General features: G+C 48.3%; 1 protein-coding gene across 1 annotated transcript; it reads left to right on the forward strand.

The window, feature by feature from the left end:
- Positions 1 to 22,088: 22,088 nt before the first annotated feature.
- LOC144103271 (monocarboxylate transporter 12-like) lies at positions 22,089 to 60,510 on the forward strand. The gene is made up of 6 exons (XM_077636035.1): positions 22,089 to 22,284; positions 22,691 to 22,834; positions 33,912 to 34,363; positions 37,398 to 37,655; positions 50,683 to 50,890; positions 60,330 to 60,510. Exons 1-6 carry the CDS (start codon positions 22,089 to 22,091, stop codon positions 60,494 to 60,496), a joined length of 1,425 nt encoding a protein of 474 aa, XP_077492161.1. The 3' UTR covers positions 60,497 to 60,510.
- Positions 60,511 to 67,312: the final 6,802 nt, after the last annotated feature.

Raw genomic sequence — 67,312 nt, forward strand, 5'->3', positions numbered from 1 at the left:
GAGCGTTCCCAGCGCCGAACACCCATGTTCCGCTTCTCAGCTCCAACAAGGCTTGAGTGTTTGGCTTGATTTAACGGTGGTCGTCATCTTGTGGCACTTTTGTGCGCCATACTTTTGATCCCTGTCTTGACAGCAGTAGATTTGTCTCAAAGGGCTTGAATACCAGCAGGCAACAAGTCAGCAGAAAATGCCATCAAAGAATTTCAGGTACGGGAAGCGTAAGCGTGCAGGAGCACTGATTGCGAACACCAGAAAGCGGCCAGCTCTCGAAAACGAAGCTCCTACGAGCAAAAGACACTCTTCTCGCTATCGTGGTGACCTTGGCCACCCTGCTGAAGGTTATTCGACGCCTGAAGTCAACGAGCACAACCCAAGGCCGGCAGACGTTGAAGCCCTCATCAGAGAACCGGAGGTGCCAGGAAGTGCCCTGCCATCTTCATCATCTTCAGTGATGAGCGCAACAAGGTCGTGCGACGAAGATATTGCTATTGGAGGTTCCGCGACCACCTCAGTAAAGAACGGCAGTGCAAGTGCTGGAATTCAAGGGTGGCGCATTGTTAGCCTTCAGTACCTGTTGAGCAGCTTGCAAAAGACCGCCCTTCACGCTCCCTTCAACTGCACTTTAGCGGATATGGACTGTGAGTCTGAAAGAAAGCAAGGTCTTCGAAGCACGTTGACTCTCGTATGCAGGATGTGCCGAAGGAAGGATGTCATCCACACGGACCCGCCACCTGACGCACAAGCTTCTATCGGCTGCGGTGACGTAAACACATCAGCGGTATGTGGAATAATGTCAATTGGTTGTGGCTTCTCAAACCTTAACGAACTGCTTGCGTCTATGAACATCCCAAGAATGTCTTCGGACACTTACACAAAAATAGAGGACAACGTTGGCCACACTATCAATCAAGCTGCCTGGGAGGAAATGAAAAAGCGGGCGCAGAAGAGGCAAGGCTGGCAAGAGAATGTGGCAACATTGACAGTGACGGTACACCCACGATAGCAGTCATCGCAGATGGTGCGTGGTCAAAGAGATCCTACAAGAACAAATATGACGCTTCGTCAGGCGTGGTGAGTGTAAAAAATTATTTAATTGCCAAAGTGGTAAAAATGCTGCATTTTGTACTTGAAATATTTTACACTTGCTCCTTCGGCTAATTGAAGAGATGGAAAAGACCCGCGCTTTCATAACAAAGCACTGAAACTAGTTTCAGTGCTAGCGTCAACGAAGAGAGAGAGCGTGCAGTGATTAGAACTGTGAATACAAAAATGCTGTCAGCGATGTTATGTGCGTTTGAGTTGGTCCTTGTATACGTGCAAACGCACAGTTTTAATAATTATAATTTTTTCCTGTTGTTCAGTGATTAATATCTTGGGAAAAACAGAGTATTTACATCACACTACGAGCAGGAAGAAAGACTATAGAATAAGCATGAAAGTGGGGCTATGTACCGCTGTGATCGAAAGGCATCAATTTGCTTGGAGGTAGTTACAAAGCAGCACTTGAGTCACAAGCATGACAATACCTATATGTTCTAGCGATTAGCAGTGCAGCCAGTATGGCAGCTTCGTGACTAATATTGGTCTTACTCTTTCAGGCTGCCATCGTTGGTCACAGAACTGGAAAAGTCCTGTACCTTGGCGTGAAAAACAAGGTATGCGCAATGTGTCGTCGGACTCCACAAGGTGCCACCCCGAAAGAGCATCAGTGCCACAAGAACTGGCAGGGAAGCTCAACAAGCATGGAGCAAGCTATTGTGGTTGAAGGCTTCAAGAAAAGCGTTGAGCTACATGGCATCAAATATACAAAGCTTATAGCTGATGGTGATTCCAGCACTTACCGATCTATCGTCGCAGCAGCACCGTATGACAACCAGCGGGTTGGAAAAATTGAGTGCAGGAACCACCTACTTCGAAACTATGCAGCAAAAATAAGAGAAATCGCTCAGAAGAAGCGGCTGGAAAAAATTCCTCCTAAATTAAAAAAACTCTATTCTCCAAGCAGCTGTGCGCCTACGGCATGGAGTTGCAACAGCAATAAAAGTTAGAAGCAGTGAAGATGCATAGTTTTCTGAAAAAAATAGACCGTCTTGCTCATGACATAAAGAACGGCCCAAATCATGTGTGTGGAGACCACGCCAACTGCGCTGATTACTTCTGTTCCGGAAGCAAAGCGGGAGAAGAAAATATATTTCCTGAAATAGTTCAGAAAGGCATCTTTGAAGAAATTTGTGTTGCCATGAGCAGAGTGGTTGCAAACGCGGCGAGCCTAATAATGGACGTCGATAACAATGCTGCCGAGCATTACAATTCCGTTGTGGCAAAATTTGTAGGTGGAAAGAGGATAAACTATTCCTTGAAAGCATCTTACGAGACAAGGTGTTTTGCAGCCTCCTTATCGCTCAACTGCCGAGGAACATACCAGGAAAAAATCGCGCGCAGGATATCGGGAGGGAAGCTTGGAGGATGCACAGCATCATTTGTGAAGGCATTAATTTCTAGGAGAGATTCGAGGCGAAAGCTACCGAAAAAGAAGATATCAATCACTCCACGCTGCCAGCATCAAGAAAAAGAGCGACATATTGGTGCCGATGCTGATTACGGCGTGCCAGACATGGAGCCTGATGCTTTTCAATCTGCTTCCGACAACTTCCTGAAATCGCTCTCGCTATCAGCAACCAACATCGAAGACCTGCAGCGAGCAACGTCAAAGCAGAGTGGATCCACTGTGTGGAAACAAGAAAGGCGAAAAAGATTGACGGCATCATTGTTTGGTGGTATTTGTAAAATGAAGCCAACGACGGTATGTGGGCGGACAGTTAGTGACATCCTGTACAAAGAAATAACTTCCGAAGCGATTCGGTATGGAAAGGACCACGAGTGCTTAGCACTCAAGCAAATCGAGAATGAGTGCAACGTCGGGGTGAAGGAGTGCGGCCTGTTTGTTGACCAGGAGAGCCCCTTTCCTGGCGCTTCCCCGGACGGACTCATTGGGGAGGACGTTCTTGTTGAAGTCAAGTGTCCGTACTCAGCGAGGGACCTTACTCCACTGGAAGGAGTTCGCGCCAAAAAAATAACGTGCTGTGAGGAAAACAAGAACGGGAGATTGCAGCTGAAGACAAACAGTAATTACTGGTATCAAGTGCAAGGACAGTTGAATATTGCTCGCCGTAGGAAGTGCTTGTTTGTGTTGTGGACCAAAAAAGGCATCAGCACTGATGTGATATCCAGGAATCAATCGTTTTGGGGGGACGAGATGTTGCCGCGGCTCAAAAAATTTTATATGCACTGGTTGCTGCCTGAGCTCGCGGACCCAAGGAGGAGCCGTGGCCTTCCAATTCGTGAGCCTGATTACATTCTCGAAGCACAAAACACTCGGTCGCTCAAGCGACCATTGAAGGAAACGTCGAAAAACGACGATAACCAAGAAACCACCTAGGACACCCATTGTGACTACAGCGCGTATTTTCCTTCTTTCACTGTGTCCTGTGTGACACACGAACTGCGTTCACTGTGGGGCTAACGCAAGCCATCGTGCGCTACAGTATAGATGCCGTCGGACGACGACTGTGTTTCATCCACAGATGAGCGGCCTCACGCAGCGCTTGAACAAAACCACTGCAGACAAGCTCGCCATGGTCGCCGACGCTGAACTTGGGATGTCTTCCTTCCGTACGTCATGTTCGTCTACTACACCGCAGTTGAGATGAGCAGTCATATATGACACATTTTAGGCTCATTAACGACGAAGAAGCAACGACAACGCTTGACGCCATGCTGCCAAACGTCACCAGTGAGGACAACCTTGACGCCTTGACGTCACCGCCTGCTTGCAGCGTGCGCGAGCTCTACGAGTCGCTCGGCTACGCATTACACACCAAGAGCGAACCTACGCCCGACGCTACAATCTCCGCCGTCGCCACGCACAATACAAGCCAAGTGACCACGTATGGGTGTAGACGCCTATTCTGCAGCAGCCCAATAAAGAGCTTGTTTCAGTACCACGTTAATCTGCTCGTCTGTTTTTTCATGGCATTTTCACCGCCTCGTGACAATATTTATTATAAATTGTAGTAGATTTACTTCCTTTCACACCTCCTTCACAGCTTATAATTTCACAACGAAATAAGTCAAAGTTGGATAAAACTTAAAAGGGCGGGAGGCGAGTTCTTGGTTAGCCCTGTTTACATGAACCAATAACGTCTGGTTGAGTAGGGGGTCGGGCTGAGCGAGGTCCACCCAACTCGACCAGTGCGTGTTTAGATGAACTTGATTTTAGGGAGTCGAGACCGGTTCAACTGCAGCGACACCAAGCGTCGAGCGAGCAAGCAGTGGCAGCCTCCGAAATTGGGGCCGCCATCGCTGTATAGGAGGCGCGACGGCGCACGTGATAAGCAAGTGATAACCAAAAGAGCAAACGACGCACTGGGTGTACAACTGTTGCCAGATTATCTTAAAGCGTTTGGCAACGCTGGTCAAACAGGTGTTTCCTCCCGACCCATGACTGTGTGATAGAATGGTGAAGGTGCGGCCCTTCAATGGCGTGGGCCGTCTAGCTAACCCCCGTCGATCGCTTTGTCATGGTAGGGAACGCTGTGCAGCTTGTCAAAACAGCGCGACAGGTCAACGTCACGCACCATAAGCTCGAGCAAAAAAGGAAAGCAGAAATCCTTTCAGAAAACAGCCCAAGCAAGAAAAAAGGGAAGAAAGAGCTCAAGTCCGTCCAAGTTCTGAGTAAAAACCTGCGCGCACGAACACAGACAACCAAGAGGTTGGTGGTAGAGTGTAGTAGCGACAAAAATATGCTGATGCCAGGTGGAGCTACGTCGCAGTTGGTACACATGGCGCGAATTTCAAATCCCCGCAGAAAATACATACACAACTTTCAGAGCCTGTAAAACGCAAACACTAGGCTCGATATGGATGAAAATTGCGGCTTAACAACCAAGAGAGAAATGGGAAGGAAACGTTGCGGACGAAATTTTGATATCTGGCTTAGTTTTTTCACAAGTAGACATGAAAGACCGACATATCTAAAAGTGCAATTTTTCTGGATATTTCCCTCTGAATTGTAAAAAAATTAAACTTAAAAAATAAAATCTGTCCTCAACATTTCCTCTGTTCACTAAAAAGTAAACGCTGCCACAAACCTCATGAAAATCTGTCCATTTTTTAGACACGATACAGGTTCTGAAAATTCCCATGTATTTCCTATGGACACAGTCACTGGTGAACCCTCTTAAAAGCAAACATTCTATGCTTTGGTTGGCGCATGATAGTCGTAGTCACTTATGCGCCGAAAAACTAGACGCAAGACAACACAAACGCTATCTTAATTGTGAGCGATGTTTGGTCTTGATTACAGGCCATTAGATTGCATCCAGGAATTTTTTTTTTAATCTGGAAGATAAATACGGAAATATCTATATGTTGCCGAAAAAGGAAGATGAAAATTCCAAATGAGAGTCTGCTGGTTTGAGCTGTGCACGGTTCTCCGCAGATTCCCAACAGCTGCTGGAACCGATAGCTTTCGGAACCAGTAGCTGTTGGAACCAGAGCAGCTAGAACCTACGCTAAAATAACATTCACCTTGCATGATAATGCCTGTATCGCAAGAGCACACATAAAGCTGAAAACCCCACTCAGAAAGCAGCAAAAATAGCGACAACAAACTGCATTACATATATACTTGCATATAAAACCTACCACTCATGCTTATGTGTCCTCCGTTGAGAATGTACTGGCAGTATCAGTGAGGAATGGTTAATGGGCATAGTTTTCTCATCAAATATTGGCGCTATTTATGCAATTTATAGTGGGCACTGTCGAAGAGGTTTAGCTTAAAACTTCTTTTAGCTAAAGGCTATTCATTAATCCAAACAATGGAAAAAGTTCATGAATTTGAACGGCAAAACTTATCTGCTGGAACCAACAAATCCTAGCTCAAATTTAAACCAGCAATCTAGCTATACTGTTGAACCAGGTGGTTTCTGCTGGAACCAGTTTGTCCTGCTAAAAAGCAGCAAGCTACGCTGGGAGCATTTGGAGGAGTTGGAAACCAGCGAGCTCTGTTGCTGGAACCAGCTGGCGCAGCCAAAACCTAGTAAGGTTCTTGTCGGGATCGTCTGAAGGTAGCTAATACCAGCACTGCAGACTAGCAGATTCCGAGTTGCAAATGTTCTCCTGGGGAGGGAGCTCGTTATCTAAGGTACGAACTTCCTCATTCCACAACGCATGCGCCGAAATCCACAACGAAGCGTACGTCCGAAGGATCTCGTTGCACCTAACCGCGTTTTCTGAAAACACGCTCGACAGGAGCTGTATTTCAAAACTACACGCATGACCAAGGCCTTAATTGTACCAAAGCCTCTGAACATGCGAAGACATCAGGGCATGTGTGGAATGCGTTGCGCGTGGCGGCATCGAACTGGACGCGCTCTAGGGCCAGCAAATAAAAAATCGGCCACAAAGAGTCGATGCGGTGTACGAGTGCGCAGTTTGAACTGTTTGAAAAGAGTGGAGGATTATCGCCACAAATCGTTCCTCTTCGCACAGTACGCAGTGGCGACGAGTAAACCATCGTGCTTAAGCCGCGGATATAAACATCGGATATAAAATTCAAGCATTGTGCTCGATCGTATACGACATCGAAACCAAGTGTCGAAATTCGATTTTGCTTTTAATCGGAAGGTCACAACTGGTCACAATCAACTATACCTTGTGCACAGATCAAACCTTTCCGCATCATTAATATTTATTGATGGTGTCTACATGGTCCTAGTGATGTTTTTTATATATTTAAAAGTGCCCACGCCAACCATGCAGGGCAGATGTATGGTAGCGTAAGCTGCATCGCGGGCGGCATCAATGAGCCCCGAAATCCAATCCAATCCAATGATCGCAGGGATTTCGCCCTTGGTATAGTGTTCTCGAAGGGGGTAGTGGGTTCAGCAGCCGGCGCGCCCCATGCGCCGCGAGTGCGGACGGGACCCGGATGTTAGAGGCGGCGCTGTAGTCGTGTGGGCTGGCTATAGTAGTAGTCGTGTGGTCGCGCTGTAGTCGTGTGGCTCGGCGCCCGGACCGGACGGGGTGACTGTCACGGATCTCCCCGGAGAACACTCGGACCGAAAGAATGGACTAGGCGACGGGTGTACCCACACAAACGCACATTTAATACACCCTACGTAGCACACACACTAGAACACAAAACTAACAAAACTAACACAAAACACAAATACTATAAATACACACGACACGGGCACACTGCTACTAGCATCTACTACTAGTGTTCTACTATTAACGGTCGGCGTTCGTGTTCACGGTTGGTTCGGTGTGGCTGCGGCGTTGTATGGATCCAGTAGGCGGCGTCAAGGCGGCGTGAGCCGTGCTTGGGGTGGCGTCGCTGGCGGCGTTCGACGCGCTTGGGCTGGCGTCGCTGGCTCCATGCTCCGTAATCTGGACGACCAATCGATCACCCAAATTACGCAATACTTCAACCAGTGCTGGAGGGAGGGTATCCTCCCGCAGTCCTGGCGCCACGAGAAGCTAATATTCATATCCAAACCAAACAAAACACTTACACTTCAAAACCTTCGCCCGATTTCGCTAACCTCATGCCTCGGAAAGCTCTTAGAGCATGTTGTGTTAGTAAGACTCACAACGCACATGGCGGACAATAATCTATACCCGCATAGCATGGAAGGATTCCGCCCCCATCTATCCGCACAGGACGCCATGCTGCAACTCACACATGACATTTTCGACCCGCTTCTGCCTGGTCACACAAAGGCAGTCTTAGCTTTGGATCTCTCCAATGCTTTTGATCGCATCGAACATCAGGCGATCATGACTGCCCTATCTCCATTGAATGTGGGTGCGCGCACGTACGCCTACATTCAAGCATTCCTCACTGACCGCACGGCTGAGATTCATTTTGGACCTCTCTCTTCCCCCTCCTACACGCTTCAGAGTATCGGAACCCCTCAAAGGTCCGTCCTCTCCCCCTTCCTCTTTAACATCACCCTCATCCCCCTCGACCGAAAATTGGCAACTATCCCCCACCTTAAGCACACTCTTTATGCCGACGACATCACACTGTGGACCACCCACGGTAGTGACGGCGACATAGAGAACACCTTACAGGAAGCAGCCACCCTCACCCAAACTTATGCACAGAACATCGGACTGTCTTGTTCCCCAGAGAAGTCCGAACTGCTCCTCATACGGCCAAAGAACCAACGCTCCCCCCGCTCCCCCATTGCCATCGAACTGAATGGGGACCCGGTACCGGAGGTTGACACCCTCGGCGTATTGGGCCTGCATATCCAGAACGATGGCAAAAACACCACCACCCTCAAGAAACTCAAGCAGGTTGCAGGCGCGATATCGCATCTCATCCGCAGAGTTTCGGGCCATCATAGAGGCATGAAGGAGCGCGACCTCTGTCGCCTCATTCATGTCTTTGTCCTCAGCCGTGTGCTCTACACTACCCCATACCTAGAACTATCCAAACACGACATAAATACTTTGGATGCCTTGATCCGCAAGGCATTCAAAGTCGCGCTTCATCTTCCCCTCAAAACCCCCACAGACAGATTACTAGGCCTGGGCCTCCACAACACGATCGGGGAACTCGTGGAGACCCATCGACAGGCCCAATAAAAAAGGCTTACACAAACCTCCACAGGCCGGTATATCCTGGACTCCCTCGGAATCAGAATACCGGCCAACGACCCAACCCTCCTCCCCATTCCTCGATCCCTTCACCTAGAGCTGGTCATCAAGCCACTGCCAAAAAATATGCACCCCTCCCACCATGAGCAGCGCCGCAGAGCCCATGAGAAGGCACTCCACCGAGTGTACGGCTCCGAGCCGGACGCCGTATGGGTGGACGCCGCCTGCACGGGTGACGAAGCAACCGCTGCCGTGGTGGACTGCTCTTCATCCGCCCTCCTCACACTACCTCTCCCCCCTGACACCACCCCAGAGGCTGCAGAGGATGCCGCCATCGCAATTGCCATCACCCGCACGGAAGCCCAGTACAAATTTTAACAGACTCTAAAACTGCAATTCTAAATTTTGCGCGAGGCCGAGTCCACGTCCCTGCTTTTGGCATACTGGGCTCGCCCGATGCACCCCCACCCCGCCAGGTAGAGCTTATATGGGTGCCTGCGCACTCCGGTAATCCCGGAAACGAGGCCGCCAACCTTTTAGCCTGAGGTTCTTTAAACCGGGTTCAGGTGGCCTCGGATCGGGGATTCGCGAGGGAGCGAATGCACTCGTTCAGCGAGATGACGCAGGCCTACAGAGCCTCGCGCCAGCTCTACCCCCCGCCCCACCCCTCCATAGATAACAAACACGCAACACTCTGGCGCAAACTACAGACACACACACTCCCCTCACCCCTGACCCTAGCCCACTATCACCCCTCCTTCCCTACTCCTGCCTGCACCTTGTGCCCAGAACCATTTGCCTCTTCCCTCCACATCCTCTCCCTCTGCCCGGCGGACCCTCCCCCGCGCATACTAGAGAACCGCAAGACCTGGGAGGACTGGGAGACCCTGCTGCGCTCGGAGGACCCGGCCGTGCAGACAATCGCCACCGGCCGGGCTGCCAGTGTTATGGACCTTAGGGACATAAACACTTGAGTGCAGTGGGGTCGTGCGGAGACCCAGGGGCGTGCCCCGACTTCCTCTCCAACAATAAAGTTTTTCTCTCTCTCTTTCTCGCTCAAGGTAGGGTTAAGCAAGGAAGAGGCGATGCATCTCTATGAGGAGGAGGGAAAGAGGCAGAGAGAGTAAAGGGCGCAAGCACGCGCAGACGCTCGTGAAGCAGAAGAGCGCGAGGCGAAAAGAGCTCGCGAGGCAGAAGAGCAGGAAGAGAAAAGAGCTCGCGAGGCGGAAGAGCGAGAAGCGAAAAGAGCTCTCGAGGCAGAAGAACAGGAGAAAAGAAGGATAGAACGGGAGAATGAGTTTATTTTGTGGAAACGAGCGCATGTTGCGGGAGGATATGAGGAGATCACGGACAATGATCAGCGTTCCTTAGCGGGTACAGAATCTCCTAGACCGGCCAGAGTTTATCCAAGAAAGCTGATGGCTCCTTTTGATGACAAGAGAGATGATTTGGATGCATATCTGCAACGGTTCGAGCGGATAGCTTTGGGGCAAGGCTGGGAGCGCAGTGAATGGGCCACGGCATTGAGCATGTGTTTAGTCGGAGAGGCGGTGAATGTGTTTAGAAGAATGCCTGCTGCTGATTCCATGGACTACGAGAAAGTCAAAAAGGCGCTCCTCCAAAGATTCAGGCTTACGGCAAAGGGTTTTCGTGAGAGATTTCGCACCGTGAAACCTGAGGATTCGGAAACCGCTAAGCAGTTTTCCTGCAGGCTATCCAACTATTTTGATAGGTGGCTTGATATGTCAAACACAGAAAAGAGTTTTGAAGGTGTGATTGACAAGCTGGTCACAGAGAAATTTTTAGCGTGTTGCAGCTCAAAGCTTGCGCTATTCCTGAAAGAAAGTTGTGTTCCCTGGAAGAGTTCGCCGACACTGCACACCATTTCCTCGAGGCTCAAGGGCTAAGAAATTTGAGTAAGGCAAAGGAGAAAACCCAAAAGATCCTAGAGACAGATGCGGCAAAACCAAGAGCATATGGCGGTGCATCTAAGGCGCCAGTAAGTTGTTTTGTCTGCGGTAAGGTGGGACACCGTGCAGCTGACTGTCGGACTAGTAGCGCTGCTCAAAAAACACAAGTTGTGTGTCAAGGTTGTAAGAGGCAGTGAGTGGAACACCCAAGTCGAAAGGAGCAATGCCGGTGGTGGTTGGGCAAATAGGGGACCGTCCTATATTGGAGCTTGGAGACAGCGGAGCCAAAACTGTCTTGGTTCGGAGAAGCCTGGTGAAGGACGAGGATCTTACAGGGGAAGCGTCGGCCGTCATTCTTGTAGATAGCACAGTAAGGTACCTTCATGAATCCAGGATTCTAGTGTCCACGCCATATTATACTGGGAAGGTAGTGGCAAATGCGTAGACCAACCCATCTAAGAACTTATCTTGGGAAACATTACGGGTGCAAGAAGTGTCGAAGACCCCGATCCCGAGTGGTGGATGCTCGACCTTGAAGAACATCTAAAGGAGGAAAGGCCCGCGACAGCTCAGACGGGTGCAGTCAGTTTCTCATCGGCAGTGGAGACAAGAGCTCAAGCGACAGCTCGAGCAACGCAGCGTCCGCTCTTTACTCCTGTTACGATGTGCCAGAGCGTAACACCGGACGAAATTGCAATTAGGCAAAAAGAAGACCCGAGCTTGAAGCCCTGCTTCGAAAGAGTCGGGGAAAAAGTGAAAAAAAAGAAGAGTCGTACGTAATTCGAATATCAATTGGTAAATGGTCTTCTGCACAGGGAATGCATATTTAGTTCAGGAAGGCGGGTCCAACAGCTGGTGTTACCGATATGCGAGAGACTGTGCTACACGTAGGACATGACGCCATTATAGCCGGACACCAGGGTATTCAAGAAACGGTGTCTAGGACCACCGAGGAGTTCTTTTGGCCGGGTGTTCAGAGTGACGTTCAGCGTTTTGTTCGCTCATGTGACGTGTGGCAGCGCACAGTTCCGAAGGGAAGAGTTGGTCCCGTACCTCTGGGCAAGATGCCAGCCATCGACCTACCGTTTCGACCTACATCGGCTGGAAGAGAGAGACGCCGGCTACTGCCCCGGTGAGCTCGCGGTCTACGACATCGCATCGTGGACTTCCTGCCGTGCCTGAGCCCGTTCCGGGGAGTCAACAGAGGACGCTACCACCTGCTACGGTCAGGGGTGTCTCCAGCGCTGTTGCCGCCCATCCGGGTGGTGCCCCAACGCCAACAACACCGGCATCACCTCCAAGGGCGCTTGGACCGGGAGCTGGTACGACGCCGCCAGCGACGCCAGCCCAAGCGCGTCGAACGCCGCCAGCGACGCCAGCCCAAGCACGGCGAACGCCGCCTCGACGCCGCCTACTGGATCTATACAACGCCGCAGCCACACCGAACCAACCGTGAGCACGAACGCCGACCGCTAATAGTAGAACACTAGAAGTAGACGCAAGTAGCAGTGTGCCCGGGTCGTGTGTATTTATAGTCTTTGTGTTTTTTGTTAGTTTTGTGTTCTAGTGTGTGTGCTACCGTAGGGTGTATTAAATGTGCGTTTGTGCGGGTACACCCGTCGCCTAGTCCATTCTTTCGGTCCGAGTGTTCTCCGGGGAGATCCGTGACAGTCACCCCGTCCGGTCCGGGCGCCGGGCGGCGGCGGCAGCGCTGCAGCGCACTGTTCAGTTCCGCCGCGGTGAACGGCGCATGACATGGACCTTCCGAGGCGACGGGCGAGGGACTGGCATCGCTTCAGGTGCTCTCAGGAGCAGCTATGTTAGCTGCGTTTGCGGGGCTGGGCGGCGCGAACCGATCGGCAAACTGCTCTGCCAACTCTTCAAAGCTGAGCCCGCTGGCGATTGCGAGGGCGGCCAGTGGCTGACGATTTGCCTGTGGTTCGGTGATGCGCCGCAAACAGCCTCCGCGAGCTGACATCTTCCTCCATCCTTTGGCATAGTGAAACCCACTGCCGGCGGTATAGCTTGTTGGCGTGGCGGACCGCTGCCGTGTCCAAGCGGTTGTAGACAGTCCAGTCGGCGGCTCTGTCAGTCCGTCGAGCCCGTCGCTCTGCGCGATCCCCCTTCTCGCGCAGATTGAGCAGCTTCATATCAGGTATGGGCTGCCCTGCCCTTACCTCTGCTCGTTGGGTGGCTGCGAGAGCGCTTCGGACTAGACTGTAAAAGAAATCTGCGCCAGTGGCCGCCGCCTCGTCGACCGCCCTCCTGAACGCACTCCAGTTGGTAATGGAGTAGGCACGTTTGGGACGCACCTCCAACGCAGTGGGTTCGATTAGGATGGAGTAATGATCCGAGCCCCAGAGAGATGGTGATCGGCGCCATGTCGCCTCAATGCCTCTGGATGCGAAGGCAACGTCGATGCAGGAGCCGGTTGTTCCGCGTCGTCGAAAGGTGGGCTCGCCGGTGTTTAAGGGGGTGAGTCCCAGCTGCGTTGCTAAGTCGTGCAGGTTGTCTCCACGCGCGGAGTGGCGCGCACTGCCCCACGCACTATGGTGGGCATTAAAATCACCACAGATAATTTGGCGCGGGCCAGAGCACGAAGACAGCACGAAAATACAGCGCATTCCACGCGACAGCTGGACGCACATAAACACTGGCCACCGACGTGTCAACACCACCGACGCGCACTGTCACCACAACGCACTCCTGGGCGTCAGATGTCGCCGCCGCTGAGCCGACGAGAGTGTGCTGGACTTCCTGCCGCACTTATATCGCGCACCTTGATTTCCCGGGGCGATGAGATGTGTCACAGCAGGGAACTGCGGCACAGGTGGGTTCCTCGCACGTGGTGGCTGAGTGGTAGCAAATGTAGCCAGGTAGCCGCATCTGGGTCTCCCCGTCATGCGAACGTACGTACGTCTCTTGCATCGCGATAACTTCCGGCGAATCCTGTGTGATGCGAACTCGCCTTTCGGCGTACCGCACCGCAAGGGAGCGCACGTTCTACTGCAGGATGGATGGTATGCGCGAGGGAGTCCGGCGGCTAGCCATCATGCTGGCTTATCTGTGCAGGAGCACCCGCTGCTTCTAAGCAAGCCCGGTGTCCATCGGTGCCCTCCGGGAAAAGTGCGCTGAGGGCGCGCAACGCCAGCTTTAGGCGCGCGATCTCCGCGTCCGGTGCGTCATGGGGCTGGCCATGAGAAGCGGCCGCGCTATACGGGACGCCGGGCAACCGGATCGTCGCTGCCGCTGCCGGCGCTGCCGTTGCTTCAGTTGCTGCTGCTGCTGGGGTGTTCCCCTGACGGCCTGCGCATAAGAAAGCGCGCGCGGCGCCTGCTGATGTTGCTGTGCTGGGGCCGCTGTTTCAGCCTGGACGACGGCTCGGACAACCCGCCTGGACATCGGTGCCATGGATGTGGCCATTAAAGTGGCCACGTGACGCTCTCGCTGCCAGTGCGGGCACGCTGGGTAAATGGCTGCGTGCCGCTCCCCGCAGTTAATACAGCGGGCTTGCTCAGCGCAGGTACCAGGCTCGTGCGGCCCGACACAGCGCGTGCATCGGTCAGGAGCACGACACACCTCAGTGGCATGCCCCAGGCTGGCGCACTTGGCACACTGGAGCGACCGGGGACGGCAGGGGCGGACCGCGAGCCTGCGCTTGAAAATGGTGATGAACGCCGGTGGTGTCGGCGCCGCAAAACGGAGAGCGAGTGTGCTGCCCGACAGAGACGCCGATACCATCGGCACTGTTGACTCCGCCGCCGCTAGCAGCTCCTCCGCCGTCCTGCGCCCGTCCGCACCGAAGACCAGGCCGGAGCTTTGGTTCCGAGGAGGAGGCTCCTTGGCGCAGACCGGCACGCCGCGGATGACGGCGGTGGCTAGCAGGGCATGGAGAGCATCGCTGCTCCCCGCGTCCACTGCCATCTCATTCCGCCGCATGTTTACCCGGACGGCGAGGACGCCCGGACGGGATCCGATCTCCTCGGCCAACTTCCAGCCCTGTTCCCTGGTGAAGGCGGTGCCCCGGTTCGCCGGCCGAAACAGCACCGTCCCCACCAGGTTGGACGGGACCTCCACTTCAGCCGCGGCTCGCTCCAGGGCAGCTCTCCGACGCCGCTGCGCCTTGGTAGTGATGGTGCGCCACGGGACCAGACTGGCCCCAGCATCAGCGTCGCCGCTGTCTGCGGCGCATTGCTGCAGCGCGCCGCGGAGTTGGGCGCGCTCGCTGCCAGCAGGCGAAGCCCCATCCGCAGCCTGGTCTCGTGCGGCGGGATTTGGCGAGGTCGCACCCGGTTTTCTTCCGGACGCCGTCACCCCAGCAGCAACAGCAGCAGCATCAGCAGCAGGCTGTAGGTGGGCTCCATGGGGCTCGTGCTGGGCAGGCCCTGCTCCTTCAAGTCTGGAGAGAGAGGGAACAGTGACGGTGGGAGGGGGGGGGGGGGGGGCTTCGAGTTTCCCGCTTGGCCACTGCGATGTCCGTGTTGGTTTCCGCGTCCCTCTCCTCCTCAGACCCCGTTGAGCGTCGCCGTTTCCGGAGGACAGACTCGTCCATCGGGGTGCACATGTTCTCCTCGGCTGCAGGTGTCTGCGGTGACCCGCAGCAGCAGCATCAGGGGGAGAGGGCATCACAGCCGGTTCCCCAGGAGTAGCAATGGCGGCAGAAAGCGCAGGGGTGGCCAGAAATGGAGGGGAGGGAGCCGCCATGGAGTCCTGCGTCTGGTGAGCAATCGCCATTGCGTCCCTCAACGCTAGAACGCGTGGGTCCGCCGGCGACACGTCCACGGTCCCGATGACGGACTCGAGGTTCTCCGAGGTGGTGATGAGCGCCGCCGTCAGGCACATCACCGTGTCCCGCAGATCAGCGATCTCGGCCTGCATTCGCCGAATGGTGCTGGACGGCCTTGCTCTGTATGGCGTTCGTCTCCGGAATCGTGAGCATGAGCGGCCTGCCCTGCGTTGCTCATTGTCACCGCCGAACACAGGCCGTCGCTCGTTCGCGGTGTCTGTGGCCTCCATGAGGAGACCCCGCAGCGCCGCGAAGCCTTAGGCCCAGCGTCCGAAGGAGCGGAGAGCTAAAAATCACGTCTGCTCGCTTCGAGCGCCCGCCGAAGAATCAGCAAGGGTGCTTCACAACCATTTCTAAACACATTCGGAAGCATTGCAAACGCATTCGCTCGCTGTATAGAAATTTTGCTGCCATCGAGTTTTGGTGGCCAATGGGCTGTGCATATTCCGCTCCAGAGGAACCGGTCTGTCGCGTAAGACCGACGACGACCCCATCGAGACCAACCACTACAGATCGATAGAATTCTGTAGTTAATACTGGGAAGCTGGTAGCGGCTGCAACTAATCATTCAAATTTCCTTTAAAAAGTCTTGTAAATTTGTAATTAACGAATTCGCTCCGGCATGACCCAGTGGTAATGAGGCGTGTAATAATGTATGGCTTAGCCAAGCCGTTAATCAAGAAAATATATTCTTTATTTGAGAACTGCCCAGACAGAGCTCAAGGTGTTGCCTTTGTCTGATCTCTGGCCATAACCCGACTATTTCTCATGGACGAGAGCGTTTTTGCGCGCTGTGCTTGCGGGAGTATCTGAAAACCAGCCCAAAGGCGTGTCCTTCTAGAAAAAATCAAATGACTTTCATTGCATAAAATTTTCATACATTTTCCTTTGATAAACCCACAAAATACGCGGGTGCCTGAAGTCGTTTTAGCGAAATCCATCTAGAAGCTCCACGTTTTTCGCTCCAAAGTTTTCGATCGCCCAACTTGATGCCTTTACTGCGGCTTTGCAACAATACATTGACGCTACCGCGTTTTCCTTATCCTTGTTTCTTATACATATGACCTTCTGAACTGCCTGTGACTCATTCTACGAGAATTCGAAACCCCTTTCACATGCTTCGGCCCCCGTTCCCTCTCTCTTTCAAGTCTCGTATCCACCCAACTCTTCTCCCGGCCGTGCCCTTTTCCACAAGTAGCGCGCTAAACCATTACAACGCGAAGCGCATTTGTTTAATTGTGATTTTACTCGCTTTCTCCTAGCAGTTTCCCCCGTGCGCAGCTACTCGCTTCGCCGTTCGTGCACCTTCCCTCCCAAGAGCTTCCTTTCTGCACCTTTCAGCTGGAAATTTTTTCTGGGGACACCTCCCCCCCTCCCGTCTTCCCTCCTGCCATTCGCGCAGTGCAATGCGTCACCACGACACATTCTTGACTAGACGGGTCTTGCCGTGGCCGGCATAGCTTCGCCCAACCGCACAACCAGCCCGACGAAAAAGCATGCACACTGGAGCGGGTACCGCTCGTAGTCTGCGCAAGCGAAAAGCCACATCTGATGCTATATGAGAGCTCTGAAGCGGTTTACTATCCTGGCCTGCAATATCTTATTTGTGAGTACTACAATTCTTTTAACTTGAGATATGTTCGGAAATGAATGTGGTTTGGGGAGTTAGTATTGCTTTTACTACATGCGGCTTTATTTCTTCTATCTGGAAAGGGGAACGAGACAAAGCATGAGGCCGACTTCTGTGTACCTACTCTCATTGCGAAATGTCTGGCTTGACGTCGTGCGCAGTGCAAATCTGCCCGGATGAATAACTTTATTTTTCGTCCTCGGTGCGATGAATTTACCAGACATTCGCTACTTTGTCGAACAGCGGGTTTGAATTCATCTGACCTGACATCCCATGTACTGAGGAATACGTTTTGTCATGTGCCGATTACGCAGGATAGGAATTATAACTGCTTAGTGTTCCACTGCAGACGAGTCGGTAAGGATATGTGTACTACTTCTGTACTGTTTCTCTGGCTTCAACACTTGCAGGCGTAATAGAAAATGCGCATTTTCCTATTGAAGCTTTTGCCCAAGCTTGTATGATGAAAAAAAAAAAGCATTACTCTGGAATCTCAGGTGGCTCTTTTTGTGTTGTTTTCAAGTCAGTTTCGAATCCCATATTACATGCATTTGAAGCGACTAAGATGAACAGTTGGATTAAGAAAAACAAAGGTGTCTTGAGTTTCTTGCGTCCAGCGTATTTATTCTTAACCCCATCCAAAGAAACAAAGTTTGTTCAAAACTTGTTTTCACGTCCATGTGAACGAGATGCTACAAACTATGCATCTTTACCTGAATAAAAAATGAGCTCTGAATATATAGATACATAGTTATGATAATTTATAGATACAGTCATGATATTAAAACAAAATAGTTCATTATTTACTTTCATTATCTCAACTTATTTTGGTCATTTCGAATAACCTTACTGCAGGTGCGACATGGCTTGTTCAACTAAAAATCAGCCATTTAGGACAAGCCAAACTAAAATTTCCTTTGTGGAACTAATGCGGTGTTAGACTTTACAAATTATCCTGTAAAATGTGTGTCGAGTGTCTTCATGCAGACTGTGCCTTACAAAATTCAGTGTTATTTAGTTTTTTCTGTGTCTCTCCTGTGACGGCCATATTAAGGCTCATCATGACATCATGCATCTCTTTCCAAGCTCGACGCATCGTGAGGTCACCGCGGAAGAGTTGGGTGAGGAATTTGTTTGAATGCAGTGCAAGAGCCTTCTTGCAAAAGTAGTTCGACAATTACTCCCGATATGACTGACCTGTTCACTGAAGGACCTCCCCGTTAAGCACTCTGTGGATGCCTTAGCTATGCCACAGCAGCTTGCCGAGCTGCGTTGCCCAACCTGGATCATCAGCACGCAGCAAACTTGAAAATAAATGATTTTCCCAGAGCCTCTGCCAGCATGCTCCTGGGTCCTCTTTTCATTTAATTTCAAGGGTGGCTGGTAGCATCGTAAGCCATCCTGCATGCGCGAAAAGTGTTATCTTTGTAACTAGATGCAACGAACAGGTCATTTTACCTGACTTCTTTGGCACCCCCATTTATGCATATTTACTAGGTTGAATGATACATCCTCAGTTCCAGTCACTGACCGCTGGGTTGCAATGTTGCATGAGCCACTTTTCAAAAGTAGGATACAAGTGTTTGAAAGCTGGATATCAATGTTTGAAATCTGGATATGCCAGCGTTTGAAAGATGGATACCAATTTTCGAAAGCTGGAAAGCCGGTCCGAGGCCTTTACTCGCCAATATCACGGAACGAACGCCAGGCCTACGTTGGCCGCTTGATCGGCCGAATGTTGGCCCAAAGCTGGCCTGGAAGTGCGGCCACTGTGTCAAAGTGGTAGCGCTTGCATAAATGCCAATGTAGGAGCGCCGTTCATTCCAATTGCTGCTAATGATCGCCCGGTGTTCGCCCAACACTGTTGTGCTGGCTTGGATGCGACGCACGTCCGCACCGCTGGCCGGTCTCGTAGAACCTCCTGTAAAGTAAGAATTCTAAGCGGACATAAAAGCTCAGAGTTCCATCGCGTTCCTGCTGCTGGTCCTTGGACCCAAGATATTAAACTTATTTTTGGAATATGGCGGAGTGCTAGACGCGCTATTGCACGGGTCGGCCCAGTATTGCACTGCCTCCGGAATTGGCCCGAGGCCTATGGACCTGTTAGCGCGCGGCGCCTTTTATTTCTATCTTTTCTCTCCTATCCTATCACTCTCGTACATCCAGCACGCGGCAGGGAGCGTGGCTCGGCTTGGGTCAGTAGGCAGGCCCGTGGACTTTCCTTTCTTTCTTCCTGTCAGCAACAACAGCAGCGTTCCTCGTCTACGGTAACTCAGGCGAGTGGCGATCATGTTACTATCCCAAGCAAAAAAAAAAAACGACAAAGGGCGCCAGGAAGCTGCGTAAGGTGTGGGTACGGGCTTGTTGGTAATGCATTGTAAGAAGAAAAGCGCGAGAAAAAAACACACGGACACAAACGCACATTCGTGTTTTTTTTTTGCGCTTTTCGTCTTACGGCGCTAGGAAGAATTTGCTGTTTATATTGCTTATTGCGCCAGGAAAAACCTACTGTTGAAACATCTTATTGACCAAAGTGGGCATGAATCAACAGATTCTCTTCAGTGACTATTGGAGATGGTAGCTCTTGCGTAGAGCGTAAAGTTTCGTAAAATTCCGGAACTTTTACCGGCGTCGCCAATTACCACTACCTGCCATGCATGGCTGATGTCAGTGCACATTAAAGAACCCCAGGTGGTCGAAATTTCCTGAGCCCTTCACTATACAGCGTTCGTCATATCCTGAGCCACTTTGGGATGTTAAACCCCCAGAAATCATATTCTGTAATGGAGCGCGCGTTTTAGACGCGAGAACGGAGGAAGGTGAGGAAGAAGATAAGCCAATGCGCCAGAGAGAAGTTTCGGCCTTGGTGACGCTTGACGTTGCGAAGGCCTATGACAGCGTGGAGCACACAGTCCTCATTAACAAGCTTGCTCAACTACAACCACCGCATTACCTCTACGCCTGGATTTGTGAATTTCTAAAAGATAGATTTTTCTTCTGTACAGACGGATCCTTTTGTTCTAATACCTATGGTCAATCAAGAGGTGTGCCGCAAGGCTCTGTTCTTTCTCCGCTGCTTTTCAACATATTAGTTCGGGACATCCCCATTCATCCTAACGTTACAGTTTATGTATACGCAGATGATATAGCTTTTTTCGCATCAGCAAATGATATTCATGTGCTCTACGGGTATTTGCAGGCATATCTGAATGCTCTTGAAGTCTGGTTGGACCAAATCAATTTATCACTTAATGTCAGCAAATGCGGCGTGCTGGTATTTCCACCCGACGCTCCTATGTACATCTCGCTAGCCTACCGCTCCACTCCAATTCCGCAGGTGGAGTCGGTTAAATACCTAGGTGTTACTTATGACCAAAATTTGGACTGGCGACACCATATTAAGAATAATGTTATTAAAGGGGAACGTGCACTGGGCCGTTTGACCCGAGTTGGCAATAAAAAGTTTGGCATGCGTCGTGACACGCTACTGTTGCTCTATAAGGCTTATATGAGACCGATTCTGGAATTTGGTTGCCCCTTGTTCTCTGGTAGCGCGAACTACAAGCTGCAGCCATTAGCCTTACTGGAAAGACGTGCCCTACGGCTATGCCTCGGGCTCCCAAAATCAGCTTCCAACGCTGTCCTTTATCTGGAAGCGCGTATCCCCAACCTCTATTCCCGCTTCCAACTTCTAACAGTGCGTACTTTCCTCAAGTCTTTTGACCCGGCCCCAGGCGTTAGTGTTCCAATTTTTGTATCCCAACCACACCTTTTTTTGACTAATCACTGGCCACGTTATCAGCTTCCGCAAGTTAGGTTCACGCAGAATCTGTTAGCTCCGCTTCAGGTTGATCTGATCTCCTTGCAACGAGTTGCTGACACGCAGGCTGATCCCGTCTTCTATTACGACTTTATTTTCCCGTCCCATGCGAAGCATATGCCCGCACATACCCTAAATGGTCTTCTTTCTGAACACCTACAGAATTTTCCACATCATACTGTTCTCTCCACTGATGCCTCCGGCAGCTGTGAGAAGGCGGCGATTGGCATATATTCGCAGGATCTAGATTGGAGCTACTCCGTTCGTATCCCTGATTATACTCCTATATTCTTCGCAGAGTTTTTGGCCATTGGTTTGGCTCTTCTCAAAATTCCCAGACATGTCGCACGGGTTCTTATTCTCACAGACTGCCTTTCAGTTATTGTCTCTCTCCAAAATTCGGAAAAATCTTTCTTGACTCGTTCACTTAGGTTTTTTGTTCCGAGCACAGTGCGCGAGATCCGTTTGGTCTGGGTACCTGGGCATTCAGGCGTCTATTTTAACGAGGTGGCTGATTTATTGGCAAGGTCAGCTCTCAGCGCACCTGTAATATATCCCGTCCCTCACCTCATTCTGTTAGCAGCTTCACGTTTCCAGCGGTTCCAACATATTTCAGCCACTTTGAGTGATCCGTTGCTGAATACCGTGGACTTTCAACACCTAAAGTACCCATGGAATATCCGGTGGTGTAAGTCAAGGCTTTGTGAAGTGTCCATGACGCTCCTGCGATGTAGAATCCCTCACTTAAACTTGTACTTATGCAGGTGCGGGTTCGCTGCGACAAACCTTTGTGTATCATGTGGGCAAGTTGAATCAATCGATCATTTTCTCCTCTCTTGCCGGCGGTTCGCGGTTCAGAGAAAGCAATATCTGGAGGTTCCTCTTTCGAGACTAGGACTGCCTGTCTCTTACAGTTCTTCTATCGTTCGGTGCGAGTGCCAAGGGATTCCCGTTAAGCAGTGTATGCGGCTACCTTCACGATTACATAAGTGCAACTAATCGATTATCCTGTTAGCTATACACAAAATTCTTTCGCATGTCCAAAAAGGCTAGATTGATTCTATTCCGGATGACTCATACCTCTTGAATTCATTTTATTTTTCCCAATTTTTTTTCATCTTGATTCAGTCTTCTGACGTTTCCTTCCCCGCGCAAATGCTTCATTGGCATTCTACCCTATACCTTGGCCAATCCCCCCACGTGGGTATGTGCCATATTACTTGAGGAGAAGAAGAAGAAGAAGAAGAATTTCAGCTCCTGAGGACGGGCATGCCAGCGCTGCACCTTGTGGACAGCCGCTACGCCTGGTTCATGGCGGCCATGTGTTTTTGGGTGCAAGTATGGAGCACCATCGTCTTCCGAAGCTCTGGCGTCCTCCTGGTCGGCCTCGTGGCCAACTTTGGCATCTCTCGCGAGGCCGCGGCTTGGCCCTTCGAGCTCTACACTACCACCAACTCGGCGCAGGGTAAGAAACTTGGCCCGTTATTGCTTGCATGCCTGTTTCGGCGGAAACCAAGATTTTCAATACGGAGGGACGCCACGAGGTCCGTGGCGTAATGCATGGAAAACGCTAAATTCGGATCGGCATTCCTGTAATCGGGATAAAAACATCTCATTTTTATTTGCAGAGAAACTTCACCGCTGAAGATGTCATCTTAGAAACATCGGCAGCTGGGAAGACATTGTAGTGGACACGCAGAATTGTCATTTGAGCAGTTGCATCGACATCCAAACTTTGCACTTTTTGGATTGGGATCTGTGGCGGCTGCCTAGCTCAACTTTAGACGTAGTGCCCTCAATTTCCTTAAAACAACAAAATAATTTGACGAAGATAAGCGTCATTTATGCGCTGGTAATTGTGCTTATTGCAGGCTTTGTCGCCGGTGTTCTTGTCCGGTACTGGGACACCCGAGTGCTGAATATGGGAGCCACACTCCTGGCGTCAGCGGGTGCCATAGGGTGCTTCGTTTGGAATGAGCCTACTGCCTACATTATACTGATTGGCTTCGGCTTTGGTAAGCCACCGCTAAAAAGACGTTTGCTTTTCATTTGGTGCCGTACGCAGCCTCTGAGAAATTTCTTGTTCATGTCACTTTAAAGGGACACTGAGGAGAAATTGAAGTTGGCTTGTATCCATAGAATACCAGCTCCTGATCACAAAAACGCCGCTCTTCCTGAAAACAAAGCTCTTGTAATGTAGAAAATAGCAAGAACCAAAATACAGGTATCGCCGCCACCACAGGCCAATCTCGCAAGTACAAGCGTGATGACTTCCTAGGACAAGAGGCGCCACCATGGAGGAACTTTCCTTACTTCATGGATGTCACAAATCTCTGAGGCTTGCAAAGGAAGGTAGCGCACCGCACCGCATAAGCCAGAAATCACGGAGTCTCCGTTTACGTCACGTTTCACGTCACTCCGTTCTGTGTCGCCATAAGAGTTCTCCGTGTCGTCATAAGAGTTCTCGAGTTTGAATCGGAGCGGTGGGAAAAAATTTTTCAACTTCGAATCCAAATTTCTTTGAAATAAATGCATCTTTCGCTCCCGGACAAGCGTCAACAAAGCCATGAAATGCCGAACTATCAGATATTGCTAACAAAAAAATTTTGATAGGGTTCTCCTCAGTGTCCCTTTAAATGCGTATCACTCTCGCCCTGCTGTCGGTGGACACGAAGCTGATGCTAAATGTCTGATCTTTCTTAGAAGACGTTCAGCCACTGCACGAGACCCTACAGCTATATAAAGGCGCAGGATCATTCCCTAAATTACGCTCGCAACCTGCCCAAAAACGTCACTAAAGGATGAGATGAGATACTTTTGATCCGTTGAGTCATAAGCGGTGAGGACGGTGTTGCCATGTGAAATATAATGCGCAGGAAGGGCAAACAAGTGTCTAGCACGGGCTCCTGATTATAAACTTCTCACACAGAACAAAAATGGAAGGCATACTTGTGCTGCACTACCTTGCATTTGCTAACCGTGGTATGCACGACGCAATGTAGAAGAACCATGACCCGGTGCTGTCGACTGCCGTGCTTGACCAGAAGTACTCCCGGGAAGGCCAGCTGGTTCCTTCCCTCATCTTTGTTATTGCCCTGTGTTTGTCTTGTGCTAGCGACGCAGGTTAGATGTAATAGGTGTGATGAGGTGAAAATACAGCCGATTGCGAATGGAAACGTTCATACTGGCAACAAGGAATGAAATGATTTTATCGCAGTGGGAAATAAGCCGAGTGATTGGCGTGTCTCATGTGCCTTTGGAGAACATTGGTATAGGCCTTCGTTCCGCAGCGGCTTCCTCTGTATCGAGAACGAAGATTACATGGATCACAAAGGCGATGGTGCTAAGTGCTAGTCCGCATGACGATGTCTAATATATATTTTATTGCCACCACTTTAAAGAGAGCCTCGTGAGTTAGTATTGTAGTTGGCGAAGCACGGCTTGAGGTATGCGGACTGAACTAATCAGAGCTGTAATTTCTGGAAGTTGGGTTCGTGATTAAACATCGTGGATTGGCAGGACAGGACACAAAGAACAGTAAACATGAGCAGACTCGCAAATGGCCTTTCATTCGAAGAAGCAGTACTAATATGATTTTTTGTTCAATTAGGAAGCATAGACCAAGTAAAGTTTCTTAGAATACGGAAATAAGGCAGCTGAACCGTCTCAAAGTGATCTCTTCTAAGTGGTCGAAACGACACTCTTTTGATAGAAAACAAGACAATTAAAGAGCAAAAACTGCAAATTGGATGCCAACAAATGAAAAAAAAAGTCAATTTTGCATGAGTAGAGGATAACGGCGTCCGAGCAGAATTCTAGGATCTTCAACTTTTTATTAAAAGGCATACCTGAGCAAAAGAACGATCATCTTAATATTCTTGGTGACATTGGAGAATTTATGCACATGCCTACTGCTGATGATGACATTCGGATACGTCATCGTGTGGCAACAAAGCACTGAGATGCTGTACCGAGTATTGTGAATAGGCACCGTTCCAAACATGATGAAGTGCTACAGAAAGCGAAAAAATTCAGGGGAACTTTGTTGACTTAAAGTGCGATGAGGCGAAAGCCTTTAGCGCGTTGTTGATGCTTGTGTCACTGATGTGTGGTCAAGATATTGATTATGTACACAATTGTTTGTGAATATTAAATGCTGGAGACACTGACGGGCGTTTGGAAGGCATCCGTCTGATTCGACACCTTTCCGCACTCTCCAGCGTCCTAGACAAGGAGAACAAGATATGCGTTGGCAGGAAGTAGCGTAGTTGTTAAGGCCGCTGTACGATCACTTTTTTTTCCGCATGCGCACGCGTCGTTGCGACAGTGCGCAAAGGCCGAACAATCGAGCGCCCGAATGCATCCGCCTGTGCACACGAAGTTGGTAAACTTCAACTTTTTGCCGCTCATGGTCGCATCACGCTATTAGCTGCTGTCCGGTGACGTAGCAGCGCAGTGGTGCCAGGCCGCGCCTCTGTCTGTCTGTCTGTCTGTCTGTCTGTCTGTCCGTCCGTCCGTCCGTCCGTCCGTCCGTCCGTCCGTCCGTCCGTCCGTCCGTCCGTCCGTCTGTCTGTCTGTCTGTCTGTCTGTCTGTCTGTCTGTCTGTCTGTCTGTCTGTCTGTCTGTCTGTCTGTCTGTCTGTCTGTCTGTCTGTCTGTCTGTCTGTCTGTCTGTCTGTCTGTCTGTCTGTCTGTCTGTCTGTCTGTCTGTCTGTCTGTCTGTCTGTCTGTCTGTCTGTCTGTCTGTCTGTCTGTCTGTCTGTCTGTCTGTTGCCAGGAAGAAAGAAAAGGAAAGTGCACAGGCCTGCCCACTGGCTCAAGCCGAGCCACAATCGCTAGATGTAGGAGAGTTGAAAGATGGGATAGAAAGACAGGATAGTAAAGTCGCGCGGTATAAAGACCAAGACCGATCCCGGAAGCAGTGCAATACCGGGCAAACCGGTGTCGGGAGTGAAGCATCCTTCAAACTCTCCGCCACATTTCAAAAATAAGTAAAATTGGGACCCGTATCAGATATTTTACGGGGTCCGGACCGATAGGCCGCGCCTCATCAGCAAGATGGCTGCCCGCGAAGCGGAGTGAGAAGCCAGGCCTAGTAGGTGGTAGCTGTGTCGAGAAACGCATAATATTGGCCGCATGTGACTACCATGAGTTTTGACCCCGACTTCGAGCTTCACCGTGTGCAACAGCAGCAAGCGCCAGTTTCCCCCAAATTGTTTTGTCGTCGTCTACACTGAGTTGACCGAGCGGCCTACAAACCTACGCTGTCTACGCCAGACGTAACAGTGCCGGTGTCGCAAAGTGTTTATTTGAAACCGTTTGCGATAGTTGCAAGTGTTGTTTATTCGCGCGAGCATATTTACGAACAGCAGCGAGAAGCAGCTCCCCAGGGTGAATTTCCTGTGCATACAGCAAGCCTCACAGCGCAGTGGCAAGTGTCAGTGTAGTGAAACTGATTGTAGTCGGAACGAGTGTTTTTGCGTCAGTCAGTGATATCGCCTGCAAGTATAATTATGTTTGAAAAGCTTACTACGCATGCCTCGTATTCCGAATGCTGGAATGAACAGCTGTACAGCAGATCCTGGTTCGAGTACACGCGTTTAAACAGAGTTTAAGAACTGCCGTGAGTGCGACGTGACGAAATGAACTTCGTGCTATGCAGCGAGTAGCATTCGTTGCAGTGGTTGCAGTGATTGCGAGCACAAGTCGTTGTGCTGCGGCGTAGCCATCACTGATATCGACTGTAGTTCGTGTGCACTGTGTTACACAATTGCCGTGAGTGCGACGAGACCATTCTGAATCTAGTTTTTTGCGTATGCGAAACGACCTCGGCTACACGGCCGTTGGGCTGTTTTCCGCCGGGACTACACAAGCGTCGCTAGCATTGTGCGGTATTGTGCTCCATAAAGTGCAATATGCGACTATGAGTGGGCTTATTACGATAGTATGCCGGTGGCACTGGAAATCTGTGTAAAGACATCAGTGTGCATGACAGCTCTCACATCTAGAGCGTCTTTTTTTTATTTCCTGCCGGCTAAGCGGGCCCATATCTGCAACAAATATTTGTGTGACAAATTGAATGAATCTAACTTCCCCTGCATGTGATCATGGTCTGATCCAAAGCAGTAGCGTTAAGTTTGGGTTGCAACAAGTTATCACCAGATCAGAAACGTTTATGTACAATCAAAAGCCATTGTCGCAACCCATTCACCGGTGTTTCACAATGCTAGAGTTTCTAATATGGGCCCACTAGCGCAGCTCTTTTTCATCAGCATTCCTTTGTAGCTGATGCCAAAAAAGAAAAAAGAACACAGCAGATGCTTATGCTTCTCAAAGCAAGCAACCCATACACAATTGTGCCTTATTAATATGAACACTTTGGTTTTCGATCAGAACTGTACATGCAGAGTTTTCCATAATAGCGATTTGGGATTAAAAATGAAAAGCATTTTCAGTAAACTGCTGTGATTACAATTTATTTTTCGCTTCGCAGTATGGAGTGAAGTTAGAGTTTAGACAAATGCTTGCAATATTAAGTGCATTATCATTGTTGCGATGGTTATTGGTAAAATGCAGTGCTCTCGAAGAGCTCCGTGAGCCATGACAATCGAGATAGAAACTGTACTCTTTGAATCAGCACCTGATCCCATATTTATTGTTGCTTTCTCTACGCTGCTGTCGCCGAGGTGCTCAACAGCTCGGCTGTATTGGTGCCGAACAGTTGTTAACTAGCGCTTCCTAAGTAAGCTGCACCAGCTTGTGTCGCATATTGCAATTTATGGAGCACAATACCGCACAATGCTAGCGACGCTTGTGTAGTCCCGGCGGAGAACAGCCCAACGGCCGTGTAGCCGCGGTCGTTTCGCATACGCAAAAAACTAGATTCAGAATGGTCTCGTCGCACTCACGGCAATTGTGTAACACAGTGCACACGAACTACTATCGATATCGGTGATGGCTACGCCGCAGCACAACTACTTGTGCTCGCGGTCACTGCAACCACTGCAACGAATGCTACTCGCTGCATAGCACAAAGTTCATTTCGTCACGTCGCACTCACGGCAGTTCTCAAACTCAGCACACACGCTTGCACTCGAACCAGCATCTGCTGTACAGCTATAAGTTCATTTCAGCATTCGGAATACGAGGCGTGCGTAGTAAGCCTTTCAAACATAATTATACTTGCAGGCGATATCACTGACTGACGCAAAAACACTCGTTCCGACTGCAATTAGTTTCACTACACTGACACTTGCCACCGTGCTGTGAAGCTTGCTGTATGCACAGGAGATTCACCCTGGGGAGCTGCTTCTCGCTGCTGTTCGTAAAGATGCGCGCGCGAATAAAGAACACTTGCAACTATCGCAAACGGTTTCAAATAAACACTTTGCGACACCGGCCCTGTTACGTCTGGCGTAGACAGCGTAGGTTTGTAGGCCGCTCGGTCAACTCAGTGTAGACGACGACAAAACAATTTGGGGGAAACTGGCGCTTGCTGCTGTTGCACCCGGTGAAGCTCGAAGTCGCTGTCAAAACTCATCACATGCGGCCAATATCATGCGTTTCTCGGCACAGCTACCACCAACTAGGCCTGGCTTCTTACTCCGCTTCGCGGGCGGCCATCTTGCTGATGAGGCGCGGCCTGGCACCGCTGCGCTGCTACGTCACGGAACAGCAGCCAATAGCGTGATGCGACCATCCGCTCGTGCGGGAAAAAGTTGAAGTTGAATCAACTTGTGCGCACAGGCGGATGCGTTCATGCGCTCCATTGTTCGACCCTTGCGCAGCCCTTGCGCACTGTCGCAACGATGCGTGCGCATGCGGAAAAAAAGTTATCGTACAGCGCCCTTTACCCGCCCTTACGCGTTTACCCGCTAACCGACGCATTCGGTGGAGGCATCGATGGGAGCCACTGAAACCCCCGCACAGTCAATGAATAAAGAAAAGAAACCTGTGATGTGGCTGGCAATCGAACCAGGGTCCTTGGGTTTGATGCGGAGTCACTATACCGCTCTGCAACGACGGCTGAAGGTTTAATCATGAATAAAGGCGCATCTAGTGAATGCACGGGATTCATATATGAACTTCTGATCCAGAAGACGCCACGCTTTCGCTACGCGTATCCTGGCCTAAGAGAGCTAGGCCATCAGCAATTCTTTTTCTTATCGTGTTGAAGAGCGTAACGGACCGATGGACGTTATCACGGCACTTACGTTGTAGCGACTTCCGGTTGGCGATGTAACGGACGGGCCGTGTCTCGGCCGGGAGTATGAGCCATTAAAGGCTTTCGCCTTAAAAGATTCGCATTTCGACCGAAGATCTCGGCGACTCGCCCAGCGCCCCACTTTTCATCAACGAGCATTTGGGCCCCATAGTCAAGCAGTTACTTGGAATGGCGGTATTAAAAAAGGTGGACCACAACCGAAGCTTTGTTTGTATCATAAACAGAAAGGTATTTGCAAAGGCAGATAGTCATCAGATGTTAATATCCGGCAAATACAGTACTTTGATAAGATCGCTTAAATGAAAATGGCAGAGCCCCCTTCTGATGTTAATGCCTTCGTTCGTTCCAATTATTATATAATGCGGACATGCTTTTACCTAAATATCCGTACTGCAAGACATAAAGAAGAAGAATTAGTAACCTTTTTAAATTATTTTGCTTTGACTTTGATGTGATCATGTTGACAGCGACATGGTACACCTCAAACGAATAAGTGTACAAACTTTCAGGTTATCAAAGCTTTTCCAGCCACCGATCACACAGAATCGGTGATGGAGTGGGAATTTTGGCAAAAATGGTTTGGGCTTCAAACTTATCGCAGAGTTCAGCTTTATAAAATGCAGATATTGAGTGTCTAACTTTGTTACAGGTGCTGTGTGATTTATCGGCCTCCTGATTCGGATTTTAATAATTTCATGGTTTGCCTCGAAAGCATTCCGGAGTTCGTGAACAAAAACAAGTTCAAAGTTATTCTTGGAGGAGATTTTAACATTGATATTTTTAAAATCTCGCCTCCTTAAGCAAAGTTCTTCACGATCTTGAAGCTATTGTGACAGAAACTGCGACCCGTGACAGTCCGCGCACGGAAAATTTAATCTATTTATCTCTAATATTGACGCAAGTCATGTGCATTCGGGTGTTCTGTGCAGTTATATTAGTGGCCATTTTCTGGTTTTCATGGTCACAGAAGACACTGATAAACTATTACGTGCGAAGAACCTCCCTTTACCATGCGGAATATTACGTACTTACACTTGACGCATTCCTAGCGACATCTCAAATATGAACTGTGATGATGTGTTCCACACTGAGGACGTCGATGCAGTCTACCAATCGTTCATTTCTTTCTTTAAATTGATTTATAAGCAACATTCGAACGAAAACACTGTAAGGATAAAGGGAAGGAATCGTAAATCATTGCTAAAACATATTAAGGCGATAGCCTTTAATGGCTCATACTCGCATCCGTCTCTTACATTTTAGGTCACGTGACCTAGGTCCACGTGCGCTTAAATCACGTGATCTCTCTGCCACTCTCGCGCCAGCTGCTCTTCTCCTCTGTCGTGAAATGAACTCAAGAGCGGCAAACTAAAATCAGTGCAATGAGTCGCAAACGGCTTTCGTCTTCCCGCACTTAAGAGATATCTAGGTGCCTCCAACGAATTTTTTAAAGGTGATAAAAAGAAAACAAAGGTGTTCAGGAAATTTGTGAGCACACAATCTTTTAGAGACTTGCCAATTATAAATGATACGGGAATAAAGTGCCTGTTCTTTTAGAGCACAGAAGAGCTTTTTTGCATGATCGATTCGAAGCTGTAATCCTAGGAGAAGCATTGGAGTTCTGGAATAAAATTTATTATTCATTCGGTCGTGCTTCAAATGTATCTTCTGCCAGTGAATTAATTTATGAAGGACACCACAAACAAGGATTAGAATTGGCTGAAACATTCAAGAACTTTTTCACACACATAATCGGTAATGTGGCATCCTGTGATACCATGGGGCTGATTATAAGACTTAATAATGATAGTGTTCTTGCAAAATTTGTCTTCTTTTTAACAGTGCCAACTAAGCTTATAATATACAATGTGCTGTTATTGCCCTCTGTAAGTTATTGTTTGTTTCTCTGGGGCAGTACTTCAAGAGAAACATATTGAGAAGCTATCTTGGCTACAAAAGAAAGCGATTCGTTTTAATGAAAATGCAGAATACTCAGCCCACAAAGAGGAGATTTTTCCCGCTCGAATATCATCACCGATTCTAAACAATATGAATGCTGTTTAGCCACAAGGTATAAAAACTGGCTTTATCATATCCATGATACCTTTCTTTATGTATGCAGTTTTAAAGGAAAAGATCCAATATACACTCATCGAAATGTTGAGCTTTGGTGCACCCCTGTTCACGCACAAAATACGGCCTAACATTCCAGTATTAATAAATAAGCTTTTGATGAATGTCTGTACTGACACCTGAGTATGCAAGACATTCGTGAGATGTGTTTAGGACTGTAATCTCATTTGTGTCATTTATGTTTTAGAATGCGTTTTTTTTTCTCGTGCATTTGTGAAATAGTGACTGCCACTCTTGACATGTTCCTTAGTGGCTCACTTATGCCGAGAAATTTAGCAGTATGTATGTACATCCTAAGTACCAAATGTTTTGTGCTTTTGTTTCCCACGCAAATCATATCTGTGTTCTTTTGTTCTTCTTTTGTGCGCGTGTCCTCTCATGCTGAAGCCCTGAATACGGGAGCTCAGGCTGCTTTAAGTGGAAATTGTTTCCGCTTCTTGCCTGTGCCAGCCGTCATCATTTTATTATTAAAATAAAACGATTGATTTAAAAAATTAAAAATCCTGTTACGGTAGCTCCTCTTTTATCTGTTCCGTGTCTCGTCCTGTCCCCCCACTCAGTTATACCATGAATGCGCATATCGCTACCACCGTGTCATCATTGAAGATGGCCAAAAAGTTGGACGAACTGGTAACCGTTCTCTGTGGATGAAAGAGCACGAGAACAGGACAAACGACGAAGGAAGAACGCGCACACATACAAGCGCTGGCGAAACGCAAGAGGTTTTTACGCGGTGGAGTTCGTATTTCAGCATCGCCTACTTGCGTTAGGAGAGTGCTCAAGAAGGAATTGGAGACGCATGGGAGAGACCATTGGTTCCGGGGCTCTGTGGCCCCTTAGAACGCCTTGCTCTGTAAATACCGTTGCTTTATACTCCTCCTCACTGGAACAAAAATTCGGCAAACCGAACACGATAGGGGAGGAGGAATAACACGCCACAAACTTACCAGTCTGGAATTCCCTCTTGTCGGTTTGTGGTGGTTATCCTAAAGAAGAACGCACGTATTTCACTCGTGGTCGTTCGAAACCCGCCGCGGTTGCTCAGTGGTTAGGGCGTTCGACTACTGATCCGGAGTTCCCGGGTTCGAACCCGACCGCGGCGGCTGCGTTTTTATGAAGGAAAAACGCTAAGGCGCCCATGTGCTGTGTGATTTAAGTGCACGTTAAAGATCCCCCGGTGGTCGAAATTATTCCGGAGCCCTTCACTACGGGCACCTCTTTCTTTCTTCTTTCACTCCCTCCTTTATCCCTCCCCATACGGCGCGGTTCAGGTGTCCAACGATATATGAGAGAGATACTGCGCCATTTCCTTTCCCCCCAAAAAACCAATTATTATTATTATGGTCGTTCGAACAATCACCACAGTTCCCATTCCCGCGCCTCCTTCCACCCCATATTGCTTTTGCGAGGGAAAGCTGGGCCGCCCGGTTTCTTAGCCTCCCCTAGCTGTGCCTGTTAGATGTGTTCTAGACCCTGTAGCTTCCACACTGACCTTCCAGGCTCCCGTGTATAATTCTAGAACAGCTCTTTTCAGAACCCGGAAGCGAATCATGTGCCCCGCCGCGGTGGCTCAGTGGTGAGGGCGCTCGACTACTGATCCGGAGTTCCCGGGTTCGAACCCGACCGCGGCGGCTGCGTTTTTATGGAGGAAAAACGCTAAGGCGCCCGTGTGCTGTGCGATGTCAGTGCACGTTAAAGATCCCCAGATGGTCGAAATTATTCCGGAGCCCTCCACTACGGACCTATTTGTTCCTCTCTTCTTTCACTCCCTCCTTTATCCCTTCCCTTACGGCGCAGTTCAGGTGTCCAACGATATATGAGACAGATACTGCGCCATTTCCTTTCCACCAAAAACCAATTATTATTATTATTAAGCGAATCATGTATCAGTGTTTCACTAACTCAGTCCTCCACTTCTTGCTTTCCTTCGGGAACCAAGCAGATTTCTGTCTCTCTGCTATCCTTTGTGCGAAACCACAGAGCGTCGCGCTCATGATGCTTCTCAACATTGCCCCGGAGGTAAAGTGGAGAGGCTGCAGTTGACGCACCATGGAGATGGCAGAAATGTTGGGAAGATGTGGCATAGTACTTGGCTCGTCTAATCGTGGGCAGGAAATGTGAATTCAGTGGAAACGCTACCACTGCTCTCGGGGAATACATCCAACGAATGCTTCTAAAGTTCCCAAAGCAGGCTAACACAGAACTTACATTTAAAGTAAATTTAAAACGTGAATGAAAAAAATATCACAAAAATTACTGACTGAGCAGACAGGGAAAAGTCGAGGCGCAGGTAGTGATTCCGAGTGAGCATCCGCGTTATCCGCAAAACACTAGTCAAAGCAATTAGGAACAGCGTCTTGACGGCTTTCTCATTATGGATGAAGTCCTCTTTAAGAAACTTGCATAAACTGTGGCGCATGTATTCTCGCTTGCTGTTTTTTAATTCAGAAACACCGCGGCGGCAGCGTTTTTATGGAGGAAAAACGCTAAGGAGCCGTGTGCTGTGCGATGTCAGTGCACGTTAAAGATCCCCAGGTGGTCGAAATTATTCCGGAGCCCTCCACTAAGGCACCTATTTCTTCCTTTCTTCTTTCACTCCCTCCTTTATCCCTTTCCTTATGGCGCGGTTCAGGTGTTCAACGATATATGAGACAGATACTGCGCCATTTCGTTTCCCCAAAAACCAATTATTATATTATTATTAATTCAGAAACACGCCGGTCCGCGGCGACGCAGGCACCGGCTCGGGCCTCATGGTGCCCACGAACGTGGTGGTGCTGAACCGCTACTTCGATAAGTACCGGGCTACAGCGAGTGGCTTGAACTTCTCCGGCGCCGCGCTGAGCAGCGTCCTCCTGCCGCCGATCATCCGTTGGTTGCTGGACGCGTACGGCCTGCAGGGCACCATGCTCATCGTGGGGGCGCTCGTGCTCAACGTGATGGCTGCCGCCATCGTGCTGCACTCGACGACCAGCCACCCGCGCGAGCCGCTGTGCCCGCTCGGGAGCACCGCCAGCAGCAGTGGCAGTGCGGGACCTGGTGGTGGTGCCGAGACACGCACCGCGGATAGCAGGACCCCCGTCACCGATCTCTACATCTCTACCGACGTGCTACTGTGGAAGAGCAGCACCGGGTCGTCTACGGCGCAGCACTTCGGACGCAAGCAGCGCCCGCGACGACGACCGGGGGTGAGGTGCCGTCGGAGCTCGGGTTCACTGCGGTTACGTGTCAGGAGAATTTTCTCTACCTGGCTTCCAAGGGATAATTCTATCATCACCTGTTCATTTGAGCTCATTGAAAGTGTAAAAAATATGCATACTATCATAACAACGTTTTCCTAGTACTTCCCACCCCCTGTGTAGTATCCCTTTCTGAGCTTGCAATGAATTGAGAATGAAATAAAATAAGAAACAGGACAATTTTTGGTACCCATGATGCCCGAAAGGGAATGCCGACGAGTTTTCAGGGAATTTTGAGAAGGCAAAAATTGCTTATTATAGGCATTACAAACTGGCTTGAAAAGTGCTGTCGCTAATGGGAGTGCGCCGTAAATGTCCCGTTGTCTGGCGAAAATAATACAAAAGAATTCTTTCATGTCGCGGCTCCTCTCGATGGTCTTTACGGTCGTCGCAGCACTGGGCGAAATTTCGAAGCGCTAACATCTGTAACAAGCACTACTTGGAAAACATTGCACTTTAGTCCTTGTTATTCCCGGTAAAGAGCAAGGAATAATGACAAAATTAGTACAAAAATTAGGGGCACCTAATTGCATTCCGTGTTTGGAATGCAGTAGCATTAAAGACTGAAGTCCACTCACCGCATATGCTAAGCCTGTGCAGCCACCGATACTCCATCTTCAGCGGCATTGTTTCATGGTTGCCCTCTTCGCTTGAAGGATTTCCCACTGCAGTAGACACACGCGGCTTTGATTCCAGCTCTATTGCAACCTCTTTAGCGGATCTAATTGACAAGTGTGCATACAACCAAGCTCACCTTCCAACTGACATCAAGCCTGCCACCGCCTGTCACGTAACGAGAACACCAGCCAAATGCCACCCGCCAGAGGACTGGAAAACTCGACCATGTCAGGTTGTCTCACGCCATCACACCTTTTCGACCAATCAGCGCTCGGTCATGCCACGTGCTCTCATGCCGTCATACACTGCATCGACCAATCGGCGAATTTTACAACAGAGAACGCCGGATGGCGCCAGGCTTTATCTCTCCTGCGACTGTTAATGCTATCGCATTAAAAGCGCTGAAATTATACAGGGCCCCCTGGATTGCCTCAAGAGAAGTGCCCAAAATAGACATTCATTCATTTATTCGTTCAAATTTACGGATTCGGCTCGGTTCGCTCGTGGCACAGCTCCAGAGAGGAACAGAAGCCAAAGCGTGCGGTGCTACTGGCGCTGGAAGGGCTGTGTTAACGCGTTTAGGTTGTGGCAGTGCAGCTGAAAAAAAAGTGCGTCTATTGTTACCCCCAGCATGATATGCTTCTCACTGGGCTTTCGCTCCTTAATGTAGCTTACAATGTCCTCGCCGAGCTTTTACGGCTGTTAAATGGGAGGCCTCACGCTGTCGTCTTCTTAGGGAGGCGCTATTTGGTGCACGTACACCAGCAAAAGAAACGCGCGTGGAGAGGGGAGGGAGGGGGTGATGAATAGTAGAAGTTTGCGCCGGACGGGGTTAATGCTGGTGCAACTAATTATACAACCTTTATCCTTAAATTTTCGAGACTGAGTCTATTTAAAAAAATGCGTTTAACATTGAAGTAGTTGCGCAGCACCCGTTCGAAATAGTCCCCCTTGCAGTCTAGACACAACTTCCAACGCTTCTTGAGGTCTTGGAAACAGTTGAGAAACGCATCTTTTGGCAGGGCTGTGAGCTCCTTTGTCGTGGCGTCTTGAATGGTCTCCAAGCTCCCCATCCAGCGACCTTTCAGGGCTCGCTTCACTCGAGGAAGCAGGAAAAAATCGCACAGGGAGAAGTCAGGCGAGTATGGCGGATGTTAAAGTACAGTAAGGCTGTGCTTGGCGAGGAACTTTGTCACGCTGAGAGTAGTGTGGCGGCCTTGCGTTATCGTGGAGAAGGCTGCATTGTCCAGATGCCAATAAGTCAGGGCGACGGCGTCGCAGTGCATCACGCATGTCTTGAAGCACGCGGATGTAAAACTCCTGATTCACAGTCTGCCCTTGTGGGACGAACTCGTGGTGTCTGACACCTCTGGCATCGAAAAAAAACTATCAGCATTGTCTTTGTTTCGGTCTTCTGTCGCTGCACATTCCTCGACGCTGGAGAGCTTGTGGACCGCCGTTCGGCGCTCTGCCTCTTTGCTTGAGGATCGCATTGAAAACAACATGTTTCGTCTTCAGCAATGATGCTGTCGACAAATGCAGCATCCTTCTCTGCCTCGGAGAGAAAATCAGCGCTCATTGATGCCCGCGTGTCCTTCTGGTCCTGTCTGATGGAGTGTGGCACAAGTCTGGCATTCAGCTTTCGTTTGCTCGAGTTCTCACGCAAAATTTGGTGGCATGTTGTATTACTAATGTCGAGAGCATCTGATAGCATGTGGACTGTAATGGTGCGGTCTTGCTGTAGGATTTCCCTGATCCGAGCCACCTTGTTTCTATTCCGAGATGTTGAATGGCGCCCTGCCTTGTGCCGTCTTCCACCGACGTTTTCCCTGAAACGAACCTCTTGTGCCACTCGAAAACTCGCGCCCGCGATAATGTCTCGTTGCCGTAAGCGTCACACAAGGAGATCATACGTCTGTGTAACTGTCTTGCTATGCTTCACACAGGATTTTATGTTTACACGATGTTCTAGGTGGACGTCCATCTCTCCACATTCACTCACGGTAGAATTCGCAGACGACTAGTGACAACGTATTATTCTGCATGTAGTGCCATCTAGCGGCTGGCACAGCAATTAACATAAATAGCTCTGTTTAGCCCGAAAAATGGCGCTACACATACATATGCACCAACATTCGTTTTGGGGGATAATTTCTAGAGAAGAAAATAAATCAGTCTCTAAACTTTATGGACAAAGGTTTTTTGGACAACTAGCCTTGTGCTCTTAGTCATTACGTATACTTGTCAATGAGTACTTCACCTGAACTGTACAGACAGTCGATGTACCTCATGTTCGCTGCTGTTCTGGATATTGCCATTGCGATTTCTTCATTCTTGTATTCTGAACATGCTGTCCGCTGCGCAGACGCTGGGTTTCCTATGGGAACCTATGTTCGTGGTTCTGATGCTGACGGGCATGGCTTACGGCTACGTGTTCAGCACCTACATCATTACCATCGTAGACCACGCAGTGGGCTCGGCGCAGGCATCCAGTGAGGACGGCGCCCTGCTCCTCTCGGCCATGGCCGCGGGTGACTTCTGCAGCCGCCTTATCACGGGGTACATTACCGACCACCGCTTCATTACCCGCGAGCAGTTGCTGATCGTCAACTTTGCCATTCAGGTAAACTTTTTGCTGGTCAATGTTTCAACATTATCCCGCAGATCAAGGTTTCTTTGCTGTAGTTGCAAGCTCAAGACTTCAATTCTGAGCACTATGTTCAGAGACTTCAGAAATTGGCTTAGCTCATGACCTCGTCATCCGGTTTATTAATTATCGCTGCCTTTAAGAAAATAATATTGAGGAAAATAGTGAAGGAAATTGGCTTTAGGATGTCGGTACAAGTAAAATTTTGTATTAAGTGCTAGCAGTGGGGATTTGATCTCTTATGTATGAATAGAAGAATGCGCTTAAATTTTACCACTTGCATGTAAGATACCGCAGCGTCAGCTTTCTGCGAAAAGGCCACCTTGAAACAAAGGTGCGGGGGACAAACGCAAAGAGAGATGAGCAAATGGGTGTCTGGATATTGAGGAAAGGAGAAGTTAGCAGATAGCAATGCTGTTCGCACATTTGGTCGGTCATATTTTCTTGCAGGGAAGACTCTGTGGATACTTTGCAGCTTGCATATATTCTTAATGTCTACCTGTAGATATACCTTAGTGCACGATCTTCCCAACGAACCACATGTAAGACTGGCTTTGGAATCTTCGGCTTTGGAATCTTCAGAGGCTGGCGGTTAACGAAGACGACGAGAAAGAGTTGAGTTGAGTGGTTGTAAGCTACCGGTGGGATTAGCCTTGCAGTTGCTGCCGGCAGTTGCTCCACCGTAGCGACACTTAAATAGAAATCACAGAAACACTGTCCGCAAAAACCCAAATAGACACTCCTGAGGTCACCATGTGGAGGCCCAATCCGTGTCCTGCAGGTAAAGTAGAAGAAGACGAGAAGCATCCCATCTACTCGACTGGCTCCCGCGCGGGAAAACAACGCCGAACGCTCCGAAGCTCAATCTGGACCAATCTCGGCAGCTCTTCTCCTCGGGTAGAAGCTCTGCTCTGCTGGGATCGATCGGCTAAGTTTCGGGTGGCTGGTTGTGGCCTTTTCTCTCTGCGTCTTTGCGCGGTAAGGCAGTAAGCCCGGGCTATGTCGACCCAGTCTCCCGGCCAAGGGAGCTCCCTCTGGACCGCTTCTCTGCCCCCTGATCTCCTGCCGTTGGAAGCTTTTTTTGTGCAGTGGTGTCGGCAGTATCCCTGTCGCACTGGTGCCTAAGGATGGTGGTGTAATCAAGATGAACAACTCTGGTGCTGTTCGGGCTGCTCTCCAGTAGGCGACTTCTCATTATGGGTGTATCTCAGAGGTACGCCAGTTTGGACGCGGCGGGATTCTGTGCAAATCGGCAGACCTCGCCTGTGTAAGAGATTTGCTAAACTCTTAATCCTTTGCCTCCCTTCGGGTAAGTTCCTTCATCCCTTCACATCTGGCGTGCACGAAAGGTATTGTACGAGACGTAGACTCTTCCCTGTCTCCGGCAGAGACTCTTGAGCTTCTGTCGGTTGCAGGTGTTGTTGCTGTGCACCGCTGTAGCCGGGATGTAAACAACTTGCGGATGTCCACTGAATCTGTAATTGCTACCTTTGCCGGCACTTCCTGCCCATCTGAAATCAAGGCATGGCTTCTAATTTTTCGGGTAGACTCGTTATCATCTCGGCCTCTGCAGTGTAACAACTGCTGGCGCTATGGACATAGCGCCGGCGGTTGCAAATCCAACTTGAGGTGTTGCAACTGTGGGGATGGTCATTCAACGAGCACCTGCACTGAGAAGAATGAGAAGTGTTGGCTTTCATGTGGTGCCCACTGTGCAAACTACTCAAATTGTCTCCCTCTCGAGCTCAGGAAATCCAAATTCTGGAGATAATTGACAGAAAACGCTGTGCGCGCCGTGACGCTATTTCAGAGGTCAAAGAACGTGCCCACGGTTATGCCGGTGTGACCGCTCGGCAAGGTGTCATGTTAGACTCAACGCTGTCCCAGGCAATTGCGGCTGCTGTGGAAGCTTCCATGTCTAAAATGGTAGAAAAGATTGTCGCAAGTGTGTTGGAGTGCCTTACAAGCGTTCTAGCGACTGAGCTTACACATGCTGTGCAAGCCGGTTTGGCACCTCTTTCGACAGCAATTCCCTCTCCTCTTATCCGGTCTACAATTCCAGTAGCATCACAGCCCCAGGAACAAGCTTCTGCCCCTGGTCAACACCTATCGGGAACTCCGAGACGCACATCTCGTCAACCAATATACGCGCCTATCACAAACGCCATCCGGTCGCCACATTCTTGACCGACTCCACATCCAACACATCATCACCTTTGAGAAACGGGCACGAGCGCCAGAACCCTGGAGACGCGCCCTCAGGGTCCGACCCATTCCCCGCAACATGTCACACTCTGACCACAATGGCCGTCGCCAGGCGCGTGCGGAAGCACTGGAGCGACATTATGGTCGACAACACGTGTACTACGTGGACATTGCCGGTCCCCGCCGTGGGGGGCGGTTCACCGCAGCAGTGGTCCACGACAACACCACAGTGGCAGGACTCACTTTCCGCGCCTACAGCGCAACACACGCGGAGGAAATCGCGATTGCGCTCGCACTCTCCCTCCCACAAGTGAAACACATCATTACCGACTCGAAGGGGGCCTGTCGGAACCATGAGCTTGGTTGGATACCTCCTCTCGCCTGGCGAATCCTACAAAATTACTATCGGTCCAGCGACCCTCCAAATTGCAACCTCATCTGGGCTCCCGGCCACCAGGGACTCCAGGGCAATTAGTTAGCCGATCAGGTGGCCCGCGCGCTCTCTCCCCGGACACTCACACTTGCTCAGGAAGCCTACTACGAGCCTACCCAATATCTATTTACACTCAAAGGCATCACTACATATTATAAGGACAGTCATTGTCGCTTTCCGGAACTCTGTAAGGGTCTCCGGATAGCAGACGAACGGCTTCTTCTCAAAATTTTTACAAATACAATGTTGTGCCCGGCAGTATTGAAACATTTCAATTCAGAATTTGATGGTGGCTGCAGGCTGTGTGGAGCGACGTTCTCGGACGTTTTCCATATAGTCTGGGCCTGCCCTTCCAATCCCCACCCTTCCCAATTATTCATCTCCCACCCTTCTAGGGAGGCCTGGGAGGTGGCGCTGCCCAGCTGCCATGACCTGTAGTCCCAACGGACCTTGGTCGCCCGGGCGCGAGCGGCGCTAGACGCCATTGGGGCTCCGGAATAGAGGCTCCACCTAGATTTGTGAGAACCTGGGCTATAGTGCCTGGGCCCAAACACCTGCTTGTAAATAATAAATGTTTACCACCACCACCACCACCACCCCTTCCGCTGTACCTACCTCGGGTACTTTGAGGGATGTTGGTATAATCTATGATTCCGAGATGGTGGAGCCTGATGCGCGGCTTCTTAAGCGCAGCGGGTCCCCCATGTCTCATTCGTTGTCTTCTACGTGCACCCAGCCCAAATCAAAGAAGCAGCAGCTTGGCACCCAACTCAAGGATACCATTTTGGAGCAGGCAATTGCTGCTCCTAGGCTTTCGCAACCATAGCGTCGTTGCGAGTTCTGCAGTGGAACTGTCGCTCTATTCTTTCAGCTTCCACAGATTTACACTGCATTTCTACCCAGCTTATTCCGGATGTCACTCTATTCTTTCAGCTTCCAGAGATTTACACTGCATTTCTACCCAGCTTAATCCGCATGTCATAATTCTGCAAGAAACGTGGCTTTCAACCGACAAACATTTTAATATCAAAAATTACCGTTCATTTCGCCTGGATCGCCAGTCAAGAGGAGAGGGTTTAATAACTTTAGTCTCTTCAAAATTTTGCCACAGGGCTATGGTATCTTTTCAGCAAATGTCTCCTGACTGTGAGATTTTGCCAGTAGACTTTGTACTTCCTGGGTGCTCTCCATTTTCAATAGCAAATTGTTATTTCCCCAATGGAGTCCAGGATGTTAGACCTCTGGACTTGTTACTGGCTAACTGTAAAAACCCAGTTCTCGTGGCTGGGGGCTTGAATTCTCTACATGTGTCGTGGGGTTTTAGGACTAATACATGCGGCAAGCGCATTTGGGACTGGGTTTCTGATCACAACCTGATGTGCTTAAATTCAGGATCGGCCACTTATCTTCGCTCACACACTCATTTTGTTTTAGATCTCACGTTCATTAGTCCTAGAATTGGCGTAACTTATTGATCGACTGTTGATAGCGGCACCTCAAGTGACCCTATACCTATTCATTTTGATATCATATGGCGTGTAGCTCCGGCGTCTTCTCAGTTTGCGGTCACTTGTAAATTATAACAGATTTCAGATGGCGTTGCGCTCTGCCCTTGCTTCAGTGTCTAACATCGCCGAGGCCCAGCAGTCAGCAAGCATATGTCTGGCTATTGAGGAAAGCCGTAAAAAGTCGGAGTTCCTGGTGAGGGCAACAAAAGGGAATTCCTCTAACTGGTGGAATGCGGACTGTACAAGAGATTACAGGCGGAGGAAGGCAGCATGGAAAAAGTTACTTCATAACCAGTGCCCGAATAACTGGAGTGATTATAAATTTATTGCAGCCACCTTTAAACGCACAGTTTCTCGCGCTAAGGAAAAATATGACTCAACACTTCGATTATCTTTCAAAGGCGGGCAACCGACGTGCACTATTCGGTTTTCTACGGTCTAGGAAACAGTTCATGTCCTCTCATAATTTTCAGTCATTAGTTATGTCACCTGAAGAAGCTATCCAGGCGGTTGAATTAATTGCCACAGGCCTGCAAAAGCGGTTCTCGTCTTTACTACCTTTGCGCCCATTGTTGTTTGCACCAGTCGTGCCAAATGATAATGCCTCACAAGTAAATCTATCAGAGCTTTCACAAGTTGTCCAGAGATTGCCAGCTGCTGCTCCTGGTCCTGCTGGTGTTACTACAAAGATGCTCAAGATTCTCTTTGAAGAGTCTCCCAACTCCTTATTGCACCTAATAAACTACTCTCTTAAACACGCTTGGATACCTTCTGAGTGGAAGCTGTCCAAGGTGATCCCTTTACTTAAAAATCAGGGTGGAGGCTATGAATTGGATAATATTAGGCCAATTTCTTTAACATCAAACGTGGTGAAGTTGATAGAAAGGGTGTTACTAATTCGGGTGTCAGCCATTGTGGAGCGTAAAACTATACTCAGTCCGTGCCAACTCGGTTTCCGGCCACGGCGTTCGATATGGAAGGTACATGCTGATCTTGAGAACAGAATTCCCCTTGCTCGTCGTCAACGCCTCGTCGAGGCTTTGCTTGCGTTAGACGTCGCTAAAGCTTACGAAAGTGTAGAACATTCCATCCTGATACATAGGCTACAGTCTCTTCAATTTCCAGATTATATAGTTGCATGGATATCTGCATTTCTTTATAACAGGGAATTCTTTTGCGTACATAATGTTCATTCAGAGAGGTACAGACACAAGCGAGGTGTACCGCAAGGAGCTGTTCTTTCTCCGGTGCTCTTTAATATTCTGTTGAGCTCAATTCCTCTCCACCGCCATGTACGCACTTACGTCTATGCGGACGACATTGCGTTTTTTGCTGCTGCGCCCGATATACATTCCCTGTATGGTCTGTTGCAGTCATATTTGAATACACTTGAGCGCTGGTTGAGCCCATTACACCTGAAGTTAAATGTTGGCAAGTGCGCCACCCTTGTTTTCCCTCTATACACTCATGTAGTGGTCTCTCTCACTTGCCAGTTGAAAATAATACCGAAGGTTCAATCCCTATAATACCTAGGGGTCATTTATGACAACAAACTCACCTGGCGACCTCGCATTGACCATGTCGCGGCGAAAGGGGCTCGTGTCGGGGGCATTTTACGGAGATTATGTTATCACCGGTACGGCATGCGTAGGGATGCGCTATTAATGATCCACATAATGTATGTCAGGCCAATTTTAGAATTTGGATCAGTGTTGTTTTCAGGCTCGGCTACATATAAACTTCGTCCTCTCCTCCTTTTAGAGAGGGAAGCACTTCGCATGTGCCTCGGCCTTCCAAAATTTGTGGCTACCAATGTGCTGTACCTTGAAGCCCGCATTCCACCTCTCTTATCTCGACTTCAATTTTTAATTGTGAAAACTTACCTCAGGACCTATGAATCCCATTTCCACCGTTCCCAAAGCAGTTTCTGTTGTCAGCCGACCTCCTTTTTTGGTGTCCCCTGGTCTCGTTTCAATTCCCCTCAGGTAGTGTTTGTGCAAATATTACTTCGGCCTTTAGATGTAAACATTTATGATATCCTTCCTGTGCTTCGCAATGGGCCCGCTATCCACATTGTTTTCGACGACATATTCCCAAAAAATGCAAAACTTTCGCCACCGAGTATTCTAAATGGTCTACTAGAAGATCATCTGAGGACCCTACCTACAGATATAGCAATAGGCACTGAGGCATCGCAATTAAATGAAAAAGCAGGTGTGGGAATATTTTTGCTCGCATTTAGACTGGTCCTTTTCACTGCGCCTTCTAGATTTCACCCTATTTTTCAAGCAGAGCTTCTAGCAGTTGTACTTGCCCTACGCAAGCTAGACCCCTCTATTACAGCAGTTGCAGTAATTGCTGATTCTTTATCTTTGTGTTCGTCCCTCGCTGCACATGTTGACGGTCCCATTTTAACAACTTTTTTATCCCTACTTCCTCCGCATTAGAGTCTTGTTCATTTAGTATGGGTTCCCGGTCACAGCAGTGTGACAGTAAATGAGATTGCTGATAATCTCGCAAAGACTTCGCTCAGCAGCCCCGTGTTGCCAATCATCCCGGCTACAGCTTATATTACAGCATCTAGATTTCGGCGACGTGCGTTTTTAAGCAGGCAAGACACAACACTTTTAACATCGGCGGATTATGAGCACCTTAAATATTATTGGAACAGGAAAATTTGTGGCTCTCGGCAGCTTGAAGTATCACTGACGAGGCTGCGCTGCCGCATCCCGCCTCTAAATTTCTATTTACACAAGTCGGGTTTGGCAGTCTCTCCCTTTGTGCATTTGCCGTGAGCCTGAATCTATAGAACATTTTTGGCTGCATTGTCGCCGATTCAACTCTCTGAGAAAAACGTTGCTGGAGGAGCCCTTGCAGCATCTTGGCCTTAGTATGAGCAGCCCGCTCTTGCTATCATTTGGCGCCACCACATTTGGGTTCAGCCACACATCTGTTTGTACTGCTGTTCTAAATTTCCTCATAGAATCTCACCGACTGCCTTGCTAAGTGTTCCAAACTTTTCTTTTCTATCAATTATTACATTTTGACTTAATCATTATTGTTTAATCCCTCTCTTTATTCATTTTTATCATCATCATCATCATCATCATCATCATCATCATCATCATCATCATCATCATCATCATCATCATCATCATCATGTCTTACTACACCCACTGCAGGGCAAAGACCTCTCCCACGTCTCTCCAATTAACCCTATCCATTGCCTGCTGCATCCACCCTTTGCCTGCAAACTTCTTAATCTCATTTGCCCACCTAACCTTCTGCCGCCCCCTGCTGCGCTTACTTTCTCTTGGAATCCACTCCGTTACCTTTAAGGACCAGCGGTGATCTTGCCTTCGCATTACATGCCCTGCCCAAGCCCATTTCTATCTCTTGATTTCGACTACGATATCATTAACCCAAGTTTGTTCCCTCACCCACTCTGCCCGCTTCCGGTCTCTTAACGTTACACCTATCATTTTTCTTCCCATGGCTCGCTGCGTTCTCCTTAACTTAAGCTGAACTCTTTTCGTTAGCCTCCACGTTTCTGCCCCGTAGGTGAGTACCGGTAAGATTAAGCTGTTGCACACTTTACTCTTGAGAGAATTTGGTAAACTGCCACTCATGATCTGGGAGAATTTTCCATTTGCGCTACACCCAATTCTTATTCCCTGATGTCCGGGCACCCATACCAATTGTTTTGTTTCCTGCATTGAGCAATGTTGCTCGTTTGCTAAAATTCTCCTGGCAAACGGTGCTATTCTACCTTATATAATTTCGACAGGCGTGTTGAGTATCAGAAATTATGTGCGTGGCATCGGAGTGAGTGCCTGCCAGCACTATCGCCACTTTTTCGGCTAACCCAACATTACTAGTTTTCACCGAGAGTCCATCCACTTGATTTCCATCGCGTATGCCCTCGTGCGTAGGGCCCGACGCGTCTACATAGTACGTGCCATCTTTGCTGCTGTAATACTTCTTAATAGCTCTAGCTCTGACTTCTCTTTTACCTTGATTGTGCTCAGAATGCGTGTTTTGCCCTCAAAATTTTTCATTTACTCTTATCCCCTACTGTTCTCGATTCAGGCCTCGGAATACATCCTGTAAACAGGCGGTGAATAGCATCGGCGATATCGTGTTCCCTGGCCTGATGCCCTTCCTTATATGAATTTTATTGCTGACTTTATTGAGGACTATGGTAGGTGTGCAGTTGGTACAGACATCTTCCAGTATCTTGGCATAAGGCTCTTCTTCACCCTGATTCCGCAATGGCTGTATGACTGCTGAGGTTCCTATTCAGTCGAATGCTTTCTCGTATTCTATGAAGATTGAATATATTGGTTAGTTATATCTGCACATTCTCCATACCTTGATAATGTGAATAGGGTCGGTGGTCGTGTATCCTTTACGAAAGCCTGCCTGATCATTTGGCTGATTGAAGTCTAAAGTTTCCCTGATTCTATTAGCGATTACCTAAGTGAGTACCTTGTCGGGTAGGGACAGTAAGTTGATAGGACTGTGATTTTTCATGTCCTTGACGTCTCCTTTCTTATGATTTAAGAAAAGTTAGTGTTCTTCCAAGCTTCAGCTACGCCCGAGGTCATAAGGCATTGCGTATAGAGGGTAGCTAGTTTCTCTAGCCCAATCTTACCTTCATCCTTCAACAGATCTGCTATTACCTGATCCTCACCAGCTGCTTTCCCCTTTTCATTTCTTCTTAAGGCTTTCTTTACTTCCTCTTTCATTACTCATGTGATGACCCATTCGTGCGCGCTACTGTGTCTCGCAATAAGGTTTTAATCACAGTAACTACTGTAGATATTTGTGCAGAACTCTTCGGCCACTTGAACTATCTTATCCATTTTGCTGATTCCGATACCCCTTTGTCTTTCAATGCACACATCTCGTTTTTACCTTTGCCTAGTTTCCTCTTTACCGCTTTTAAGCTATCTCCATTCTTTAGAGCATGCTCGATTCTCTCCATATTAAACTTCTTTATGTAGCTACCTTGCGCTTATCTATTGGTTTCGATATCTCTGCTAGTTCTATTCTGTCTGTAGGGTTAGTCGCCCTCGTGATTTGACGTCTCTTAATCAGAAATTTCGTCTCCTGCATTAGCCTGCCGGTATCTTGTCGAACCGTCCTACCGTCTACTTCTACAGTGCACTCCGTGATGATAGCTGTCAGATTATCGTTCATAGTATTAACATCAAGATCGTCTTCCTCAGTTAAAGCTCAATATCTGTTCTGCAGCGAAATCCTGAATTCCTCTCCTTTCCCTCCCACCGCTAACTCGTTAATGAGCTTTCTCTTCACTACCGTCTTCCGCTCTCTCTTCAAGTCTAAGATAATTCGAGACCTTACCAGTCTGTAGTCGCTACAGCGCAGCTTTCCGAGGACGTCCACATCCTGAACGATGCCAGGTTGAGCGCATAGTTTGAAGTCTATTTCATTTTTAGTCTTCCCATTGGTGCCCTTCCACGTCCACATCCTGTTCTCTCGTTTACGAAAGAAGTTATTCATGACCAGTAAATTGTATTTATCTGCGAACTCTACTAATAACTCTCCCCTGCTATTCCTAGATCCTGTCTCGTAGTCACCTATCACCGGGTTGCCAGCCTGCTTCTTGCCTACTTTCGCCTTGATGTCGCGCATCAGTACAGTGTACTGCGATTTTAGTTTTTTTCGATGCCGATTCCACGTCTTTATAGAAGCTTTCAATGATCTGATCATCATGTCTGGATGTAGGCACGTAGGCTTGCACCACCTTCAGCTTGTACCTCCTATTGAACCTAATTCCGATAGCTTCCACCCTTTCGTTAATCCTGTAAAACTCCTCTACGTTGACAGCTGTAGCCTGATTGATAAGGAATCCCACCCCTAGTTCTCGTCTGTCCGCTAATAGGCGATAGTACAGTATGTGCCCGTCCTTTAGCACTGTATACGCCTCACCTGTCCTCACCTGTCCTCGGTTCATCCTTTCTTCATACTTACCATATGAAAGTGTGTCATTATTGAAGCAAACTATCAGTTTTCCCGACCTTATCACTCGACGCAAGTTCTCTCGTTTATCGTTTTTTCATTCCTTGTACTACGATGGCTCCCCGTTCACAGCTGATCGCATCGCCCCTGCCCTTCATGTTTCATCCCGGTCTGATCATTCCCACAAAGTGCAACCCATCTTCGCACGAACACTGAAATATCAAACATCACCCTTACTATTATCTATGGCAGAGTGGAACTCGTTACCGGCTGACATAGTTTCTGAAACTGAGCTATCACATTTCCAGACAAAACTTTCATCGCACCTTGGCCTACAAAATTCACCGTGATATTTTCAGTATTGTTGAAGCATTAAGTCTTATACGCTCAACCTATGTATCTTTCAGCGACTGCAGGGATGTGTACTTGCAATTTGTATATATAGTTATTCTTTGTATTTGTTAACTACTGTGTGCCAATAATCTGTATTGTGTTGTTTTCATGCCCCCCCCCCCCCCCCCCCATGTAATGCCCACTTGGGCCTTTAGGGTATTTAAATAAATAAATAAACAAATAAATAAATAAATAACCTCACTAAATGCTATAACATCCCCTTTAATAACAATAATAACAAATTATTTATTGGTGCAATGCATGGTACATATATGGGCCTACCCAAGATAACAGAGGACTTGTGGGTAGTGCCCGGCTGCTTGGGTCATGTCAGAGCAGACGGCACATGCAGTTCACATCGCAAAACAAGTACAGTAAAATTAAGGGATAAGCAGGAAGAAAAGGAGTGAAAAAATGAGAGAAAGAAAATAAAAAAAATAAAAAGTCAAGCATACAAATCTAAAATAACAGACTTCACGACCTTCCGGCTGCAAAAAGAAAATGTTATTTGGCAAGTTGTCCAAGACACACTGAGCACATAGAGAGCACGACCACGTTCACCGTATCTTGTCTGTACTCTAGGCAAAACAAAACGATCGCGCAAGAGTAGTACTCGAGCGGGAACGTGTAGGAGGAAAAATTTCTTTCTCCACAGATACTTGAGATTAACAGTTCCTTTCAATAACAGCGTGAATGAATTCATACGCTTGCACGAGGAAAGACTGGAATTGTCGGAGATTGGCTCACCATTCATCACAGAACGGATTATATATTGCATTAAGCAATCAACCTTTTTGCGCCCGAACACTGAGCAGAAATAAAAATAACAAATTTCATATCGCAGCACACACTACGCCAATGCATGTGCCTTTATTTTCCTTATGTAAATTGCGAATCATCATCATCATCATCATCAGCCTGACTACGCCCACTGCAGGGCGAAGCCCTCTCCCATGTTTCACAGCCTTCCATGAGCAAACCAATCAACCTTCGGCCCTGAGTCCCCAGGGGCAAGCAGGCAAGTTATTTTGCACAGCCTTTCACCAACGTTCACCAAATGACTGTTATAGGACATGGTGGAATCGAGATGAACGCCAATGTAATTAACACTTGAAAGGTATGGATTTAGAGAACATGCACAATTGGTACTCTATGATTTAATACTCGCTAGTTCCTCTAACAACACTGCCTTACCGGATCAGGATCGAGCATAAAACGTTGCCAGGTTCAAATTCCAATGGCAGCCTTTCGGAGCCAGAGATTCTTCGCTCCATGGCCAAGACGCTCACCACGGAATAGTTTTCTAGGAGGTGAGCGTCTTGGCAGTGGAACAAAACCTGTTCAAGAGGCGACTTGTGGAGTCATGGCACATCAGAATCACAAAGGCGGCGATGAATAGGAGTGCACGAACGCTTCCCTCCGCGTACGTTAGTGGACTGAGTCACGTGCAAACAAAGGGAGAGCGAAGGCAGCAACCCACTGCTGCTGGCACACTTTAGTCACCCCTGAAGAGGGGACCGAGTTAGTCCCGAAACGTGGGGAAAGAATAGAATAATGATTGGCGTCAGTTTTCTCTCTCAACTATATTTAGTATAGATAACTGCAAATAGCTTAATACATTTGTTATATGCTTCATTCGCGGCACCTTTGGATTTAACAGACGACCAGTCTTGTAATATGATTGCTTGTTTGAACAGTTCTACGCTGTTTTCTGTGATTTAATGTATAGCTAAAGGCTAACTTGGATCAGCGGTTTTTGCTGAATTGCTGCGATGTATCATGAAAACCGGGCAATGATCGCTGACGTTAGACACAACAGTGTCAGCACTGCAGATGATAGTGTGTCAATGTTGGTTATCAGAAGATCGAGTGTCGAAGACTAACATGTGATGCGAGTTGGTAAAACAATCAGATTTAAGAAACCAAAAGAAAGGAGCTGCGCTTTGAAATCATTTACAGGAATACTATCCTCTAAAATTTTAATGTTAGTCACCGTCATTGATCAGCTTGAGGTTACTTTGTGAAGGAAAGTTTACAAAATTGTCATAAAACTGAATGAAGCGCACGAGATTTCCATGCGGTGGGCGGTAAACAACGGATATTATTTCAGTCTTATTTCACGGGTTAGAGTCCCCTAGTGGGCATCGGTGTTGCGTTTTTTGGCAACTGCAACAGTAATTCTATTATTTATAGCGTCGCCGATAGCTCTTCGCATTTTTTGTATAAATAATCGCTTTGCACGAATATTCGCAGAAGCAACGGATAATAAAAAATATTCGGTTTGTATTCGATTCAGTCCTTTCACTGTCCTATTAGTATTCGATTCTGTTTTCAGCTGCGTTATTCGCGATTGACGCGGTCACAAAGCTAGTCTAGTCGTATTCGGTTACGTTTCAAAAAAGGGTTGTTCACACAGTCCTACTGCACACGCATCCAAACGTTGTATCTGTGAAAAAAGCTCCCTCTGGTGCTGGCGCAGGGCGTCTGCTACGTCCTCCTGACGCGGCTGGCAAGCGTAGCACACATGGTGGTCTTGGCTCTGGTGTTTGGGCTGAACAATGGCGGGACCATCGCCGTGATGCCGGTGCTGCTGGCCGATCACCTGGGCGACCACCATCTGCCTCTCACGTACGGCCTGCATCGATTGACCATGGGCATCGCGACGCTCTTCAGGCCCATGCTCATCGGTGAGTGATGAGCAATTTCAACGCGTTCAGCTGATCTCGACTTATTCGTAGGCTTTACGAGATTCCAAGGCCATTCAAAGTTAATACTGAGTCTGATATTATTTTGTTTCCGCGGCGTTTTACCCGCTAGTCTATCCTTATGCCTTATTCACGATCACCGAGCAATTCTGATGACGCTTTCCGATGTGGATAATGGCAATAGAAAACATCAAAGTTCGAGTATTTACCTTTTCAGTTTTAGAAAACAGCTTTTAGACTTGCCCCCTCATCAATTCACATTTTCTGATTTGAATCGTCTGACGTACTTTGGCCTATGCTTGCTTTATTTGTGATGCCTTACACATGCCAAGGCTGTGCAGAACAGGTCTGCCCCAGTTTTATCCAGTAGCTTTACCGGAACCATGACTTAAGTCGTAGCCAGAGCAAGTAACAGCCAAATTAAGCCACAAAGAAATATTTTTCTTTGGCAAAAACTTTTATCGAATATTGCAAACTGCGATTCGACATTAATAATTTCTTTTTCGCAATGACACTACACTGGACAAAGGCATACAAAAAAAGCACGTTTTGCAAACATAATAATAGTGTGAAGTACTCTTATACACCTACATTATTTACTGACTTGAATAAAAGAATTCTCTGTTATACCCCACCTGCTGTTTTGTAAAAATGGTTTAAACGGTTTTTTGTGTCGTTGACGATACCAGGCGACGTGAGAATTTCAGAAAGTCTGTATGGGGCGCAGGATTGAAGTCATGCTCCACTGTGAGATCTGTGTCTGCCGTCCTAATAACCGGAGTACGTAAATGAGAGTTCAGTTGATTTGCTGAGGACAATCACCGATATGCCATTAAAAGGCCACATGAAAAGAGGGTGCACTAAAGGGATAGCGAAAGACTGGAATACTTAGCCCCATTAAATATAATAAATTGGCAGAAGTACGTCACGCAGCGCACAGAACTGTCAATCAGCGGCGAATTATTGTGTCGGAGTGAATACGAAGAGAGAGCAAGCATTGAGCGCAGGAGATTCACATGAAGGAATTGCGAAAATAGCTGAACTACGAGCCACGGCCAGCGCAGGAAGAGTAGAGGTCATGAGGGGAAAAAGTTGCAATTGAACTGGCTGCACTTTGCTCAATATCCTATATAATAATGCCGATAATCATCATGCTCATGCAAAATAGTTAGAGACAGCAATATCACCATTGTCCTCGGACAATCAAAACAATGATGTATTGCATACGCGCTCCTTTCACCATTTATGGCCTCGAATGAAGGGAAGTCTCTCAGACGTTGCAAAACATAATCGTTGTGGAAAGGGGTTTCATGGCGAGACCAATAACGGCCCCGTTCTCCAGAAATTTCGGCGTCGGCGCTGTCGGCGACGATGTTGCGAGCGAAAAAAGCACGGGCATGACTCTATGAGGTGGTTCCCAGAGGGCAGCGTACGTGGCAGGTGGGCCATCTAGGTCACGCGACCTTACAGCGTCATCAAAACCTGCGCACCGAATAGTGGTCGAACAGCCCTTGTGGCAGGCGGCACTTAAAGTAATGATTGATCGCTCAGAAAGGCCAGCCTGGTTCTCACAATTCCCACCGCTGGCAGCGCCAGCCATCGCTGAACCGCTGCCTCACTGCGCCAGGAGTGGTGGGAGGAGTACCGGGAATCTATGAATGTAATGTAGAGAATGATAAATTCTGCATATATGGCAATTAATTGACCATTACCCTATAGTACCGTACCCTTAAGGCAGAGCATAAGTGTCCCTTCGAATTTTTCGGCTTAGAGCACCGAGTAGCACGAAACAGTGTTCATCACCAGTCAGCGTTCGTTCCTGAAACCAGCCGCAGCACACGCCCGGTGAGAGCTCTTCCGCTACTGTGTTGAGAAATCGTAGTTGTTAAAACGACCCCTTCGGAGAAAGGAGCCACCCTGTCAACTCAGGACGGTATAGACACACAGTTTCGACGGAGCTTCAGGCTGCTGACGTGAACTGTTTCTCAGCCACGACGGCGGCGGCGGAGATCAAAGGCAAGTGTTAAAAATAGGGCGACTTCGCTAACGGAAGTATTTTGAGCAACGACACTGGAAGTTCCGTCACAGTTAGCGAGGAACTTGGACGACAACCCAAAAGTTCTTGAAGGGATTCACAGCCAAACACGTTGGCCGGTTGGTAGAGCGACGTGGGGTTGATCGCTATAACGGCCTTCTTTCTTTTGACTGGGATCACCGGACGAGTGGGGAACGGACTAAAGGGCGACATAACTCGGCTTACCATATGTATACGGGTAGGGGCCGCACTTTTATTTTTGAAATTAGAGCGGGGTACGGCGCTTACCCGAAATCGCCCATTTAAACTAGAGTTCAAGCGATATTCTGGTAACTATTTTGTTGTTCATCACAGATTGACGATTTATGTAGCCCATAATTTGAAACTGCGTGATTTTTTATAGCAGTTGTTGCCACCGCTGCTAGGATTTATAATAAACTCTGCACATCTCTACCCAAAACTTTAATTGGAAACTCAACGTTTTCAAGCCGGTTTGGTTGCTTCATCAGGGGTGACTGTGGGCAGCAGCTAGCGTCTTTAAGTATGCATGGAGGGGAGCAGGAGCCCAAGAGAACGAAAGCTATGATGCGGAAGGCATGGGGGAGGGAGGGACGAGGGGCGGGGTTTAAGGCTGTGAGTCACGTTGCCGTACCGCGGGGAGGCGGTCATTGGCAATTTTTCTTTGAGTTCCTGAGCGAAGTCCGCAGGTATATACTGGGGGCATGTTTCCTTTTGTGCGGTTGTTTCTGTTCGGGGTAGTTTGGATGCGCCAGATTCCAGAAGGAGCCTTTTGTGGTAATTTGTTTCTGTTCCGAGGATGCCGGTTTCGTCGAACTTGATTCTGTGGTCTGATTCTTCGGAATGTTCGGCTACAGGATTGCGCTCTCTTGCGAAGTTGCGGACGTCGTTGTTATGATGCCGAATTCTTTGAGATTTTTGGTTTAGCTGAAATAGCTTGCGTCGCAGTCGGTGCACGAAACTTTGTAGATAATGCTTTGGGCTCTCTCTTCGTTGGCGGTCTCTGAGAACTGGTAGGGAAAGCGCAATAGTGTATTTAGGTTTGTGCGCAACATGGAGACCTCCTTTTGTAGGGTCCTCATCGTCATCATTTTAGTCATCACCCTCGTAAGTGCAGTCTTCTGTAGCGTCCATTGAATAAGAAAAGCTTTAACTCCGCCTTTTAAAGACAATTTCAGGTGACACAGCACACTATGCATTCAAATCCAGGATTACACAAGCTTAACCGATGCTCTTAGTCGTCCTGTGGGAGTCAGTTCGTGGTCGGCTAGGGCCATCCACTTGAAGTAGCTGCTTTGAAAGGATGGCTCAAGGTGCAGCTGAAATGAAAGTGATTCCAAACAGCGCGGACGAGACTTTGAGGTCCTCACAGATAGCAGTAAGCTGCACAGCAGTGGGTCCTGGAAAATGATAATAATGATGCCGGCAGGCAGCTGCCATCTGGCAGCTCCCCGTGGAGCTCGTGCACACCTGACAGCATTTGATTTCAGACGATATTTTTTTCAGATTATGGGTTACCAAGTTTGGGGAACGCTCCATTTACGAGTTTGGCCTTCAGTCCCAATATACATACTTTGCAATTTCGGACGCATGTAGACATACAGCCTGAGGCATCAAGATGGCATTGAAGTGTTAAATCAAGCAGGCTTGCAAGTTCCCGTCGGCAAAGAAGAAAAAAACGCGTGAAATGTAATGTACTTGATGGCTGTGTTTTAGGCGTATTTGGGAAACAGAAGTGCGAGGTCCCAGTTAGATTGGTCTGACTGGTGACCATCGTACTATGTCACGGAGCGTCCGGTTAAACCGTTCGGTGAGCCCGTCCGTCTGACAGAAGTACGTCGTGCTGATTTTGGGAACGATGCGGCATTTTTATAGAAGTGCCATAACAATGCGTAATAGAAACGCGTGGCCGTGGTCACTCGCAAGCTCATGAAAGGGGCCACGGTGTCGATCAAACCACTGTGATAAAAATGTGATAAAAAAGGGATATAAAAAATATGCAACCCGAAGTGTAGTATACCGAACTTACAGCACATACATAAAAATATTTTGCCGACATTGTGAATTCAACAATCCACCTTCTCTGGCATATAAAAGCAGATGCATTATACATATTTAATATGCAAGCGCAGTAGTACATAAGAAACCACGTGAAAATAAGACGACGGGAAACAGGACGCTGCATGATAAACTTTTTTGACTAAACAGTGCTGATTGTGTTGAAAATAAGCAGAGATTTCGAGTGAAACGTTGCCGGTTGGCACAGAAAGGTGAGGACGAAAACTTATCTAAGGTCTCTAAGCTACGGCAACGCCGTGAACTGCTTGCTCGCCGTAGACAACCAGCGAAATTCCACTCCACGCCAATCAATGCTGCAGCACCTTCGACATCGTCCAGCCCTCATGCGTTTTTCGCAGACTCTACCATGGCTTCTGCAGCACTGCAGGATAGCTCAACAACATCCCTCCTCCGATTTATGGTAAACCAGTTATCTAACCTGACATCAGTTCTATTAAAACGCTTGGAAGCCTAATCGAAATGGCGAGTACACGTTGTTGTGGTGTGCTCCAATGGAACTGCAGAGGCCTCTCCACATAGCTGGGAGAGCTCAAATCTCGACTTCGCATGAACAAGCTCCAGGTGTGGGCCCTGCTACTGCAGGAGACCAATGCCTTGCCATCCATTCCGGGCTTTAATGGATGCATGTCTCCTTCAATGAACGACCGCCTTGTGCACACTGTTGCCTCTCCGGTAAAGGCGGCGGTGTACGTTGATGCGCGTTTTCTTCAAGTTCGCCTCTCTCTAGAAAACTGGTGCACCTCATATCAAGAGGTAGTCGCAGTGGCTGTGAAGCTTCCCAAGGCAACTGCTGTGGTCGTGTCATACTATGTAAGACCCGCCGGTGGAGGTCCCTCCCGCATTAATCTGGGGTGGTTATTAAATCTACGACGACACCACCTAGGGTGGCCTGTGTTAGTCGGTGGTTACTTTAACGCCCCTCATCCGGACTGGGGGTACCCCACTTCAAGCACCCGTAGGCGTGTGCGGGACGCATTCGCGGATGCACTGTTTGTTTTACTCAACCATCCAGATTCAGCAAAGACGACTGTGCGCCATGCTCGCAGTCCAACATATGCTCCGGACCTTAAGTGGTGGTCAGGACCCGGGACTCCATCGGGGCACCTGGAGCCAGACTGCTGGGGTAGTGACCACCATCCTATCATCATCAGTCGCCATCCATCAAGGGCCCGCCGATTACGCCGTAGGTGTTCTGTGGTCAATTGGGGCAAGTTTCGCACCACCGTCGAAGATCTCTCTCTGCAATCATCTACACTACTTGTGGACTGCTTACAAACTGCGCTGAATAAGGCTACTGCCGTCACCTGGACGGACGTGAATCGCCAGGCGCCGGATGTTGGTCTGCTTAACCTGTGGACTGCTCGCCGACAAGCGGAGATGGCAGCTTCCCGAGACCCGACTTCTGCGCAAGCACGGACAAGACTGAATTACCTTACTGCCAAGGCACGAAGATATGAACGCGATATCTCGCGACGGTAGTGGCATGCGTAGTGTGAGCAGTTCTCGACGAAGTCATAGAATGCTGCTCTCTGGCGAACGTTTCGTGCAATGGAACATGGTTCTCGTCGTCCTGACGCAGCGGCGACAGCATGCTTCGCAGCTAACTTAGCGCCAGAGAGGCAGCGCGGCAATTTTTCCCCATATATGATGTGTTGCCTCCAAGGGTCATAGGAGCCCCCTTGGCTGCCATTACAGCATGTGTCGATAAGCTCCCATCTACAGGCGACGCCGAGGGAATTGCAAGCCCATTTTGAATGTCCGTGTTGCTTGCAGCAATAGTCGAGGCCCGTCGGAAGACTGCGCCCGGTCCTGACTCTATTCTGTACGAGGTTTACATGAACTTAAGTTCCGCTCTACTGCCTCAACTCCTCGCCGCCATTAACAAGGTATGGATAAAAGGCGTCGTACCAGGAACTTGGAAATCGGCTATTGTGATCCCCATACCAAAGCCAGGGAAGCCGCCGAAAGATCTGGGAAATTTCCGGCCTCTATCGCTTACGCCAACATTATGCAAGCTTATCGAAAAAATGCTTGCCACACGACTGTCGTGGTGGCTTGAGCACCATGGTTTCTACCATCCCGCCCAAACTGGTTTTCGTACTCCATAGGTACAGAAGTTGGACTGGCTGCTTTGGCGTCAGCAGTTCTGGCCTCAACTCGCAGCCACAAGGTACGTACTGTACTGGCCATGGACGTTGAAAAGGCGTACGATAATATCAGTCATGCTGCCATCCTGAAATCGCTTGACATGCTGCATTTCCCCGTTAGAGTGCGCAATTTCGGTAAATCCTTCCTTGAAGGCCGACACTTTGCAATACGCCTCAGTGGTGAGGCCGTCGGATCATTTGTGCCTCTTCGCGGCGTTACTCAGGGATCGCTGTTATCGCAACATTATTTAATATTGCTTTTATCCCTCTTGCTTGGCCCTTCCATGATGTCTCCGAGATTAGTTCTTATTGTATGCTGATGACATAGCGGTGTGGAGCACTCACAACGACCTGATGACTCAAGCAGCAGGCCTACAACCAGCCATAGATATTACGTCGACTTTTGCTTCTTCAATTGGTTTGCAGCTTTCTGCGAGCAAAACCACGTTCGTGTCAGTCACCAACCGCTCGGGGCGCCGTAAACTGACTGCAACACCAATTCGTCTCCATCTATCCGGAACACCAATTCAAGAAAGTTCGACCGTAAAAATATTGGGCTTTACAATAGACGAGTCAGGAACAGGTACTGCTTGGCTTTCTCTGGCTAAAAAGCAAGCAATTCAGGCGTTGGGTCTGATTAGACGCATTGCTCCTAAAACATGCGGAGCCCGCTCTCATGTTGCACAACAGTTGGTGCGGGCGGTTGTGCAACCGCGCCTCGTTTACCAAGCCCAATTCCAGTATTTGACGAGGGCTCAATGGGATTGTCTAGAAGTTGTTAATCAAGAGGCAATGAGGGTGATCACTTGCCTTCCCCGCATTACCCCGATCGTGGCGCTCCATGAACATGCGCAGCTGAATACACTAGATGAGCTGGTGCAGCAACGACGCAATGCTCGCCGCCTGATGTCAAGCCTTACACACACCACGTGTGCACTCATGGCATATGCTTCATCGCATTCCATTCTACAGCCGCCTCCGCCAGCTCTTCCTCCCTGGTGTTTTGTGCAGCTAAGCGACAACAAGCCAACTGATCTACGTCGGCCATCATCTACCCGCGCGGCATCGTCGTTTCGCGACCGAATTATAGAGCAAGACGCCAATCTGCCGCATGGCTCCATCGTTATGTACGTTGAAGCAAGCATTCAGGCCTGCGAAACAACAACAGCACTTTACTGTCCTTGCAAGCCTCCTCTGAACAAAACGTGAAGGTTTCGCCTCTCAGAACCTCCTTCCTCTTTCTGTGCAGACATGCTTGCGGTTCAAGAGGCACTTTACTCTGTGGCCGCGGTTCTCATGCTACCCACGGCCCGCATTGTCATTCGCACCGACGCCCTTCAAGTCACACGCCTACTACGACGAGTCAGTCGCACCCCAGAAATCTGCCAAGACATCCATCATCTAGCGACACGCATCCCGCAACAAATCCGTATTGAGTGGGTCCCGCATGACCTCCTGAGCGCACAAAGCCGCGCAGATTTTGTGACCCGCCTTTCGACCCCAACCTCGTCTTTACCTGGAGTCCTCACTCTGGAGACACCACCCTCCTTTTAACAAGAAAGGAACACCTCCGGCGCAGCACACGTGCTCTAATCCCTCCGTGTGCGGTAACCCTCCCTCGTGGTCGTACCCGTGCAGAGGATGTTGCGCTTCGGAGGATACGGGTCGGGGTTGCCCTAACTCCAGCTGTGACACGCAAGTGGCCGCATTTCAAAGATTTGTATCCCCGCCCCGGTTGTCCAGTCTGCAAGAACAGAGACTGTGAGGCGGATATCCACTACCTGTTGTGGGACTGAAGCCGACGAGAATTCGACACCTGGCGTCAGTGGGACTGTCACCGGCCAATCCGGATTCATATTTTGCATGGACACAAGGTCCATATCATCGTTCACTTCTTGATTTAATCAGATCAACTCCACTTTTTTCATTTATTTAAGCACCTTAATCATCTCTCACTTCTTAGGTTTTATGCCCTGAGGAAATAAATATCGCTTAAAAAATTGTTATACATTTCACTAGCTCAAAAGGCGCTTGACGAAAACTTATTCACGTAAATTGAAGCGTACGGCTATCTTTAGATGATAAGTAACGGTTTGGATTAAGTGACTCAGGCTGAGAGACACCGTAGTGAAGGGCTCCGGAAATTTCGACCACCTGGGGTTCTTTAACGTAGGTCATAAGTAATAAACATTTCAGTCCCATTACATGGAACTAGAAAACACAGCTTCCAAATATTTTAAATCTGAAATGGTAGGGACGCGGACACCGCCATGAAAATAGCTATTGATCTTAGTATGTCTTTTTTGAGTGAACGTGTTTGTGTTAAATTTTGAAAGGTTGAGGGTCATTTTCCAGCGCTGACCAATTGCAGCAGTTTCGGATCTTCACAAATGATGCAGTAGAAGATACAGTAGTCATTTGCATACAGTCTAATCTACCGCCGTAAGCACGGTTAACTGGAACGCTCTATTGCGCTTCCTTCACTGATATTACAGCCTCTGAGCGCTGGGCGCTAAGTATGAGACCATGCGGCACGCTGTGTTTGAGGCGTTTGGATAGAGCTCGTGCTCTGCTTCCACCCTAATATAGTCTCATACCCAGCGGCCGACGCCAAGCCGCGCTAATTTCACTGGAAGACGAGCACTCGAGCGTTCTTGTTAAGCGTGCTGACGGCGTTACATGGATGCACGCACTTACAGTTGACATAGATAAAGACTGAGGTGGTCGCAAAACTTACCCTTGCGGGACACCTGATAGCTCAGGTGCATTCACTTTGTGTAGCACTGCGCACTGCCTTCGCTTACTAAAACACAGTAAGCCATGTCAAAAACTTATTCGTTATTTTAAGAACAGAAACTCAGGAACCGCTTCGGCATGTTAAGCCCCACTTACCTTCCAGAGATTGCATTATAAGCAACTGACTTCTTGGGGTAGAAGCTTGGTTAAGGGCGTGAACGCAATATTCCTTTTGAGGGCGACAAAGTGCAAGTCTACCGCTGAGCAGCACATGTAGGGTCGGGTAGGGTCGACAAAAAAAAAACAACAACAAGAAACTTGATTTGTTCTCCATAATGCAATATAAGGATTCTCTCGCATCTCGTTTGTTTGAATTCTCGCACCTTCACAGACAGACGCTGCGCAGGATACTTCAAGGACCGTCACGGCTCCTATGACGGCCTGTACTACCTGGTCGCCGGCTTCTGCGCCTGCACGGTCATCCTCTGGAGCCTCATCGTAGCGGCCGATTCCCTCAAGAGGGTGCTGTTAGGCAGGCCCAGCCAAGAAGACGTTTTCGCCATACCCGCCTGAAGGACTTTCCTGCTTTTGTTCTCTACCACGTCTGCCTGCAGTATGCATTGCAGTATTTTTTATTCGATAACTTTTCCTCTGTCCTTAGGCCGGTTTGTGTAGGATATATGGAAGTGAAGGTTTCATTCGTTTCAATACTGTAATTCGTACGTCTGTCAAAAAGTACGATTTTTCGCCTTCAAATACTTGTGTGCATCTTTGTGCCGCTCGGGGCGCATTATTTGCGTACTGTTTGCTCGTTACTGCTCCGATATAGGAGGTTTGAAGCGCAAGAACGTTGCTCGTTTAACCGCCTAAAGAAAGAAGCTTTGGTTATCTTGTTTTTACCCGGCTATACATTTACCTGTGCTCTTGCGAGTGCGCTTTCATAGAAATGAACCAGTTTTTTTCGTTGCTTCTAGTGCTCGAAGGTCCACTGCCTGCTGTGTCAGCGATACCGTTGAGCTAGAGCATGCGCCTCGCGTGCAAGAGACTGGGGTTCGAATTCCGGTGTCGCGCAATTCTCCACCGGTTTGGGAAAAAAAAACAACCGCTTGTCGATGGAATTGCATCACCAGGCCTGTTCAAGGCGACCAGAACTGAGAACACGCTTCCTCACAAAGTCTAGTGAGGGAGTGCGTTCTCAGTTCTAAGGTTATGGGTGTTCAACGTCCCAAAGCGACTCAGGCTACGAGGGACGCCGTAGTGAAGGACTCCGGAAATTTCGACCACCTGGGGTTCTTTAACGTGCACTGACGTCGCGCAGTACACGGGCCTCTAAAATTTCGCCTCCATCGAAATTCGACCACCGCGGCCGGGATCGAACCCACGTCTTTCGGGTCAGTAGCCGAGAACCATTACTCAGCCACCGCGGCGGCCGTTCTCAGTTGTGGTAGTTCTGGTATTGTATGACATCTGGATGGCAAATGTATGATTTGTAAAAATGAAAGACATTTTTGTGACAATTTCGTATGATTTGCATGATAATTGTCTGACATTTCATGACAATCTGAGTTTATTGCATCATACAACTTCTTTCAGCAAAGTTGGCCACCTTAGTAAGATACTTAGAGGCAACGTTCTCCGACAAATCAATCTTCCGCCCATAGTCCTCAGCGGCTGTAGCAACCGACCAAAGCAGCGGTGAGACCGACCTGGGACGCAGTAAAGCTAAGTATAGCTCCGGACTAGGGTGCCTCGATGCCAGCGACGCCGGGGTGGAGACAACTTCAGCGGCGCCGCCATATTGAATCACATGGGATCAGCGGCGCTAGCGTTTGTAATGGTGCCGTTCGTGCTCTCGGCGCGCTTTGAACTGCTTTAACTTGAACGGCCTTTTACAGCGAGAGCTACACTGGGCTACCAGTCGAGCATTTCGCGGTACATGGGAGAGGCCAGTTGTGATTCAATATGGCGGCGTCGATTAAGTTGTCTCCACCCGGCGCTGGCATCGAGGCACCCTAGCTCCGGACAGGCCACCATTGGAAATTGAACCTGGCAGCGATTAACGCTGGAGCCTTATCCTGTAAGGCTAGCCTGGCAGTGCTGTTCGAGGTATCCATCATCAGCCTGAGTACGCCCACTGCAGGGCAAAGGCCTCTTCCATATCTCTCCCATGTACCCTGCCCTTTGTCCAGCTGCGCCCACCGCATGCCCGCAGACCTCTTGATCTTATACACCCAGGCAACTTTCTGCCGCCCTATGCTACGCTTGCCTTCTATTGGCATCTACTCCGTTACCCTTAAGGACCAGAAGTTATCTAGCCTTCCCATTACGTGCCCTACCCAAGCCCATTTCTTCCTCTTGATTTCGACTAGGATGTCATTAACCTGCGTTTGTTCCCTCACCTACTCCGCCAGTTTCCAATCTTTTAACGTTGCATCTATCTTTTTAAGAGCGTGTGCTCTTATTCAACACGTTCCTCGGTTTCTTGGGGTCTGCTACCACCTCCCTTCGGCGTGAAATTTTCTGTTCGGGGAATTCAAGATGGCGGCCCCTTTGTTTATTGATATACCAACCCATTTGGTGATTGATTGGTGACTTCGTTAGCATATCTAATTGGTGATTTATTGGTGAGGTTACTGATTTTGTGACGTCATAATAAATAGTCATGCGACAATATTAAATCGCCTATATCTCTGTAATTAATGAGGTAATCATAAAACTAATGAGATATTTGGAATCCTCTGAATGAGTAGAATAAATTTAAGACCAATAATAACTAATAAAGTTAATGTTATATGGTAAGGCTTAATTTTAACTGCTTATATTTAATCGATGAGGTCATGATATAACTAATTGCACATCCGTGAGTGGTTCAAAGAGTACATATTGGGCACCAATATTGCCTAATTAGGTGAATATTTAGTTATGGTTAGGCTTAACATGGCGCCGTGACGTCACCGCTCGGGAGCTCACAATTTCATGCCTCATGGCGGCCGGATACCTACCGCCTTGAGGTAAGGAAGTATGTCCCTCCAAAGAGTTGAAAAACTTTTTCAGCCCTATTTGGTCAATAATATCCAACCTGAATGCGGTAGGCGCTCGCTCGCCGTGAGGTTTGGAAAAGTGGCCTAATACGTGGTAATGCGTCGCATGGACGATACATTGCGCCACCAAACAGCTAACGCTCGTTACTTTGTCTTCAGACGGTGGCGGCATATTTTCTTTCTTTGCATAGCTTGCTACATTAAATGGGATGCCATAGGACAGGTGAGGCGTATACAGTACTAAATGACGCACACGTACTGTGCTATCGCGGATAAGCGGACAGACGAGAACTAGGTGTGGGATTCCTCATCAGTCATGATATAGCTGGAAACATAGAGGAGTTCTATAATGTAAACGAGAGGCATGCAGCTATCGTACTTAGGCTTAATTAGAGGTACAAGCTGAATGTGGTGCAAACCTACGCACCTTCATCCAGCCATGATCACTATATCACTGAAACCTTCTATGAAGACGTGGAATCTGCAATGGACAAACTAAAATCGCAGTAAATTTTACTGATGGGCGACTTCAATACGAAGGTAGGTAAGAAGCCGGCCGGAGACGAGGTGGTAGGCGAATATGACGTAGCCTACAGGAATAGCAGGTGGGAGTTATTAGTAGAGTTTGAAGACAGAAATAATTTACGTATCATAAATGTCTTCTTCTGGAAACAAAAGAATAGGAAGTGGACCTGAAAGAGCCCCAATGGTTAGACTAAAAATGAAATACCTCATACTATGCGGTCACGCTGGCATCGTGCAAGATGTCCAGGTCTTCGGAAAGGTGTGTTGTTAAGACCATGGAACCGTAATGTCTCGAATTATCCTAGACTTAAAGAGGGATTGGAAGAACTTGGTGAAGTGGAAGCCTACAAATGATGTAGAGGTAAGAGATATGTGGATGATTTTGGTTATTCTGAATGTTCTCGAGTCCGATGTAGTTGCGGCGGCAACAAGGGCGATGTCTGTCGTCACCGATAACAGCCAGGGCCTCTCGTTTACGTGGGAGTTAACAGTGAATTGCGAACTGCAGTTTTCATTCAAGTAATACTATTGTTTGGACGAATTGGTTCATCTTTGAACGGGTAGGTACTTGCGCGAAGTTGAGACACAGCAAAGGAACGCACACGACATGTACAGAGGGCAACTTCTAGCTTAGTGCATTTTCGTAGAAGGCAGATACATTTCTACCCGCGCTGGGCAATCACAAGATTAACAAAGACACGCACTCCTCCAATCCCTCTAAAATCTCCAATACCTCTCATGCCTCATACCCGTATCTCTCGTACGTCTCATACTCTTATACATCTCATGTATAACATACTCGCATCTCTCCCATACATCGAATGCTCGTACGTCTCTCATACATATTATAGTCTTATGTCTCTCGTACATCTCATACACGTATCTCTCTCATACATCCTACTCTTATCTAACTCATAAATCTCGAACTGGTCTCTCTTGCTCTTCATACTGGTATCACTCTCAAACATCGTATTTTTGTCTCTCATGCATCTCATACTCTTGCCTCTCTCAAATATCTCATGCCAGTATCTTTCATATATCTCATATTCGTATCTCTCACTCATTTATGAAATTCGCACCTCTCTCAAGCATCTAATACTCGTATCTCGCAGAAATATATAGTATTCGCATCTTTCTCTTCCATCATCATCATCATCAACATTAGCCTGACTGCGCCCACTGCAACGCAAAAGCCTGTCCGATGTCTCACAAATTAACCGTGTCTTCGCCAGCTGCGGCCAATGTGTCTCTGGAAAACATCTTATTCTCATCCGCCCATCCAACTTTCTGCCGCTCCCCTGCTACGCTTGCCTTCTTTTGGAATATGTTCGGACACGCTTAAGGACCAGCAGGTATATTGCATTCATTTGCATTGCATGCAAATCAACAACAACGTGTTGTTTTTCGGCCCCGGTTAAGTTATCAATCTTGTGCATGCGTGTTGTGCATACTTGTGCGTACGTTTCAAAATTGGTCTGAATGCACTATAAGAACGCTCTGGGCTGCTGTAACGAACAACGAGGGATGACGCCGAGTAGTGCTACACTGTTCAAAATGTATGCGTTACTTGCATTATACACCTGCAAGTACATTGATACTTGCGTAATTTCCCTTCCAACAAGCAGTGAAGTAGAAAACGTAATTTAATTTTGAAATATTAGCGAAATGAGGTGTAACAAGTTTGTCTGCTGAAAATCTGCTCCTAAGTGTTTTCGCAATGCAGGAGCGTAGTAGACGTCTATTTTTTCCAAGCCGTAGCCACTGCAACAGTATGAAAGGCGATATGCGGTGAACCGGGCGTGCCTGAAGCAATGACATTTACCACATGAAGCAAGCAGTACAATGCGCGATGTTAAGAAATACAGGACCCGCGCCTTTTTCAAGGCATAGGGGTCAATATGTGATGAACGCTACCTTGATTTCAAGGTTTTGCGTCTGCATGCATGAAACAAATCTTTTATGCATATTTACAGAATGCAGACCAAAATTTTCAGAACCGTATTCGCATTGAACAAAGGTGACTTGAGAAAGCATGCAAACCTATGTTGACGCCTAATATCCAGCACCCAATTTCAGACGTCTGAAGCTCACCTCTCTTGCCTGATATCACCACTATTGCAGAAGAAACTCGGTTCTGCGTCTGGATGGGTACAAAGTCAATCTGGTTACTGCTTCGAATGCACTTTTCGTCATACTATTTTTATATTATCATTGCAAGCGAGAAAACTCATATAACTAGGTGCTGGAAGCCCGCTTTCAAACTTTCACTCCTGTCGACGGCGCCTAAAATAAAGACTTGAAATTAAACCGGTCAGAAGCTAGACACTGCTACACTCGGCCGTGTATTCTACTAGCAAAAAAATAAGGTATGACATATTTTCTGCATCTCCTTCAATTATCGCTATTTTAACTGCGAACAACGCTTGATTTTGTTCAGAAAATGTCCGGACGGAATGCGATTAAATGTTCTACCCCCTTTGTTATATAGCTCATTATCTGGTTCCTGAAACAAAGATGCGTCTCTATGGTGCCTTGTATTCACCTATGTCAGCTAAATTCGCCCTGATCTGATTCCGCAGCACAGTAGACGGCTGCGGTCATGTAGACAGTATAGTGTGTACAGTGTGTCTGTATCCCAAGTGAGCAGTGGCTCAGTAATGAAGTGTCTCGCCAACAACTGATACCATGCCCTGATGTGAAATTTGTTGCTTTGTTCGAAGTATTGCTCAGCTATATGTCATAAGGATTACTTTTCTATTCTGTGGCATAGAAGTTTTATTTTGTGACTTGGCTTCTGATTGAGACGAGTGTGAGAGACGTCAACTTATGTCGGGCTTAATTCATAAACTTGAGGGGGACTCCTGCTGCACAATGATCTTGGAACATCGAATTCAGCCTTGCTTCGGTGGTGTAGTATTGATAGTCACCATAATATGACCAAATTGCCAAGGCGGAAGACAAGATGTCATTTTAGGTGACCAATATCGTTCCCACCAAATGCAGTGTCATTGTCTTAGAACTATACATGCGGTAAGCAATGCAGTAAACGACCTCAGTGTTTTTGGAAACCAGGTAGCAGGCGTGACCTGGATTCCAAGGAATTGAAAAAAATTGGGAATATGTGTCAGTTATTCCCTACAGGGGTTACAACGTGAAATGATTTTTAAGATATCTTTTACGCAAAGTTCAGTACCAAATTACTGTTTTTTTTCCTACTGTAGTGCCTGTATGCTAATCGGGCAACAAATTTGAAGTCGAAAATTATAGACCAGCTTCACTCATCAACACGTGCTGCAAGGCTTTAGATCCTATTATGGCAGCCACTTAAATAATTACCTTCGAGCGATTAACTTTTTGTTGATTACCAATATGGGGCTCGTAAAAATATCTCTACTAAACGCAGCTTGTCTCCGCCGTTCACGATTTTGCTTCCGCTATCGGCGACAGCTCCTAACTGACGCCGACTTTCAGATCTGTCCAAGGCATTTGACCGCATCTCGAACAGATTGCTCATAGAAACGCTAAAAGAAATTGAACGCCCTGACTCACTCATTAACTTGATAACCGCCGTTCTGCTTAACTGCACGCAGCTAGTAAAAGTCGGAGGAATCATGAAACAAGATAAACTAATGTCATTAAGGGTAACGGACTTAAGTCCAAGAGAAGGCAACCGCAGCAGGGGGGCGGCCGAAAGTTAGATGGGCGGTTGAGATTAAAATGTTTGCTCGGGGTTACAGCGACTGGTACGAGAGGAGTAATTATAGAGATATGAGAAACCCTTTCTCGTGCACTGGGCGTAGTCAGGCTGAGGATGATCATGATG

The sequence above is a fragment of the Amblyomma americanum genome, chromosome 9, assembly GCF_052857255.1.
Source record: "Amblyomma americanum isolate KBUSLIRL-KWMA chromosome 9, ASM5285725v1, whole genome shotgun sequence".
In the NCBI taxonomy this organism is placed as follows: domain Eukaryota; kingdom Metazoa; phylum Arthropoda; class Arachnida; order Ixodida; family Ixodidae; genus Amblyomma; species Amblyomma americanum.

What these genes read in the sequence shown, in the direction of transcription:
- LOC144103271 (XM_077636035.1), top strand. Translation starts at nt 22,089, where the DNA reads ATGCCAGCGCTGCACCTTGTGGACAGCCGCTACGCCTGGTTCATGGCG. An exon ending in GCCCGCGACGACGACCGGGG is followed by an intron (nt 34,364 to 37,397) that starts GTGAGGTGCCGT and finishes TCCGCTGCGCAG; the next exon opens with ACGCTGGGTTTCCTATGGGA. An exon ending in TCGTCAACTTTGCCATTCAG is followed by an intron (nt 37,656 to 50,682) that starts GTAAACTTTTTG and finishes GTGCTGGCGCAG; the next exon opens with GGCGTCTGCTACGTCCTCCT.